General features: G+C 40.6%; 3 protein-coding genes across 8 annotated transcripts; 1 reads left to right on the top strand and 2 right to left on the bottom strand.

Moving 5' to 3' along the window:
* The first annotated feature begins 8,269 nt into the window (after positions 1-8,269).
* Positions 8,270-11,050, top strand: LOC109438901 (lithostathine). Of its 2 annotated transcripts, none has more exons than XM_019719065.2 (6): positions 8,270-8,326; positions 8,623-8,709; positions 9,287-9,405; positions 9,614-9,751; positions 10,382-10,508; positions 10,763-11,050. In XM_019719065.2, exons 2-6 carry the CDS (start codon positions 8,634-8,636, stop codon positions 10,825-10,827), a joined length of 525 nt encoding a protein of 174 aa, XP_019574624.1. In that variant the 5' UTR covers positions 8,270-8,326; positions 8,623-8,633; the 3' UTR covers positions 10,828-11,050. The 2 variants fall into 2 exon arrangements, with proteins under 2 accessions (XP_019574624.1, XP_074188349.1); XM_074332248.1 differs by having other exon boundaries at positions 8,306-8,326; positions 8,609-8,709.
* A 25,017-nt stretch (positions 11,051-36,067) lies between these two features.
* Positions 36,068-57,126, bottom strand: LOC109439923 (lithostathine). 5 transcript variants are annotated; one of them, XM_074332246.1, is made up of 6 exons: positions 39,211-39,265; positions 38,828-38,914; positions 37,707-37,825; positions 37,362-37,499; positions 36,627-36,744; positions 36,068-36,347 (listed from the first exon to the last, which is right to left on the bottom strand). In XM_074332246.1, the coding sequence occupies exons 2-6, from the start codon at positions 38,901-38,903 to the stop codon at positions 36,280-36,282; spliced, it is 519 nt and encodes a 172-aa protein (XP_074188347.1). In that variant the 5' UTR covers positions 38,904-38,914; positions 39,211-39,265; the 3' UTR covers positions 36,068-36,279. The 5 variants fall into 5 exon arrangements, with proteins under 5 accessions (XP_074188347.1, XP_074188348.1, XP_019574625.2 ...); XM_074332243.1 differs by lacking the exons at positions 36,068-36,347; positions 36,627-36,744; positions 37,362-37,499; ... (1 more) ...; positions 38,828-38,914; positions 39,211-39,265 and adding exons at positions 44,552-44,821; positions 45,101-45,227; positions 45,837-45,974; ... (1 more) ...; positions 48,977-49,063; positions 49,359-49,425; XM_074332247.1 differs by lacking the exons at positions 38,828-38,914; positions 39,211-39,265 and adding an exon at positions 57,019-57,116.
* LOC109438900 (lithostathine) lies at positions 54,688-56,758 on the bottom strand. The gene is made up of 5 exons (XM_074333899.1): positions 56,752-56,758; positions 56,324-56,442; positions 55,980-56,117; positions 55,244-55,370; positions 54,688-54,965 (listed from the first exon to the last, which is right to left on the bottom strand). The coding sequence occupies exons 1-5, from the start codon at positions 56,756-56,758 to the stop codon at positions 54,898-54,900; spliced, it is 459 nt and encodes a 152-aa protein (XP_074190000.1). The 3' UTR covers positions 54,688-54,897.
* Positions 57,127-71,783: the final 14,657 nt, after the last annotated feature.

Here is a 71,783-nt window from a genome sequence, read left to right as displayed (position 1 = left end):
AGCAGGGCTGCAGAGGCTAAGCTTGGATGAGCTGCAACTGGGTTTGACTGTTGGCACCTGAGGTTTGAAGAAACTTCAGGTTGCTATGGTCCAAGAAAACAGAAGACTTGCATATTTCTGAAATTCTAGTACATGCATTTTGTCATACTCACATTTCTGAAATCAGAAAGGATCTTCTAATTACTATGCAGTCTTTTATGGAAAAATCATTATTAATTAAATAATACACTATATTATTAATTGCTTTTCATAATAATGGCACAATGGGATTGAGGAAAACATATTTTGAAACTTCACTTATAATTGGAAGAATGGCTAATAGTCCCTTGAACTGAGATCACTTTGTTCCTAGGACTAGGTGCTGTGGCCTCAAAAAAGAATTGTAACTTCAACAGAGAAGGAGTTAGGGCCCTGTGAAGAGAATCAATTTTCAAACGTTATCGAGTGTTCCTTCCTGCAACAGTGTTATATTTGGTAGTGATATTTTTATGATTATTTATATCAGTATAGTTTTGTGTTTTGTGTTTTTTAGAGCAATGTTAAATTAATATATGCCCTTCCCAACACAGTTTCTTGGTAATAAAAAATAAAAAAAAATAAAAATTCTTATTCATTTAACTCCCCTTTCCCAAAGCAACCCATCTTAATGAACAAAAGTCTAAAATAGTATAGTAAAATCCATCTTTAATCAACCTGTCACAAGTCCATATTCAAGTCCAGGTTCAGGAAATTTGGGTCAAAGAAAGACATGTATAAAGAACACTTTACACATAGATATCAGTGTACAGGTCTGAATATACAAGGTCTGAAAATTAAGTTCACAAACAGTACCTTAGCACTGAATATCACTACGGTCACCTTCAAAGTATTCCCCTTGAGAAGCTACAGTCCGATGCCAGTGCCTAGTCCACCATTAAAATAAATTTTGGAACTCTTTTTCTGGAATGGCCATCAGAGATGTCATCAGATTACTCTTGATGTCCTGAATGTCATCAAAATGTCTTCCTTTTAATGTTTCCTTTATCTTTGGGTAAAGACGTCATTGGGGACCAGATCAGGTGGGTAGGAAGGGTGTTCCAATACAGTTATTTGTTTACTGGCTAAAAACTCCCTCACAGACAGTGCTATCTGAGCTGGTGTATTGTCATGATGTAAGAGCCATGAATTGTTGGCAAAAAGTTCAGGACATCTAACTTTTTGACACAGCCTTTTCAGCACTTCCAAATAGTCAACTTGGTTAACTGTTGGTCCAGTTGGTACACATTCGTAATGAATAATCCTGTTTTCAAAAATGGTTAGCAACATCATTTTGACTCTTGATTTTGACTGACACAACTTTTTTAGTTGTGGAGAATTGGCTGACTTCCATTGTGCACTTTGTTGCTTTGTTTCAGGACCGTATTGGTACACCATGTTTCATCAGCAGTAATAACATGGCCCTAAACATCGTCTTGCTTCTCCAAAAGGTCTTGGCAAACTTCAACTCTCCTTTGGTTTTGTTCATCGCTGAGCTCCTTTGAGACCATTTTTGTACACACCTCTGTCATGCCAAGATTTTCAGTTAAGGTTTTCCTAACTCTTTCTCTAATAATGTTTACTTGGTCTGCTATGCTTTTCACAGTCAGCCAATGATTTCGATGAACAATTCAACAAATTTTTGCAATGTTTTCATCAGTTCTGCTCATTACTGCTGCCATGACTTTTCTTCATCAGTGACACATTCCCTCCCCTCAGAAAAACGTTTAATCCATTGTACACTGCCATTTTATTCATGGCATTATCCCCATGAAATTGAACTAACATGTCCTTGATTTCACTTCCACTCTTGCCAAGTTTAACAAGAAATTTAATGTTTGTTCATTGCTCTAATTCAACTCAGACATTTTCGCAATGGCGCACAAAAGTACGCAACAACAATAATGAACACCACTCAGCAAGACACCACCACACATCAACATGAACACAGCTGTGAGTCCCTGATATACCAAGGTTATGAAACCTTACTAAGCTGTTTGTACAGTGCTGCTAATGTAAGCACACAGTGGCAAGTTCTCAAACTTAATTGTTAGACCTCATAAGATGAAGGACAGGAAAAGGCCCTTTTTTGAAACTATGAGGATAGGGACAGATATTTAGGTAGTTTTCCATTTGTGTTGTCTCATTTTACTTTTTACATTGAAAATGTCAAGTATGATAAAAGCAGAGGAAATAATGCAATAATCCACATGTGTCCATCACCCAGCTTTAACAATATTCAACTATGAATGAAATAAGCTAGAGATATACCAGGTCAATCCCCACATAAACTCCTATAGTTCTCTTTATACAAACAACAGAACAAAACCAAATTTCTTAAGCCATTCAGTTTCTTCACTCATAAAGAGATATCAGACGAAGCAGGGCAGAGGGAATATTGGCTAACAACGAGCTGAGATTCAGATGAAAGCCAACTGAGATAAGTTAGTAACCATGCAACAGAAAGTTTGGGAGCCAAGGGGATTTCATAACTTGCTCACCACAAAAAAACGGAAAGGATGAGATCTGAGGTAGCCTCACATTTTAACCAAGGGACCACGTACAAATGGTATTTCAAATTTGGCAAATTGAAGATAGAGCTAATTCTAACTTTAGAATTAAAATTACTAGCTGCCAACTGCTCATTTTGCCAGCTCATTCCAGATACCGCTGCCACCCACCTCCCATGCTCAAGCAAAATAAGATCTAACATAGATTACAAACCACTAACACTTAGCCTTCCAACTCAGACACTGAGTGAAAAATAAAAAGTATCTAAGGAAACAAAGACAGGAGTTGAGTGTAATCCTCCAACACATTTTTTTCTAGAGCAAAATACAATATAGATGAACATTTTATTCAAAGATGAATAAAAAGATGATCTAGCCTTGGATCTCTGTAAATATGTTGTCAAACAACAAAGGGTATGGATAAAAGAAGCTGCTCAAAAGTACATATGAGAATTCAAGAGAAAAGAAAACTTGCAAGTTTCTTTGTATTCTCAGAAGAACAAGAAGCTATCAATGAAAAGAGAGTACTGAAGATTCAAGATAGATGAATACCATAGGGAAATGTTATGATGGTGATATCTCTTTCTTATTCTTGAAGTTCATTTATCTAGTTTTAAGTCATCTTGATAGTAAGTGATCTCTCTCTCTCTCTCTCTCTCTCTCTCTCTCTCTCTCTCTCTCTCTCTCTCTCTCCCCCTCTTTCTCTGTAGGGACCCAGAAGTTTTTAGATTTAGACAGCCCTTTAAAGTTTTATTTTTATCATTTCCTTGACTAATTTTTCCTGTTCTTTTTCTGTTTTTCTCCTTCAATTGTACAAATTACAAGTCTTCTGCTCTTTGTAGTCTGTATTCCACATTTATCATCTTTTTACCATGATATATAAGGAAAACAAAAAACAAAATTTATAATAGATCTGAAACTAAGGAAGTACTAAGGAATAGACCTGACATGAAAAAGTAGTGAAATTATAACTTTGGTACAGGCTTGAGGAATGGTCAATATTCAGTGGAGAAGAACAACAAAAGTAAATAATTTAGGAAAAATAAAATAAACAAAATATCATCTGAGCCCAGGTAGAAAAATCATTATGTTCTAAAAAAGAGGGAAAAATTAAGTTTTTCTCTTCTCCTAAAATATTAGCTTTCAGAAGAAAATAGACAATTTGTATAAAAGGCTGAAGGGGAAAGTCTATTCCCACAGAATTTTACAACCAGCCAAGATATCACCTTTGGGTTAAAATAACAGGAAGTAAAGACTCAGTATTTGTAACACTCATAAACTCTTCTCAATCATGTCCTAAGCAGTTGGCCTAGAGAGACAAAAAGTATCCATACTGGGAAATTGAAATTGAGAGGAATGCTTACTTCTGAACCTTCATGCTCTTATAAAGCTTATGAAAATATTGGAGAAATCAGCATGTGACATAAGACAAGAGAAGGGGGAGATTGTGCAGAAATAGGGAAGAATTAGTAAGTGTCAGAAGAGGGGAATAAGAAAATTAATTGAAGCAAAGGGGAAAATATCCTGGGGAATCAGCATATGCTATATTTGGGTGGAAAGAAGTAAAGGGGGGATAAAATTGAGGGCAACTGACAGATGTTATAAAGGAGAGATGTCATGGGGCCGAAGAGGGAGAAAAATATCAGCACCTGGAATGACCTGGAAATTGAGATTCATATTTAACATGAACCTAAACCTGAACCTTGGACCAGGAAACCAATCATGAACATGGAACTGACATAGGATATGTACATTGGATATCAATTGTGCACATGGAGCATGAACCTATACTGAATATGGACCTTGGAATTGGACCTTAGACCTGTTACCTGTACCTGGAACCATAACTTCAAACTTGAACTTCAGACCAAGACCAGAATCTCAGACCTTGATCTTGAACCTTAACCTAAATGTATCATCTGGACTTGGACAATGGAACTGGACAAAGACCTAAAACTTGGACCTGGATTTGTCCAGAAAGTTGATGCTGATCTTAATCATGTAACATAGTTGTGGACTTGGGCTTTGTTCCTTGACATTGACTTAAACATCTAACCTTAGTTCTGGACCTGGACATGATAATTTCCTTTATTGGTCTCAGGGAGTTTGAGGTTTGGCCAGTCTGCCTTGTTTCACACAGTACATGGGGACTCATTTTATTATCCCTTTCCCATTTCTTCTGATAGACTTTAGGATAATATAAAAGGACTAAAGTAGCATCCTGGATGCTCGGTTAATATATCCCAAAGGGGTGTACTGTAGTGATAAATCTTCAATAAAATATGTTTCAAGGCTGTTTTTGACCTGGGCTCTGCTGAGCCATCTTTCTTGTATTAATTCCAAGATAAACCATACTGAGGCTGATCTGCAAATCTTAATGTTGTTGGACTTGGAAGATAATATGGAGTAAAAAGTACAGGTTGGACATCTTATCTTTTGGCAAAGAAAACTTCTTAAAGTTTAGCCTTGGTTACTCCAAGAGTAAGGATTCGTTTTTCACCACCAAGAAGTGGAGCGTAAATAATCTAAATCCAGCTTTCTAAATGTAGTATTTGAACGAACTTCTGTGTGTCTGATTAATAAGGATTGTTAGAAAGAACAAGTAAAACTAAACTAAATTGTAATGAGTTTAGTAAGGTGTCATGTGAAACAAATCTCTTACATTGTGGTTAGGGATATTATAACCTTAAATTTTACTATAACTTTAACACATTATTCAATTAAAAACAAAATCGAGTTTTAATAACTTCTCATAGGAGGATCTGAGATTACTGTCTTCTACCTGGTAATGGGGAGGATTTGGGAGGATAGTAAACCACGTATAGCTTGAAAAGGATGAGATTATGGAAAAATCACATTTCATTCTGCTTCTAACAGATAAACGAAGAACTCAGAGGTTTTCCATGCTCAAAGGTGTTTAAGCTCTGCTTTGAAAAGTGGAGTCTGATGATTAAAGTTTTAACTCTGAAGACATGATTTATTTATTTTTTTCTGGTTGGACACAGAATATTGATCACCCAATTATTTTTCCTTGTTTTTATTTGTTTATATAGCCAAAACTCAGGTAGCCTAACCCTGAAACATTTCACATATTTTATTACTTATTTATAATTCTGTAATACTTTATTTGAATTCTTAAAAATTATTTTAATATGTACATGTATATATGATTGTATGTAAATATTGCTCTATTATGCTATTTCTAGATTATAGAAATGACGTGAAAATATGTGTTATTACTGCTAGGGAACATGTAAGTTAAACTGTAACTTTCTGTTTGGAAATGTTAAACATACAAAAGAGTCGAAAGAATAGTAGGAGTAACACTCATACTTTCCACTTAGAGTCAGTAATTGTTATCATTTTATAATATTTGCTTTGTTTCTCCATCCTTGGTCCATCTCTTTCTCTACAAACACACACACACACAAACACACACATGCACACCACACACTTTTTTCTTGAATAATTTGAAAGCAAGTTGCAGACATCATGACACTTTACCTCTAATTACTTCACCATAAATATTAGAAGTAAGGAAATTCTTTATTTAATTATAATACTACTATGAAGAGAAAGAAAATTTTAAAGTGTGGCATTATAAAATATCAGTCCATATTCATATTTCCCAATTGCCCCTCAAATGACTTACTTTATTAATAAAGACCCCATTAAAATTTAGCCATTAGATGAGGTCGCTATATCCCTTTGGATTATTTGAATCTAATATTATTTCCTTCTTCCATGACACTGAGTTTTTCAAAAATTCAAAAATATACTCTAAGTTCCTAGCAAGATGGTGGAGCAGATAAACACTGTGCCCGTGTCCTTCCATGTGTGCATTAAAATTACAACTAAATAATATAACAACCAACCTGGAGAACCATCTGAAGTCTAGTCAAGCAGAAGTCCTATAACTAAAAATACACAGAAGAAGCCACCTCCAGACTGGTAGGAGGGACGGAGATGCGGAATGTACTCCAAATCTCTGTGTGACAGTTGAGAATCAGGAGGGCTATCTTGGCCTTGGAGGTTCCCCCCGGAGGAGTGAGGGACCCCAGGCCCCTACACCAAGCTCCCCAGCTCAGAGTACTGGTGCCAGGGAAGAGGAGCCCTCACAAGACCTGGTTGCGAAAAACAGTGAAGATTCCAGCCATTGCACGGAAAACTGCAGGAAACCCAGATGTCTTCTTAAACGGCCGGCGCACAGACACACTCACTTGCTGGCACTTACCTTGGGCTCTGGCAGAGGGATAGTGATTCAGGAGGCCTTAGAGACATACAGAGGAGCACACTGAGGTTCGTGGCTTCTGAGGGGAGGACTGGAGGACTGTAGACATTTTTTCGGTGAGGGATCCTCCTTCTGTGTAGCTCGCAAGTGGGCGCCATTTTGCCTGCATTGAGCCTGCCCCCCATAGGTCAAATCTGAATCTGATTGGCCTGAAGAGCTCTGTTGCTCCACCCAGCTGACTCAGCTGGTCCTCCACCCCACCCAACTGTCTTAGAAGTTTCTTAGAACCCGAGGTGCCACTATATATTTTTGTATGTATTTTGTGAAGTAATTCATTGTTTTTCCTTTTTAACAAAATAGTCTGTTGGCTATATTGCTTATTGGATTATTTGTTGGTTCTACTGACTTTCGGATTCTGAGAACGTGAATCAATTACTTAATTGCACGATCCCATTACAAATGACTACAGTAGACTCCTGCACACAAGCTGGCCTATAGTAGTAGTATGAGAGTCAGAGTCTGTAGAAAACCCCAGCTTGAATTTTTCCCAGACTGACCAAACAGAACGTGAACCACACAGTATGTACCTCATAGTTGCCCAAATTGCTAACTCAGAAGTAAATCTGACTACAGAATTTTCTCAGTATTCCCACATGAGGCTGACCCTCCCAGTAAGAATGTAATAAAAGTGATTTTCACCACAGCCAAATGGCATTCTTGCAAGGACGTTGTTAGCAGTCTGGTGTAGTGAGCACCTTGATATAGTAGAGGTCTAATTTACATGTAATGCAGGATCATGTCTCCAATTTCATCCAGTTCCTGCTCTGACCCCTCTTTAACTCTTACTAATTATTTTAAACTCCTTCACTGCCTTTTATTCTTGTACATTATCATTATCCATCAGGGAGCTCCATCTCTCAAACAACTGGCAAGGCAAGTTTATTGATCTGATTTTCCTTAGATTTTGGCTTATTTATTGACTTGTCAGATGATTCTGAACAAATGATGATTTTTCTTTAAAATTAGCTACCATGTTTAAGAGGCAACTCTGAACCATCCCTGCTACTCTTAGCTCTAGTTCCTTCTATGCCTTCACCTATTGTGATACTTGTGATTCCCATACCCACTCCCACTTGTAATCCACTAGATTTGAAAAAACTTTTACTACACCATAGCAAGAAATACACATGTATGCTTAAAGAAGTGAGTTCTTGAGATATCAGCCAGAAGAACTACTCCAGTAGAGTCCCCCTTAAAAATGTAATACTACTTTGTACCACAGGCCCCTAACAAGGAAGAGACAGGGAAAGGAGCAAACTTCACCCATTTTTGGGGCAAATGCTCATCTCTTAAGAGGAAAGAAACAACAGCTGTGGTAATTCCCAGCCTTTGCTGGGAAGAGACTCCTCCCCATGGCAGGAATCTCCTTGAACTAGTCCCAAACCCTTGCCATGGCATTTGTCCTAGCTCCACATGTTTGTTATTTATATCAGAGCCCCACCTTCAAATCCTCTTATAAGAGGCAAGTCTTTTCTGACCTCACAAACCATTGCAGATCCGTGGAACACAGGTAAGTTGGAGCTCTGAAAGCTGAGACATGAGGGAAGGCATTTACCTCATACATTTTTGGAGAAGGTATATGAATATTTCTGTTCTCTGAGAACACAGTGTCTCTGAGACTCAGCAAAGGTGGTCCAGAGAGGTCTCAGGAGGGGTTCTTTGCAGAACTAGAGAATGGGATTTATGTCACCAAGATCAATTCATTCCTAGGGGAAAAAAGTAAAAGGCAAGAGGAAGAAGAGAGCGGTCTTTGCATGCACTCTCTCTGACCACACTTCTTAAATGATCTCAGATTTCTTTTTTAAGTCACAGACACGATGCTGTCATCCATGACCCTCCCCAGCGTGTGCTGGATGCTGCTCTCCTGCCTGATGCTTCTATCTCAGGTGCAAGGTGAGATTTCACTGTCTTTAACACTGGGTTCCCTGTAAATGCTCAGGGCCAAGAGGAGGAGGAAGCCACCTGTGTGATGCATGTGGCAATGGTGGGTATATCCTCACACAAGGAAACTGCCTGCAATTCCTCCATCATCACTGCTTCCTTTGGGGTAACTAGTGGTGGGAGTCACCACAGTGGGCCATTAACAATGGAATGAGGTAATTTATATTTTGTCAGTGGATTCTAATTTATGTTGGCAGAGTGAAGAGAGAAAGCATGAAGGGTCAACAATGAGATAATGGGAAGGAGAATGTGGAGAATCCAGTGTGGGAGCAGTCAGCTCAGAGTGGGGGAAGTGTCAGACTTTTGAATAAAAGGCAAGGGTAGAAAGAAAAGAGATGGTCCTTCATTTAATGAGGCTGATTCAAGATCAAGTAATCCTGAAAGTGCTGGCAATAGTAGGTGGTAGTGAGGAGATTGGAGTCACTTTCACAAGCCCTTACCTCATAGGTATTTCCCTAAGGTCACCTCCCAACCCCAGCGCCCACTCTGTATTTTACTCCATTCTCTCCTTTGTTTCCTTCCAATCCAGGTGAAGACTTTGAGAAGGAACATACCTCTCCACGCATAAAGTGTCCCTCAGGCTCCTATGCCTTTCTTTCCCGCTGCTATGCAGTGTTTACAACACCAAAATCCTGGACAGAAGCAAATGTGAGTAGTTGCATCTGCAGCTGGGAGTGAGGGGGGAAAGTACATTTGAGACCAGAGGGAGAGAAGGTGGTCTCCATTCTCCAGACAATTTTGAGCATGAGAATGAGCCCCTCATCATTTGCACACACATCTTTTCTCACCTGCGTAAGCCCTGTCCTCCCTCAGTGACATCTCAAGTTCCTCCTCAGTCTCTCCCTTCCCCACACAGGTGGCCTGCCAGAAGCTACACTCAGGAAACCTTGTGTCTATACTCAGTGGGGCTGAGGCATACTTCGTGGCCACTCTTGTCAAGAACAATTTGAACATCCAATCAAACGTCTGGATCGGGCTCCATGACCCCTCACAGGTGTGATAACATCTCCTCTCTGTTACTTCTCTAGCTGCTATTGTTACCCAGGTCTACTTCCTGTTTCCTGTGCCTGCCCAGGAAATACCCTAGAATGTCCCAGAACTCAAAGATCTGGGGGGAAGTTTGGGGAAACGGGAGGGCCTTGGGGTGAGCTGAAGAGATATGTTTTGTGGAGGATCCTTATCTCCAGTTGAAGTTAATCTGCCTCTTGTCAAGTTTTTACAGAATTCACATATGTCTTATAATTCAGTTCTCTGAACTTCACTGAGTCTACACACACTGTGTTGAGGAATTCAAAATGAAGATAAGATGCCCTTTTCCCCTATATAACTGACATTATCTTTAAGGTTGAGAGGGTAATTACAAATGCACCACCAATTTTTTTTTCAGCTAGTAACATTACTTTGAGTAGTACCATTGGTCTTAGTGATTATTGGCTTTAGCGTTTGCCAATAGGAACAAAGAGTTAGGGAGAGTTTCTCAGAAGAGAGTTCTGTGGCAGCATGTGTATGAACAGAACAAATTTCATGATGCTGTGGAAGGGATCAGATATCTAGCTGAGAGGATTATACAAGGACAACTTTAATGGCGATTCAACCTCACCTGGCTCCATCCTCTACTCTATAGGGCACTGTGTCCAATGCAGAGGGTTGGGGATGGAGTAGCAATGACATTTTGGATTATTTTGCCTGGGAGACCGATCCTACCACCATCTCAAACCCTGGCTACTGTGGGAGCCTGTCACGAAGCTCAGGTAAGTAAGAGGGGAATTACCTTTGGCTAGCCCCTTGTCCCCACTTTCAGGGCCTGACCTTCAGGAAATCCTCCTCAGGTAGGAAATGCAATGTTGGTTTGTCTTCTCCCATTCCATGTCACCTCTCCTCTATTTGAGTCTCCTTCTTGGAGTAGGACCCTGGTGGAGAGGAGGGAGGGGCTTTGAATCCTAAGCCAAAATCCGGGATACAATCTCCACCAGCCCCATTCACTTTATCCCTTCTGTCTCTCCAGGATATCTGTCATGGAAAGACTATCACTGTTATAAGAATTTGCCCTATATCTGCAAGTTCAAGTAAGGAGTAAGTCAGGTAGGAGTCAACAGCCTGAGTTTCGTGTACAGTTCATCACAGACATGGGACCAAGTGAGAAGACCCACCCAGGAAGGGAATATTTTCCCTACATACCAAACTTGACCACATCATTCTGACCTTTCCTTCCCCCTCACCCTCATTTCAGGCTCCTTTCTGCATTCCATAACCTGAGCTTTCAAAGAGCAATAATAAAAATTGTAATCTGCAATTACCTGTCTTGTGTGCTTTAGTTTCCTAGACAAACACTGAGAAGGAGGAAATGGATGGGGGAAGAGATTCTGTGGGTCTTGTCTCAGCCCATGTGAAAATGAATAAATATACATCCTACTGGTATATTTGTGATGAGATTTGTCGACTTTGCTCACGTAGGGTTTAGGTTACATATGAAGACATTGCTCTCCCAACATTCTACTGCCCACCCATTCCCCAAGGCCTGGCGGTATGACACAACCAGCCTTAGGCCTCGCCTCTTACAATGTTTAGAACAGAACTTCTTAAACTTCTTAGATGAAGAAACTGGGTTACTTTTTTATTATTATTATTCTTTTGAAGTTAAAAAGTTTCCAATCTATTATGAAATGATATCTGTAAAATAGAATAGAAATGAATAAATGCAAAAATGTATAAAACAGATAATTAAAACACATACTTAACTTTTATATTTGTGAAAACCAATAACAAAAATTTATCTGTCATATTGCCATAAAGTTTTTCAATATATTTTAATATCTGTACTTACAATGCCATGGTTGCCTGGCAAACAGTTTGAATAGGGCACTGGTTCTTTGAATTATGTGTTGCCCTGTCCTTTGAGGTCACTTGTGAGAATCGACCACAGCAGGTCCTCTGTCCTTAGGCTTTGAAACATTCTGGCTTCAGTCAGGTTGGAGTTGAGGTGACTTCAATGCCTGGCAGGATTACTATTGATATTTTTTGAATAAAAAACTAAAGGTTTTTTGAAAACAAAAATTATCTTACCTGAATGAAAGCAAGACCCAGACTTTTTATTTATCTGCATATTTCAAGACCACTATTCTGCTTTCCACCTTATTACACTTCCTCTCCCTGGCCACATATTTCTAATGTGGAAAAAAAAGTGTACCTGGCTAGTTCCCTAATCTGGAAAGAAATTATCATATGAGACCTTTGACAAAATTATCCTAATGGCCAAGAACACTACATTGCCATGTAAGGGCATTGCTTCTCAAATAAATAGCTGAGATGAATGGACAGATTCATTTTTTTATTGATGATTGTTAAATTTCTTTTGATCTTTCATAGACTGCGTTGGCTAATCACTTACTTAGCATCTTTGATGAAAACACTTTTCCATCACTTTAAATGAATCTATGGTTTTGAAACGCCATGGGTCTTGATTTTCTGCCCTGGTTAATGTCATAAAATGGGTTAGAAAAGTTCCCAGTGATTGTGCTTCTATCAGTTCCTCTTTTAGTTCGAATTCTCCCTTTAATGGCAGGTGAGCTGGGGGGCCAGATCCTGTTCTCGTAGTTGTAGAAGCCCACTGTATGAGATAGGGCGTTTGTAGTTGTAAGTAAGAAAGATTCCAACATGATTTGGCTTTCAGAAGTAAAGGTATTTACTGGATCACATCACTAAGAAAATCTAGCAGTAAGGTAGGCTTTGAGCTCACTCCAATCAGGGCTCAAGTGCCATTTCTCTGGGGTTCTCTTGTCTGTGCTCTCTTATCTGTATGCTTTATCCCTTTACCGGCTTCTCTACAGCTCAAGATCATTGGCAACAGCCGCTGGGGCTACTGATTCCTCATCAGTATCAGAATTGCAAACAATCCTGAGCATTTTAAATAATTGCTTTAAAAGAATATTTATTCCTATCTTTCCTAAAATGAAAATTAAAAACAATATAGACAGTCAACAAACCAGGTAAATTTAATAAATTGAGTTAACAACTATTGAGCTGAATATTAACCATTATAAATTACACTGAAATGTTTCATGTTTGTTAAATTATAAAATGTACACATGGGAAGTGGAGGCAAGGAAGGACTTCCTTTTGCATCCCCTCACTTACTGTCTACCTTGAGTGCTTTTGTCAGACTAGATGGGGAAGATTTGTCATAACAGGACCTGAGAGAAGGGAAGAGCCAAAATCAAAGCCTAGCAAGTGAGCAGAGCAAACCCACAGCGCTGAGAAAGAACACAGGTGCTGTGAGCTCAGAGACACTCCTGTGTGGGGAGAGGTTCTTCCACGCTCAGGCTGGCACTGCCCAATATAAGGTATCTCCTCACAGTCAGTACCAACTTTCCTTCAGGCGAAGGTGGAATTTTATTCTCTGGGTGCTCTCAGGTACCCAGTTCTTATGTTCCTGAGAAGTAAAGAGAGTGAGAAAAGATCTTCTAGTAGAGGCTGCAAAACAAAAGCAACTAAGTGGCTCAGAAAGGGGATTCAGAAAATCAGGACTTGGAATGCTGAAGATATTTAGGGAGAGATCCACGGAAGAGAGAAGCAGAAAAGAATCAACAGAGCATTCTTCCTACTGACAGTCCATCTCATCTCCTGATTTTTCCCTTTCTCCCAAACTCATGAAAATGACCAGTACTTACCTATGTAGAATCTAATGGTAGCAGGTGAGGATGACAAAAAAGAAAGAAAAAGATAACTCTTTCAATTGAACCCAACTGTAATTATTCCCTGAAAATCTAACTTCAGGGTAAAAAATTCTACCGATAAGTTTATGTCTCATTATTTTAAATTTAAAAAAAAATTATGATGCAGTACGTTCCACCCCAACCTCACAACCGATTGTGTAAAACACATAAACACCCATATATAAATAACAAACTATCATGTTCAAATGGAAAATTCTTTAAAACTCGACTTCCTGATTGGCAGACAATTAGTGTGATTTTGTTAAAAACTTTTTATTGTCTTTGTATGAAGTACTATGACTCAGTGGTGCCTCTCCCACCACCCTCTTCCCCTTTGTTGATGCTTAGTGTTCTTTTCAAAGAACATGTAATTCTCATCTTTTATCATTTGTATTTGGGATATAACTTGAGACTTAGCCTGTGGAGACAGAGCCAGGAGTGCAGTTTCCAGGCTCTCGGCCTCACATAGACAGGTGCTGGCTCAGGTAGTAAATGGCCATCAACTGTGATTGGATGGCCATCAGCTGTGACTAGGTGGCCGTCAGCTGTAACCAGTGAGCCATTGGCCACTAATATAACTGCTGTGGCTGTCCTAGCAGAAAAAGGGGCTAGCAAGAAGATGGTGGCTGAGATAGCAAGCGGCGGAGTGTGGATTGAGGATTGCAGAGAGGCGGATTGCAGCTAGCAAATGGAGAGTCAGTCAGTTGGCAGAAAAGCGGACAGCAGGTCGCACCTCGTGTGAATCCAGCCTCCAGTGAGACTATAGTGGTATGGCTCCCCTACCTGTGGCTCTGTGGGTGTTCCTTTTTGGCCTCACCACATCCTGTGTTCTTATGTGGGGAGCAGGACCAGAGACCCTGCGTGACTCCCTGCACCACATAGCCCACTTGTAATTCTACTAAAAGATTGTGTTGAGATTTGGGAATGCATGTGTCGCGCAGGGAGGCCTGCGGGGTCTCTGCTCCCACTCCCCACACAAGAACGCAGGATATGGTGAGGCCAAAAAGGAACACCCACGGAGCCATAGGCAGGGGAGTCATACCACTATGGTCTCTGGAGGCTGGGTTCACTGGACGTGCGACCTGCTGTCCGTTTTTCTGCCAACTGACCGACGACTCTCCTCCACTCTCCTTGACTCTCCTCCATAGCCGCAGCAGTTATATCAGTGGCCAATGGCTCAATGGCCACAGACGACGGCCAACCAGCCACAGCTGACGGCCATCTACCACCCAAGCCAGCACCCCTCCATATGAGGCCGAGAGCCTGGAAATTGCTCTTTGAGGCTCTGTCCCCACAGCATGTGTAAATTTTTCTTATACAAGCTTTGGCTGAAAAATATTGTACTGAGGGATATACACATTGTGTGGAGTTCGGTTAATTAAAAACCAAGAGGTGTTCTATCAAGAAAATGGTAACCAAAGAAGCTGTCTGTAGAATATTCCTGTAACATCTTAGGTGCTACTCAGAATTTATCATGGGGAATGATACAAGTTTTCTAGTTGTACAATGCTTTGTGCACATTTATTCTTCAATTCCATCTTTTTAAAGATTGTCAAATGCTTAGTATCTCTCTCCTGCCAATTTCCCACAGACTTTTACCAGACTCTGAAACTCTTAGAAATAATATTTTTCTTAAAATCATTGATTTTCACAAGTGAAAAGAACCCTCTTGTTTTCTGTTTGTTTATTTTGCGTAAGAAAAAAATGTTCAGAGAAGTTAAGAAACAATTCTACATGTGATTCTGGCGTACCTACACTTCTTGCAAGCAGAGGTACTGAGCCTTTAAAAATGGAATGGCATCTCCTTCCAAAGCAAAGGATTATTTGCAGTTTTAGAAAATATAGTATTTCCACCCAGAGTGAAGAAAGAAGGCATACTTACTGTCCAATATAGTAAACATGTCTCCCTCTGGAATAAAGGATAGGTCTGCTTATTGCCCATTATAAAGTTTCAGGTTTCCTAAGCAACTAGCATAATTGTAGGACATCTTCCTCCCCTATAACATAACCCATTGTATGTGAAGGCACCTGTGAGGGCCCACATATGTCCCCCATGGCACATAGGAGTGAACAAAAATGTGCTGAAGCCTTATACAAGTGGAGGCTGTTAGGGACAGTGGGAGAGAATGGCCATATAGGGACAGGCACATGCAAAGTCACAGCGGACATTCTTCAGGTCTCAAGTCCTGTAAGCACTTTCATATGAATAATAGGAAAATAATATCCTTATACAAGTTTGAGTGAGGTCCTTCTCAGGGAAACATGGATGGCAGAAAAGTCCAGGCTTTCTGGAAATCTAATGAACCCCAATAGCCCTTAACCTTGTATAATAGTCCCCCTTCTATGTGAATAAAGCCTGTAAATATGATGAGCTACCTACCCCTAAATTATGTTATGTTATATGGCAGAAGGGATTCTTGATGATACATTTAAGGTCACGAATCAGTTGACTGTGAGTCAATGAAAAGGGAGATTTCTGGGAAATTACTTAAGTGGGCCCAATCTAATCACATAAGCCATTTAAAAGCTATTTTCTCTGATTGGCAGCATAAAGGGAAGTCAAGAAATTCAAAGCACCAAAATGATTCACTGTACCATTCCTGGCTCAGAAGATGGAGGCAGCCTTATGTCAAGGTCTGCAGATGACAGTGGCACCTCAACTGACAGTCATCAAGGAAAAGGGGACTTCAGTCCCACAACTTCAGGGAACTGAACTTTGCCAATAATGTGAATGAGAGTGGGAGTATTTCACACAGCAATAGTAAACCAGTACAATGAGTTTCCATTGAATGACATATGTGGGACTAAGGATGAAATCCCTCTTGTGACTCATAATGTCCTTATATGCAAATCAAGGACCCTGGGCCTATTAGATGGTAATGAACAGACCTTAACCTTTCGTTGGTATATCCTAAGCCTATATCTCAGTAGAGGAAGAGCAGCTTGGGCTTTCAGGCTACTTGTGAGATGGTCAAAGAGCAAATGAAGAAGTGGTTTAGTAAATGCAATGACATTTCACATATATCAAGGTGATGCGCGCAGAGGACTGGTCAGGAAAGTGGTAGTGGGGGAAGGCCAATAAAACAAGGACTCAGCAGGAATCTGCAAGTAGGGGTATTCAGAAATGAAAGAAAGAACAGCTTGATCTTAAAAAGAAGAGAGAGAGAGAGAGAGAGACAGAGACAGAGACAGAGACAGAGAGACAGAGAGAAACAGACAGAGACAGAGAAAGATTACAAGAGAAAAGAGTTTAATTTTAGCCCCCTTTTCTCCTATAATATTCTGTGGACATTTCAGTTACGTGAATTTCAAACTTCCCAAGCAGAGCTGCTCCACCCCTTGTCTCTCAGCCTTACTTGCCCCCGTGTTCCACAGATTTTCTTATTCCAGGCTCATGTACTCTCTGCCCACCTCCTCCTCCTCCTGTCCTCCCCCACTCCAGCCATCACTTATCCTGGAAGGTGTCTGTTCTTCCCCGAGTTGCTCAGGGCCATGGGAACTAGGCAGCTGGTTGTTGCTAGGGAAGGCCAAAACCTGCCTTTGACTTGGACAGTTTGCCGGCCTGTTTGAATGAAGGGGACCACATCTGTGACAATTCCCAGGGTGTACCAGGAAGAGGCTACCCCTGGTGCCACAATTTCCTTGCGTCAGTGCCCTCTGGAGGGCCTCTGAGCTTTTGCCCTTGCCCTCCTGTGTAATTCAAGTTCAAGTGTTTAAAGGGAGGGTACAAGAGGAAAAGATCTGTTTCTGGATTTGAGGAATTTACAACTTTTCTGGAGACTCCATACTCAAAATAAATATATTAAATAGCTGATGGCCTGAAATAATATGTATTTTTGACTGTTCAAGATTCTAAGATTTGGAGGAGGGAGAGATTATGGATGTTTCTCTGTAATAGCTAGCTTTTTTTCCTGGTGCTTTTGTTCTCTTTATTTCCATGGACACATGCTGAGACATGAGAAAGGGAGAGGTGGGGGCACTGACTGACTCTGTGTCCTTCTAAGTCTCTACACAGATTTCAGTTTATCTGACCCCATGGTTTGTTACCCTGGGTGAGGATTGCTTGTACCTATGTTAAGATGGGATGGAATAACACCCCCCTCCCGAACACACACACACACACACACACACACACACACACACGTTTGTGATGCTGCTGTATGTAAAAGACATGAAATTGTGGGTCAAACTGGGTACTTGATATCTTACATATATTCAAATTTTAAGCTCTTTTCTGCCATGGTGAGAATCAATGATGGATGGTGATTTATTGGAATCACTCAGGCCTCAGTGAGCTGCATGTGCTTAATATAAAGATACTAAAGAAAGGGAGATCTGCAAGTTTTGTTAATATAACAAATAATGATCCAGAAGCAAAACTTCTTGAATTGAAATGAATTCAACTCCAATACTTAGTAGCTATTTGATCTTAAGTTTCTGACCCTCTGTAATGTTCAGTTCCTACATCTGTTAAATAACAGCACATATAGCATCAAATTGCTATGTTATGGGGATTAAACAAGTTACTATTTGTAAAGCATTTAGGATAGCATCTCTCACATAGAATATGATAAAATTACGTGTTAAATAGAGTTTTCCTTTGAAGTTGAAAAGGCTAAGTTATAATAGGTTTACTTATACCTGCAGAGCAGAGGCAGACCCTGGAAAGACCTCAGCCCATCTCGTACTTCTTTAGGCCCTATGCTCCCCAGTCTAATTTCTGCAGACAGGCTGTTATCCACATGTCTGCCAAGGATTAAAGCAAGAGGGAGATGATCTCTGTAAAAAGACTAAAATATCTAATACAAAGGTGGAAAGTAGTGAATTAGTACTGGAAAATGGCCAGTAGCACTATATATATCAGTCAAAGCCTTGCAACTTCCTAAGTCTTTTATTTTTAATAATCTTTATTAAATTTATTGGGGTGAAATTGGTTAGTAAAATTATATAGGTTTCATGTGCACAGTTCTATAATACTTCATCTGTATATTGCACTGTGTGTTCACCACCCAGAGACAATTCTCCTTTCATCACCCCTTTATCCCTCTTCTACAACCCCTACTTCCTCTTACCCTCTGATAACCACTACACTGTTGTCTGTGTCTATGAGTTTTTGTTTCGTTGTCTTGTTTTCCTTTGTTGCTTTCAGTTTTATATCCCACATGAGTGAAATCATATAGTTCTCAACTTTTCTGTCCGACTTATTTCATTTAGCATGATAATCTCAAGATCAATCCATGTTGCCACAAATATCAGTATTTCATCTTTTCTTATGACCAAGTAATATTCCATTGTATACATGTACCACAACTTCTTTATCCAATCATCTATCGAAGAACACTTTGATTGTTTTCATATTTTGGCCACTGTGAATAAGGCTGCAATGAACATAGTGGTACATATATCTTTACAGATAAATGTTTTCAGATTTTTAGGTTAACTACCCAGAAGAGGGATTGTGGGTGATATGATTATTCTTTATTTTTTGAGGATGCTCCATACTGTTTTCCATAGTGACTGTCCAATTTACATCTCCACCAGCAGGGTATAAATGTTCCTTTTTCTCTACAGCCTTTCCAAAATTTGTTATTACTTGTCTTGTTGATAATAGCCTTTCTAACAGGTGTAAGGTATTATCTCATTGTGGTTTTGATTTGAATTTCCCTTGTAGCTAGTGAAGTTGAGCATCTTTTCATACATCTGTTGGCCGTTTGTATCTCTTCTTGGGAAAAGTTTCTGTTCAGGTCCTCTAACCATTTTTTACTTGGATTGTTTGTTTGTTTTCTTGTTTAATTGTATGATTTTTTAAATATATTTTGGATATTAGCCCCTTATCAGGGGCGTGGTTTGTGAATATGTTCTCCCATTGGTTGGTTGCCCCTTTGTTTTGTTGATGGTTTCTTTTGCTATGCAGAAGACTTTTAGTTTGGTATAGTCCCCATTCATTTATTTTTGCTTTTACTCTCCTTTCCTTTGAAGTCAAATTCATAAAATCCTCCCTGAGCCCAAGGTCCATAAATATAGTATTTGTGCTTTCTTCTATGCAATTTATTGTTTCAGGTCTCATGTTTAGGTCTTTGATCCATTTTGAATTGATTTTGGTATATGGTGAGAGATAACAGTCTAGTTTCATTCTTTTGCATTGGCTTTCCAATTTTCCAGGCAACATTTATTGAAGAGGCTTTCTTTTCTCCATCATATGTTTTTGGTTCCTGTGTTGAAAATTATTTACCAATATATGTTGGTTTATTTCTCGGTTCTGAATTCTATTTATTTGGTCTATGTGTCTGTTTTTCGGCCAATACTATGCTGTTTTGATTATTCTCACTTTGTAGTATAAATTGAAGTTAGGGAGTTTGATACCTCCAACCTTAGGATTGCTTTGGAGTGCTTTGGCTATTTGGGGTCTTTCATAATTCCATACAAATCTAATGATTTTTGTTGTTGTTCTATTTTTTTTAAAAAAATGCCATTGGGATTTCATTTAATCTGTACATCGTTTTGGGTAATACGGCCATTTTAACTCTGTTGATTCTTCCAATCCATGAACATGGAATATCTTCACATTTCTTTGTGTCTTCTTCAATTTCTTTTAATAATTGAACTCAGCCAACTCTTTGCCTGCCACACTCATGCCTACGAAGAAAGAAAGGACTCCACATTTACGAAAAGCAAAAGGAACTCTACTAATTTACTATTGGAAGAAGGAAATAGATTAAGGAGGAAGACACCTTTGAATCCCCGATAGACTCACCTTACTAACATTTCGGTGAGATACACTGGCTCCTGACTCTTGGCATCAGGCTGAAGGCCAGGCAGGGAAGCACCCTTTGGGAATGGGCTATGGATCCAAGGGTATCCAGATCTCAGTGTAATCTTCCATTGTCTAGTCACCTTACCAAGATTCAGTCACTTTCTTTTTGCATAAACAACCCCACATGGATGTGGTTAAAACCGGGGAATGCTATTGGTGGCAAAGTTTTTCTAAAGATCTCCCTGCAAATTCAGCCACCGGTTTGAGAGCCATTTTCTCAGAGAAACTTTTCAAAGATGCATTACCATCTTTCAGAAAGATATCTGTGATTCTTCCATATTACTCTTTTCTCATCTGTGAAATGGTCTTTGTAGAGGAATGAATAAGATCATTGGTGTAGGAATTCCATATGCCCATACCTCAAGCGTCTTCAATGCAGTTCTTCAATATCTGCAGTTCCAGCAGAGAGAAACCTGAGTGGAGAACTCAGCAGGTGGTGAATTTCATATCTGGAGTCTTTAGATTTTCTTAATATCCTATACCCTGTCCAACACTCTGAAAAGGACTGACACACACACTGAGGGTCTTCTATGATTCTATTCAGCTTGTTATGTATTGCTTTAGTGTCCTGTGGCAACTATAACAAATTTTCATGAACTTGGTGTTTTAAAACAATTTAATGTCTTACAGTTCCAAAGGCCAGAAGTCTGATATTAGTATCAATGGGACAAAAATCAAGGTTTTGGCAGAGCTGTGCTTCCTTCAGATGCTCTAGTGGATCTCCTTCCTGCATATTACATATAATATTAAGATAGTAATAATACTTGCTTCATAGGGTTGGCTTGACAATTGAATAAGCTAATACATTAAAAAGCTGTATAAGATGCCTGTCACTTGGGCAACATTTAATAAATGTTAGTTATTATTATTTGAATAAGAACAGTGTCCATTCTGAAGGAATAGCCAAATGAATCCTTTCTCATCAATTATGGATCTTGTGTGCCTAAAACAATCGGTTCCAAGGATAAGCATGTAATAAGATTACTATTGAGACAGAATTTTAAAATTGCATCAGTTGTTCTGGGTCTATAGAAGACTTCAGGATACTTTTTTTGTGAATAACAATAATAAAAAAAAACTTGAGTTGCTTCCTTTAGTAGTGTCAGTTTAAGGAATGTAGTCATACAGTGTGGGGAAGGAGGATACTGGAAGAGGAGAAGGGAAAAATATTAAGAATACAATATTACAAGGCTTTTTCTTTCTTGTGATTTAACACACCCTGGTCTTGAAAGGCACAATCCAGGGGAGGACCTGGGCCCATGTGTATGTAGGATTAAGGGACCTTCTGGAAGAGAGAGTTTCAAGGTCCCAGATTCTTCTCTCCTGATAATGAATTGAAAATCGTTTCTGAAAGAGCATGTAAGGGAAGGATCTACTGCTGGACGTCACTCAGTGATCAAAGTAAAAGTTTATCTTTGGGTGTTGCTATTTTCCTAAAAGATGGGTTACAATACTACCTTTGGATCCCAGTGCCTTGAAGTGTCTGCATTTACTGGAATTTTGTTTAGGAAGCTTTTCTTAACCCTGACTCATTTTCCAATTCCTTCCAGGCCTGCTGTCTCATGCTTGGACTCCTTTTGCCAGAAATAAGATGTTTTTTTTTATTTTTATTCCAAGAAAGGAAGTTTAAACTGAAGGTTTTGTTAGTAGGGGAAGCAGAGTGAGGAAAAGAGAAAAAAATGTCATGACAGCACTGGAAACTGTAGTTGAAAGAGCAAAGCACCCAATGGCTTTTGTTCAGTACAGGAACCCGTTTTCTACCTGAGAGAATCTGTAGGTTTTCATACATCTTAGAAACTTGGCTTGGATGTGGATGCATTTACATATGGGAGAGAGTAAACAGCCAGTGTTGAATTTGAAACACTTTCAATTATTGCTTCTTCTCTCCCACAGGACAACTCATTTGGAGCCTGATGGCATCAGGAGCTTTCAACTTGAAGCTGGCAAGAGTCGGCTACCAGCTGTTCTCACTTTATACCAAGATCCAGCCACCAGAAAATCTCCTGAAAAGATCTCCCACTTTTCTTTCTTGGTGAGCATTCGTGAGTTTTTCTAAGGGAGAGCTGGCACTGCTAAGATGAAAAAACATATGGAATATATGTTCTGCAGAGCTTAGATTATGTTGGCAGATGGAGGTGGAGGGGTGTTGAGGGTGCCAGAAATCTAAGCGGTGACATACCACATTTAGTAAGCTGCCAGCATGTGCATATTTTGTTTAATTAGCAGTTTCTGTAAGTCACAAGCATATGCTTTGTTACTTCTTGTTGTTTTAATAGTAAGCTATTATGTTCTTTAGTGAAATCTTATGTCTTCTCTGAGTGAGTTTTGCTTATAATAAGCAACTCAGAAGCATATGTCCTGCCCAGCCTTTCCGGCACATGCCCCATCACCCCCTCCCTCTACCCCCCTGTCTCTTGCTGTCCTGCAAATAGGCATTATGGGCAGACACAGAGGAATGGTACATGCTGATTCTGCTGTGAGCTCTGTTATGGGAACGGAGTATGGAAATGAACCAGAAAAGACTGTGGGACCAAAAGAATCCAACACATATCTACAATCAGGGACATGCCCTGTTAAGTTCTGATAAGAAAGATAGTGGAAGCCAGAGGCTCACAGTGGAGTGGGTAAAAAAGCCAGAGAACTCTGGGGCCAAGTCCAGATAGAGAAAGATAACAGACCAAGGATGCCATAGCAAGAACAGAGCCTGATGCTGAATTGAAAAGTTTCTGAGGTCAGTGCTCTTTGACTGTGCTTCTATGTGACTACGAACTTAGGTGACATTGCCCAGTTCACTGAAATTGAAGCTTTCATTTCACTTGACCCTTTGGAACCCAAGTTTTTATAGTGTCCCGCCTGTGTCATCCTGAGACTTCTCAGGGATGCCTGCATGTTCCACAGAACTCTCCTGGCCTTGCCTGCCTCCTCAGCCGGCCATTTGCATATGTATCACATTTTCTGTTTGTTCTGCTATGGACCACCTCCAGCACATTTTTAGACCAGCTTCCTTTAAGATGCTACTGCTATCTACTGTGTGGCTTTATGGCAATCATTGACAGAGACCTTTTCTTAAATGCCCCTAGTAACAGCTGGGACCACACTATGTTTAAAATAGTTTATTAATAGGTGAGAAGACAATGGAAGATTACAGTGAGATCTGGGTATTGTATCCTACAGGCCCAGACCACAGCCCATTTCCAAAGATGCTTTCCTGCCTGGTCTACATCTTGATATCAGGAGTCAGAGGCCAGTTTACCTCACCAAAATGTTAGTATTCTGGAACAGTGCTTCTCAGACTTTAATGTGCATTTAAATCACGTGGGGATCTTACTTAAATGCACATTTTTATTTAATCGGTCAGAGGTGGGACCTAAGATTCTGCATTTCTAACAAGTTCCCAGATGATGCTAAAAACCATATTTAGAATATCAAAGCCTGTATCATGCCTTTCTTGCTCAGAATTTAAGGTCAACTAGTAAGAGAACTAGGAATAAGAAGGAAGTTCTTGTCACTTAAGCCTAAGATCTATTCCTGATCTCTTATTTCCTTTATTAGGTCCAGTCTTAACCTAAGACAGTTGACAATGTCTGCCTACCCCCACCTTCAGGAGACTTACAATAGAATAACACACAAAATTATGACCTATCACAGCATTATTCATTCTTAACTTACTCCATAGTTGAGATATCCATTGCCTGATTCAGGCTGTGCTTGGCCTAATCCAAGCCAGCCTTTGTTCACTTTTAGCCTAAAGATCATCTCTTGACATTCTTGGACGAACTTCTTGAATAAAATCTCTCTCTCTCTCTCTCTCTCTCTCTCTCACACACACACACACACACACACCTTTACATATGGACAAGAATAATAAGCAGGCATAGGACAGCGAAACCAACCATCCATAACAGATACATCTCTCCATAAAAAAAGTCCAGAAATAAATATTTGCTACAACATACAGTTTACATGACTAAAGGAAAAACTCAGTTCCAGTTTACAATGTTTGAATTCAAGTTAAACAATGGCTAACTACTTTAATTTCCATAATTAATACATCCAATTTGGTACTTGCCTAGAAAAATAACCGTTTGCTTTAAAAGGCATGTTCATGTCTGCCTTTTTACTAGAAAATAGTCTGTATTAGTTCTACTTTTTATATTACAAATTACCACAAACACAGTGGCTTAAAAGCAAACATATTATTTCACAGAATGTGCAGGTCAGACCCAGTTCCCTGACCTACCAAAACTATGAAATAATAAGTGTTTGAGTTTCTCATAAGGCAACATTCAAGGTATCATTCAGGGTTGCAGTCTCATCTGAAGGCTTTACAGGAGAAAGTTTCTGTTTCAAACTCATATGGGTGTTGAAAAGATTTGTTTTCTGATGGGCTGTTGGACAGAGGGCCTCAGTTTCTTGATGATTGCTTCCCTCAGTTCCTTCCAAGTAGGCCTCTCTAAGTTTCTCTCCACGTAGGCAGCTCACAACATGGCAACTTTCTTCATCAGAGTGCGTAACTAAGAGGGCAGGACAGAGTACCAGCAAGAGAGAAACAGAGCGAGTAAAACAGAAGTCATGGTCATCTGTGACCTAATTATGGCTTTTATCCCATTATTTTTGTCATATTCTGTTGGTAAGAAGCAAATCACTAGGTCTAGCTCACATGCATGAGGAGGGAGTGCACAAAGGGTGTCAAAGCCAAGTAGCAGAAATCATGGGAGTCCATCACAGTGGATGCTAACCATATTGACCAAAGCTTTGAAAATACGTTTTCTGGTTCTAATGATCAAGTTACACAAATAAGAATTAGAAATCAATGATTCCAATTGATTTCTTCATCTCACCATTACCCAAAAAGCACCCGACATTGCCTACCTTTACCTGTAACTGCTCCGTTGGATGCTACTACCCTTCAGGGCAGAACTCTGAGGGATAAATATAAGGTGAAAGGTTTAGAATAGTCAATATCACACATCCCTTCCAACACTGAAATTCCAGGGTGTTTTTGTTTTTCTAGTGTATTAGACATTATAAGGGCTCTAAAGTTATTTGTTGACTTGATTTTAGTTAGCTGAAAAATTTACAGACAACAAGGTGACACAATGAAAGTCAAAACAGGATTGGCTTAAAAGAATGTAAAATGATTTTATATGTGTCAACTTTTAATGTAATGGGATTTCTCCCTATACTGCCTCCCCCCACTGCCCTTTTCTAATAATTGTCACTTGACATAGTTAAAATAGCAAGTGAAAAATAAATCTGTATTTGTCTATATTGCCTATGACTTCTCTTTTTTAAGACCTCAGCATGTCCTTTTACAGAATCCTTCCTCTTCTTCCATTCAGCCTCCTGAGTGAATAATTGATGGTATTTCAAAGGCAGAAGAAGAGAACTTAGGAGAAGAGCATTTCTGTTCCTTTCCCTTCTCTCAGAGTGGTGTGTATCCCAGGATGGATTATTATTCTCTGTCTATTTATGTAACATTGGTCCTTAACCATCTCTCACAGAGAATCCTTCTTATCTTTCTTCAAATGGAAGAACTGTTCTAACAGATCTTGAGGAGCAGAGTATGGACTTGAGTAAGGAACAGATAGATGAGAAGTTTTTAGATTGAAAAACAAAACAAAACAACTATACAGATGTTTCCTTTGATTGGCCTAAAGGAAAGGAGATTCCCAGAGGCAAGTATAGCAGGCTTTTTGGGTTTCCTAATGAGACTGAGTTGGGGTGAGGTCACATGGATGTTCAGGAATTTTCTATCCATCTAAAAGCTTTACTAGAGCTAGAACTGTAAGTAAAAATGTATTATGTTTCCCTCTTCTGAAGAATTTAAGCTAAAATGATACTGTGTAGCTTCCTCAAGGGGAGGGGCATAAATGATGAGGCAGAAACTTGTTCTTACCAGGGTGGCTACCAGCAGAGGAAAAAGAAGAGATCCAATCCATCCCCAAGCATTCAAGGTTAAAAGACTGAGTGTGTAGTGGAATAAAGATGAATCCTAGGGGGCTGCGGGGTGCATTTAGAGCTAGGGAAATCCTGAGTGAGTTATTCTAGCTTTTTGATATTAGGCAAGTTAAATAAACTCTCTCAGCCTTGTTTTACTCATCTGTGCAACGTTTTAATACCCCCACAGGCTTTCTGAACACTACTACTTTCACATTTTCCACATGTTCTGCTAAAGCGTTCATTTATTCACTCTTTTTTTTTTTTTTTTTTTTTTTAACTAGGTAACTGTCATTATTCTAGGTTAGAGTTTCTCAATGGCAGTGCTGTTGACATTTTGGGATAGATAACTTTGTTGTACAGGACTATCCTGTGCATTGTAATCTGTTTATCAACATCCTGGATTTTGACCCACTAGATGCCAAGAACTGCACCATCTCCCCACCCCCCACTTGTGGCAATGAAAAAAATCTCTTCAAACATTATCAAATGTCCCCAGAGGAACAAGTCGGCTCCTTTTGAAAAACCACCATTCTAGATGCTAGGGATACAAATTGTTAAGATGCCTGCAAAGGTCAAGCAGACAATTAAATATCTGATTTCAAAGCTAAGGAATATGACAAGATGGAGATCCACAATTGGGACTTAAAAAAAAAAGAGCTAGTGAAAAATCAAGAAAATAGATTAAATCACCTTTTCAAATTGTACAAAATAAAAGAATCAGCTATGACTGAAATCCTGAGGAATACTGCCAAAAAAAGATTGCTATGGGTCATTCCAAATCCATTCTTCCATTTTCCCATGGTAATAAGGTTTGAGCTATGCACATGCTTGTCATGCTAGAGACCACATTTCCCAGCATCCCTTGTAGTTACATGGCCTTATGATGAAGTTCAACACCCAGGATAGGAGGAGAGGTGATGTGTACAACTGTTGGGTTATTTTTAACTTGGAGATAAGTTGATTGGCTTGGGATGACACTCTTTTCCCTTCCACTGGCTGGAATAAAGAGAGGGCAGTATGTTGCCACGCAGCAGCCCACCTGTCTGTCTCCTTGTACCTGCACCCAAAGAAAGGACAGTCTGTGAGACGGATCCTTTCAGGGACTTTGCTTCACCTTTGTGCTTGCACCTTATGTCTCCCTGTTTGGCCCCAGAAAGATGGCTGGTCAGCCAATGACGAGTAAGATTCCCCACGGGGTGAGGTGGGGTGGGGTGGGGGTGGGGGACAACTCAAGCCAGGCACAGCCGCATGGGGACCAAAAGGAGAATCCACGGGTTTCAAAGAGGTGGGCACAGCCCGCCACCTTCCCCCGGCTAAGGAGAACCTCTGCCTCTGTGGCTGCATTCCTTCCCACAACCTGCAAGGGAAGAGATTCAATGGTGTGCTCTCCATCTATTCATTTGCATAAAGGTTTGTTCCCTTGGGGAAGTACATACATCCTGAGACTTACTTCAGCTGCCTGTAGGCAAGGGTGATTGACTTGAATCAGTTTCCTATTATAATGTATAGGATTCACAGATCTTGAGATTGACAAGCTTTATCTGCTTTACTTCCTCCACCTAACTAATAAAATTTATGTGTAGGCCCGATTTGGGATCCAGTCCTTGAGGCTGGAGCCCCTTGGCCCTGCTTCACTCTATTCATGGCTATTGTCTTTTCTTAACCCTGCCTCTCCCTCCTCACACCCCACAACCCTCCTCACCCGGGTCCGGACAGCAGTGTCCCTGCTTCAGTCAGGTAGATAAGAACAATTCTATTAGGTAAAAGATAAGTGTTTATGCAGGAGTCAGAAACTCAATGATGTGAAATGATCCAGAAAAGTGTGGCATAATGGAAGTCAAAGAAGTTAGAGATCCTCAGGAAGGAGAAAGTAATTAACAGTGCTACAGAGGTAAGTCTGGTTAAATAGGAGGTAGAAAAATCATTAGACAAATTGATTACCTTAGTAATAGTGATTTTGGGAGAGCTCTGGGAGTATCAGTACAATTGCAAGAGTAAAATAGAAATATAAAATAGTGTGGTTAATATAGGCAACATTTTCAAAAATTTGGATGAGAAGGTAATGAATTAAATGTGAATGAGCTTGGGATAGATAAAGGTTTAGGAAGAGTTAATGAAAAAAAATAGTTTGAAGTCATTGCAGATCCATAAAAATGTGCAAAGAAATGTGCAGGTGGTTCCAAACACCCTTCAAGGGCCTCTCCCAATGTTCAATCTTACATAACTGTAGTATCAAAACAAAGAAACTGACATTAATATAACCACATAATTTATTCAGATTTTATCATTTGTGTATGCACTTAAGTGTATGTGTGTAAGTGTATAGCTGTATAAAATTTATCACGTGTGTGTTTTTTTGGTAACCATCACTACAATGAAGATACTTAACAATATCACAAGACTCTTTTGTTATCCCTTTATAGCCTCACTGACCCCTTCTCTTTTGTCCCTAAACCTTTGCTATCACTAATCTGTCCTATATCTTTATAATTAGGTTAGTTCATGAACATTTTATAAAGGGAAACAAGCAATGTGTATCCTTTTGGATTGTTCACTTGAATAATTTTCTAGAGTATTTCCAAGTTTTGAGTTCCTCAATAGTTTGTTCTTGTTACTCCTGACTCGTATTCTATGGTCTGGATGTACGACAGTTTGTTTAACCATTCACTGATTGAAAGGCAATGGAGTAGTTTCCAGTTTTCTTTTTTGCTATTAAAATAAAACTGCTATGAAATTTCCTTTGTATGTTTCTATATGAAAATATGTTTTCATTTCTCCGGGATCTATGCTTAGAGGTGCTCAGAGGGGGACTTATAGCATTAAATAAAGATACTATCTTAGAGAAGGAGGGAGGTCTCGAATAATTGATCTAATTCATTTCTAGGAAACTGAACAAAATAAAGAGAAGAAAGGAAATAATTAATATAAGAGCAAAAGCTAATAATCAACATTCAGAAAGAAACTTGTCCTAAGAGACCTTTATAGAGTACTCCACCCATCAAAAGATGAATACACATTTTTTTCAAGTACAGAGAGACATGTACCAATGTTAAGCATGTTCTGAACCATGAAAGTTACTTAAATCAGCTCATTTTCTCCATTCTTTTCAGTATGGTTGCATGACTCATTGTAAACAAGTTAGATTCATTCGGTTTCATGCACATGCTATCTTGGGTTCCTTCCAATTTTGTCAAAGCATCATGCCGTACATCTTAAGTATATACAATTTTTGCCAATTATACTGCAATAAAGCTAGGTAAAAAAAATAGCCTTTTTTTTAAAAAAAGACTGTTCAATGGATAGTCTTTTAAGAAATGGTGCTGAAACAATTTGATGTCCATATGCAAAATAAATTAACCTTGACCAAATTATCACATGAAAGCTTTCTCAACATCATTCATTATTAGAGGGAGGTAGCTTAAAATCACAATGAGATGTCACTACACACCTATTAGATAGGCTAAAATTAGAAAGATTGACCATACTGAGAATGAAAAACAATTGGAACTCATACACTGCTGGTGTCCACATAAATGATATAGTCACTTTAGAAAGTTTGTGGCAGTTTTTAAAATGTTAAATATAAACTTAGTGTGCAGTGCAGGTATCCCACTTCTGGATAATTACCCTAAATAAATAAAAGCATGTGTCTCTACATAAACTTGTACACTAACATTCACAGCAGCTTTGTTTATAACAGACAAAAACTGAAAACCACCCAAATGTCCATCAACAGAATAGACAAATTGTTATATCCACACCATAGTATTACATAACAATGAAAATAAATGAAGTATGGATACATGCAGTAATATAAATGAATCTTAAAATAATTATGCTAAGTATAAGAAACCAGAGAGAAAAAAATGAAGTATATATAATGTATTATTCAATTTACATGAAATTCTAGAAAAAGCTAATTAAACTTGTTTATAATGTCAAAAAGCAGATTAGTAGTTGCCCTGTGTTAGGGGGATTGGAAAAGTTAAGGGTGAGCGGTGGAGATGGGGGAAGAAACCCTTAGTGGTGATGGATATGTTAATTATGTCAATTATTTTGATGATTTCATAGGTATATACATATGTCAAAATTTGTATACTTTAAATATGTACAGTTTTTTGCACCTCAAATATGGCTCGATAAAGCTGCAAAATCAAAACAAACAAAGTACAAAGGCTCTTCATTAAATCAAAGATTCATTGGGAGGCTGGAGCACCAGGTCTGGACAACAAGAAAGAACAAGGAAAGTTTGGCAACTAAAAGTAGAGGGAAGATTGTGAAGTTACAGAAATTTGATAAAACTCTGAGATAGGGCAGGGCAGGGACTCCAAGAAAAATCACTAACCGCCGGAAACAAAGGACCAATAAATTAAGATGGGACAAGGAAACCAGCCAGAACTGGCCAAGACCAATATGGCAATTGAGATTCACCTTCAAATAAGCTCCAGCCACATTATATGGTCCATGTAAAACATCCCCTTACTAAATGACACAATCCCTGGCACCACGACACTTCTGGAAAAAACCATATAAGGACAAAAAAGGGGTGTATTCTAAATTCTCAGAAGAACCCATCCCTTCTGAGAACTAATAAGAATATTCTTCCCCCTTATTCCCATATTAAAAAATGGGACTTGACTAATAAATCCACTGCTGTCAGCAGGGTCCAGGCCATCTCTTGCCTAAGGGCAGCCTCTGCTCTGGCTGTGGAGTAGACTTTCGCTTAATTTTCTGGCTCTTGCTTGAATTCTTTCCTGCATGAAGCCAAGGACTCTCTTCCCTGAAACAACTGTATATGAGCCACAACCATTGAACCCACTGCAGGATCTCCAGCTCCACAGCCACTGTGAATGATCTCTTTTCTCTTTGTACCACTACCTGGTTGAGGCATTCATTGTCACGCCTGGATCATATCCAGGGCCCTAACCTCTGTAAAACTGGGAGGTGGAGGATGGATAGCTGCCACCTTTGCTTCTGTAGTGGGAGCTGTGACCCTGCCTCTCACCACGTACTGCGCTGAGGGGGTGTCCCTCAACACATAGGAAGCGTTCTCATTCTGAGCATCCAAGAGGGAAAAAGACAAATGACTCTGTAAGCATGACGTAGTTTCTGAAGGCATAAGGGGCCCTGGCCCTTCAGTCCTAGGGCTCCCTGACATATACCAGTGTAGACCATTCTGCTCCACACACTCCTGACTCTGTAGTTAGTTAGAGACACAGCTGAACTACTGTTATTTACATACTGTGCATTTTCATTTGCAAGATTTGGTTCTCTGTTCCCTGGGATGTGCTATTGTAGCAGATATTTAATCTCAGAGGATGTAGGAATAGATTAAACTCTTTTTTCTCCATTTTTAAATATATATTAAAGTTTATTGGGGTGACAATAGTAAAGTTACATAGGTTTCAGGTGTACAATTCTGTAATACATCATCTATATATCACATTATGTGTTCGCCACCCAGAGTCAGTTCTCCTAATGTCTTTTTCTAACCATCTGTGTTAGAAGCAGCCAGCTCATGCTTCTAATTTCCCCAGTGCTGTACTCTGTCCTGTGCCAACTCTCCCTCTAGTGGTAGTTTTTTTAATCCTCCCACAATTACCTAAAAGCCTACTCTTTAGACTAGTGACATTCAAAAGTTGGATGGCTATTTACATTAAAAAAGCATATATTTTATATCTCAACTCTATTTACACATACATATATAATTAAAATAAAAGTTCCAAAAAACACTATTTACCCATACTTTACAAAACAGTGCTTTGGACTATTACAAAAACCTCGTCGTCTATTAATAGGTATTTCTACCAAATAGACATACAGAAACATGCACACTCTGAGACCAAATGCCTGGTATACGGCACACCCTATTACTTTCTTATATTTTGATACATTTAATACAAAGACTTGGAAAAGCTTTGAAGTAAAGAAAACTGCTCAACTTTGCATAACTTAAGGTTTCCAAAACGAGTATTGCAAGAAATGAGATTTTGGGAATTTCTTTAAACATGAAGAAGCAATCCATAATTAAATCCAAGAGCCAAATATGGACACAAACTGTAGCTGAGATGTATGCAACTGGTGTGCAATGGCCTCCCCGAGGTACACTAAAAACTGCATAGGAAGAATGGACAAATGTGGTTGGGTGGTAAGAGGCGAAAGGTGGAGGAGGGAGAATTCTGTAAAAGCTGAAAGGGTTAATCTTCAAGTTACAGTTGGGGATATTAGGAAATAGGGTCCCTCAGTTTACCTAACTTGTAACCAGAAGTTCTTTGTACCTGCTACTGCTTAGTGGTTAGAAGTCTAGATGGAGAGTAGAGTCAATGATAGAGGCAGGAGCAGAGGCCCAGAAACATGGGATGTGCTGATCCACTGTGCGCCAGTTCAATTGCCCACAGTGACTGGCAGAAATCTAATCACAACAAGTTAAATACGAAGTTTGCAAACCCAATGAAAACTGGATAAATACAATGAGGGTCATGAGCAAATAGCCAGCTGGACAACCGCTGGAAGTCTGGAGGACAGTACAAGGTCAGAAGCAGATATAATCCCTGGGGTAACAGGTCAGTAGCCAAGAAAAGGAATCTACGTCAGAAAACAAGCCAAGGTCAGAATGAGAGCCTGAGACAGTTAAGTCTCGTTCATTGCAGTAGAATTCTGTTGGGGTACATTCCTACCCTTTTCTCTAAGAACTGGGTTTCATCCACAGGTCCTACTTAAGAGGTTAGCATAGCACCCATAATAATACTATGTGCATCAAACTCCTTGCCTGAGTTGATTGAACTACGGTGAACACCCAGTCCTTGCGAGAATAATCATATATTCTCCTGAAAATGAATTTGTTCAGTGAGAATATAATCTTTTGAGTCACTGGAGTGAAAAATTTGGTAGAACTCTAATACTCTAATGAGTAATCCATGTTTGACCACCTCGCATGTACCCTAAGGGCAAGGAAACTGATTGGTTGAAAGTATGAACAAAATCCAATGAGATAAAGAGAGGAAAAGGAGGAGAGAGTAACCTCACTTTCTGACTTTGTTCTTCCTTTTCCTGGGACTTCATGACACTCAGTTCTGTGCCCTAATCTTGGGTGCATTGAGGTAAATCCGCATCCTTCCAGAAACATCCCATTTTGTTTCTTTGAGTTACAATGTATATCAGGATTTAGCTAAGCCAACATAAATGAAGCCTGTGTCCTATCTCAGGCAAGATGCCTTTGAGCTGTCAGCAACCCAACAGGAGTATGGACTCTGAAGGAGGAAATTATTGGGGAGTCAGATATTGATCTAACACAAAGTTATAGCTACATTATTCCCCAAATAGAGGGGGAGTAGTTTCAATTAGAGAAAAATAAGAAATGACAAATATTAGGAGAGAGGGAAATATTTTATCCATTGTGTCAAGAGAAGGAGAGCTCTGGACTGCCTCAAAGGCATTAAATTATAACCTCATTATGAATCCATTTGCATTGCAGTTACTGTTACTCCCAGCATGAATCTGACAACATGACAGTTTTGCAGGAGCCAAACAAGGAAGAAAAAGAGGAAAACTGGGGGTCCCAGCTACTGGCAGGAATCTGATGAGCCATGTCAGTGGGATGTTATGAAAGTCTGCCCCTGGGAGGCATAAATACCCCTGGTCAGACCTTCCTCAGTGAGACTTGCTCTCAGAGTTCACCCACACTTCCCTCTCAGGTGTGTACTTTCATCTCAATAAACTTCCTGTGCTTTCTTGCATCTGTCTTGCTCTTGAAGTCTTTCTCTTGCGAAGACAAGAACCCGGGCACCACTGTTCCAGGTTGAGTCCTCTCTTGGACATCCTCCTGAGCCTCTCGCCACGATTAGACTGGGGTTGTGTATTTTTCAGAGGAAGACCAGAAAGATACACTGTCGTTCGTATCATAGTATAGCAAAGGTAGGTACCATCAAGGAGACTTAGCACTGTTGCTGTTGATTTTGCTCACCTGGTTGATGTAGTGTTGGTCAGGTTTCTCCACAGTAAAGTTATTCTTTTTTGAGTCCCTTTGGGTGCTTTACTCCTTGGAAGGAACTCACTGTCTACAGCCTGCACTTAAAATGTGGGAAGTTATGCTCCCCCTCTGTGAATGTGGAACAACTCCATAAAGTATTTGTAATTCTTTCTGCATGAAGTATTGGTCATTTCTGGTTAATTAACATGTGAATATTAATATATAATATATTCATAGTTAATTTTATCAATGTTGGCTCATGGGTATTTGCATTGTACTTTGACTTCTAATCCAATAATACCTGATTTGTTTTATTGCTGAAATACTTCCAACTTTGGTCTTTGGGAGCTCTGTGAGCAAGATCCCATCCCCATCAATAGGTTTTTGTTTTTATAAACACATCCTTAATTTATAGCATAACAAGATGCTCCAGGATCATTTTATATACTACCACCCCTGTCTTAGGGTTAACCATTTCTTCAAGAAGCTCCTGTTCCTTTTATTGAAGAATTCCATTAAAACTAAAACATGGCACACAGTGTCCCAGAGTTCCTGAATATTATGTCCTCCACCTCCCAGATTTTTTGAGGTATAATTGAGGTAAAACACAAAAAGTGCACATAATTAATGTGCACAATTTAGTATTTTGGACATAAGTGTAGACTCATGGTTCTATCACCGCAACCAAGGTAATAAATATATCCGTCACCTCTGAAAGTTTCCTTGTGTCCTGTTTTTGTTTATGGGTTTTCTTTTTGTGGTAACAACACTTAACATGAGATATATCCTCCTGACCAACTTTCAGTGCATAATACCTTCTGTTAAGTACAGGCACTATGTTGTACCTTAGATTCTGGAAGCATTTCCGGTGTCTCTGGATATGATCATGGGATATATGTCCTTTATTCTTTTAATTTGGTGTAACACATTGATTTGCATATGTTGAATCACCTTTGCATCCCAGAAATACATCCCACTTGGTCATGTTGTATGAACTTTTAATGTTCTGTTGAAATTGGTTTGCTAACATTTGTTGAAGGGTTCTGCATCTATATTTGTCAGAGACATGACATGCAGGTTTTTTTCCCTTGTGGTGTCTTTAACTGGACAGATTTCAAAGTGGTTATTTTTCTGTTCACCACAAGAATCTGTTGAGGTTTTCCAAAGTAACAGCCATAGATGCATGGCGACCTCCCTAAAATCTCAGCCTCCAGGAATTTCACACTCTTTAAAGCCAATACACACTCAGCATTCAGCAGGTTGTGAAAATTACCATTAAGGTCCATAAGAGATTATGACTCTAGCAGCTCCTGCCCCATGTTAGCAGAAATGAGATGGACTCTATGCATTCTGGAGTCTCTGGAGGTTTCAGGATTATATTAGTCCAGGAAAAGTTGTGGGTTTTGAAATGTTTCTTTTTTTTTATTGTTTTAAGGAAGAGCGACAACTCCCAATGCTCCACATTTCAGCATTGTGACCAGAGTGCAAGTAATTAATGTCTTACTGTACTTTAATAAAAAACAGTATGGTACAAGCTAGATTACAAATTAAGAATAGAATTGATTCTTCATGCAAATACTTTCAGAAGTTCTGTTGTAATAACACGAGAGCCTAACAGCAATGCCACAAAGCCTCTCATGACACAACATCAGGAGGAAGGCACAACAGAGAGTGTTTTTCTCTGTACCCAACACAACCCCACAAACAGAGCATACATACTCGTACTCCCCAATACACACCAGTGGGGATGCACGTGTAGTCATTTCCCCAGGGGCCTGAATGAATGTGAACAAAGGCAAGATCTCAATTTTCTCCCATACCCACTTCTTCCTCAGAGTCTTACTCTGAGGCTGAAACACAAAAGCACACATGTATGGAGTAAAATGTTTATTATTATTCTTTGATTTCTCAGGCAATGAAACACAAAAAGCCTGAAATGAGACTGAGGATGAGGGAAAATCAGAAATAAGAGATCAGATTCGAGGGTGTGGGGAGAATATTCCCTTGCTGGGTGGGTCTTCTCAATTGGTCCCATGTTGACCATCAGCTGCATCCCAAATTCTGGTCTCTCACTCTCACCCCATCTAGGCCTCGAACTTGCAGATATAGGGTAACTTCTCATGACATTGATAATCTTTCCATTTCAGATATCCTGCAGAGAGAAAAGAGCTAAAGTGAATGGGGCTGATGGAGCTTGTGACCCAAAGGAGTGGCATCCCTGACTCTGGGTTTGGATTCATAGCCCCTCCCTCTTCTGCACCTGGGCCCACACTCTAGGGGAAGGAGACTCACATAAAGAAGAGATGGGAAGGGATGGAAGGAGATTAACCTACATTGCATTTCCTACCTCAGGAGGATTCCCTGAGGTCAGGCCCAGAAATGGGGGTTGGGGATGGAAAGGTTGGCCATAGTTTACTTCCCTCTTTCTTACCTGAGCTTGGTGACAGGCTCCCGCAGTCGCCAGGGTTTGAGATGGTGGAAGGATGTTCCTCCCAGGCTTCGTAATCCAGCATATCATTATTATTCCACTCCCATCCACCGGAATTCGGCTGAGAGCCCATAGAGAATGGAGCCAGGTGAGGAAAAATGGCCAATAGATTCTCCCTGAACAATCCCCTCAGCTGGATATCTGATCCCTTTCTCAGCATCATGACATTTGTTCTGCTCTTCCAGTTGTTGCCACAGAACTCTCCTCTGGGAAACTGTCCCTACCTCCTTGTTCCTCTTGGCAAATCCCAAAGCCAATAATCACTAAGAACAACCACTCAGTGTAATGTTACTGGCTGAACGAAAATTGGTGGTGCATTTGTAATCGATTATTCTTTGCGCCTTAAAGGCAATGTCAGTTCTGCTTCTTATCTTCATTTTGAATTCCTCAGCACAGGATGTGTAGACTCAATGAAGCCCAGAGCACAGATTACAAGGCACTATGAGTGAATTGTGTAAAAAAGCTTGACAAGAGGCAGATTAACTTCAACTGGAGATAAGCATCCTCCACAAAACTCATATCTTCAGCTCACCCCAAGGTCCTCCCTTTTCCCCACACATCCCTTCAATTCTCTGAGCTCCAAAACACTATAGGTATTTCCTGGGAAGGCACAGGGGACAGGAAGTGGGTCTGAGTATCCATAGCAGCGTCAGAGACATCAGAGAGATGTAATTGTACCTGTCTGGCATCATGGATCCCAATCCAGACGTTTGACTGGATGTTCAAATTGGTCTTGACAAGAGTGGCCAGGAAGGATGCCTCACCCGCACTGAGTACAGACACAAGGTTTCCTTTGGGTCGCTTCTGGCAGCTCATCTGTGTGGGGAAGGAAGAGATTGAGGAGGAGCTTGAGTTGTCATTGGGGAGGACACGGTTTAGGTAGGTGAGAAGAGGTGTTTGTGCAAAAGATGAGGGTGCCCATTGTTACCCTCAAAAAGTTTGCAGAATGGAGACCATGTTCTCTACCTCTGGTCTCAACTGTACTTCCCCCCCTCACTCCCAACTGCAAGTGCAACTACTCACAACAGCCTCTGGCCAGGATTTTGGCGTCCTAAACAAAGCATAGCAGTGGAAGCGATAACCATAGGAGCCTGTGGGACAATTTCTCCTCGGAGACTCAAGATTCTTCTCAGAGTCTTCACCTGGGTTGGAAGGAAACAAAGGAGAAGTATGGAGTGAAATAAAGAGGAGGTGTCATGTAGGCCATCATACAGGAGATCCAGCTCGCTGTGCCATGTGTCCTGTGACGCGGCCTTCGGGGTCTGTGCTCCCACTCCACATATAAGAATGCAGGATATGGCTAGGCCAAAAAGGAACACCCACGGAGCCATAGATGGGGTAGTCATATCACTATATTCTTGCTGGCGGCATCCGCGTCTCTGCAATCCGCTCTTGCTATCTCAGCCACCATCTTCTTGCTAGCCACCATTTTCTGCTAGCGTAGCCACAGCACATATATTAGTTGCCAATGGCTCACTGGTTACAGATGATGGCCAACTGGCCAGAGCTGATGGCCATTCAATCACAGTTGATGGCCATTTCCTACCTGAGCCAGCACCCTTCAACGTGAGGTCGAGAGCCTGGAAACTGCAATCCTGTCTCTGTCCCCACAGTGGGGTTTGGGGTTGGGAAGTAAACTTAGGGAAATATATATGAGGCCAAGACTTATGAAAATCACACCAAACTCTTCACTACATCTTACCATTGCCAGCACTTTCAGGATTACTTGATCTTGAACCAGCCCTATTTAATGAAGGACCATCTCTTTTCTTTCTACCCTTGCCCTTTATTCAAAAGTCCGACACTTCCCCCACTCTGAGCTGACTGCTCCCACACTGGATTCTCCACATTCTCCTTCCCGTTATCACATTACTGACCCTTCATGCTTCCTCTCTTCACCCTGCTAATGTAAATTAGAGCCCACACACAAAACAGAAATTATCTCATTTCGTTGTTAATGGACAATATAGTGCCTCCCACCATTAGTAACCCCAAAGGAAGCAGTGATGATGGAGGAATTGCAGGCAGTTTCCTTGTGTGAGGATATACCCACCATTGCCACATGCATCACACAGGAGGCTTCCTCCTCCTCTAGGCCTTGAGCATTCAGAGGGAACCTAGTGTTAGAGGCAGTGAAATCTCACCTTGCACCTGAGATAGAAGCATCAGGCAGGAGAGCAGCATCCAGGACATGCTGCGGAGGGCCATGGATGACAGCATCGTGTCCTTGACTTGAAGAAGCAATCAGAGATCATTAAAGAAGTGTGGTCAGAGAGAGTGCATGCAGAGAATCCTCTGTTCTCCCTCTTGCTTTTCCTTTGTCCCCTAGGAATGAATTGATCTTGGTGACATCCATCCCATTGTCTAGCTCTGCAAATACCTGGAGAATCTGTACACTCTACTCACCCAGAGACTTCCCAGAACCTCCTTAGCTTAGTCTCAGAGCTCCTATGATCTTAAGACTAGAATCGTCCTATAACATTCTCCCAAATATGTAGTATCTCATCTTCCCTCAGGACCTATTTACCTGTTCTGCAGGTATCTGCGATGGCTGATCAAATCAGAAAAGACCGGGCTTTTATAAGAAGATCAGAGGCGAGGGCACTGTAATGAATAACAGAAACGTGGCATCAGAATTGGGATCATGAGGAAGGGCTTGGCATTAGTTCAAGGACCTCTCACCATGGGGAGTAGACCCTTCCTGGCAATGGCTGGGAATTACCTCAGGTGTTACTTCTTTCCAGTTAGCAGGCCAGCACTTTCCTGAGAAACAAGTGAAGTTCGGACTTTCTCCTCCCATTCCGGGAATCCTTGTATTGGAAACTTCCGGGGATGAAGTTAGCCCAGTGGCACAAATTCTGACGTTACGTAGTTTGTAAAATATTGTGGCATTGGATAGATAAAATGTCAAAACTGTATTTTTGAGCTATCGGCTAAGAACTCACTCCTGTAGGCATATGTATAAATGTTTTAATTTTTCAGTACATGTATTGGTTTCTTTAAACATCTTAATATTAAATAAAAACAAATTAGAAAGTAAAAGTTGGGTGGGCATAAGAATTGGAATTATTGGTGAGAAGCAAGTATTCGTTGAGGAAAATGTAATAGCTGAAACCAAGGGAAGGAGCAATGGTTCAGGGTTGCGGTTGCAGCATTTTTAAAATCAATAGTCAAGCCAGGATTGTAAGGACAACAGATGAACAAACTTACCTTCCCCAGCCACCTCACTATGGGAAGACTGAGAAATAGTTCCTCATTCAGTTCAATTTTGAACTGGCAATTTGATACTTCAAAGTGGCATTCTCAGATTGTGATCTGTATTCGATGGTGGTCTTGAAGACACATTCAGGGAACCATATTGTTGCAATTTTCATAATTATAGCAAAGTGTTATTTGTCTTTTTATGCTGTGTTGACATTTGCACTGATGGGGCAAGAGCAAAGGTTGCCAAATTTTTGGGTCATCAACATTAATCAACGCAATCACATCACCTTTCGTTCTTCATATTAATACACTTTCGAGAAACAAAAAAATATAATCTCACTTCAAAGTGTCCTTGATGAGCTTGATAAAACAATCAAGATAATTAATTGTAGTAAATCTCAAACCTTTTAATATTCTGTATGACTAAATTGGAAGTCTGCATAATAAAATATAACGGTTATCCTGAGAAAAAACATTTGTAATGGTTTTCATCTGCAGTTTTCATGGAACGCAATTTCTACTTGAAAAATTGACTGAAATGTAAGCTTGTTATTTGCATATGGGAATTTTGTTGGCGGTTTTTAGAAAATGATCAAAGCGAGTTAGTAAATAATATTTTTCAAAACCCTGTTTTAATATCTAGAAACACACACACAAACACACACACACACACACAGGCGTGCAAGGATTGACAATTAAGTTCACAAACATGGTGCAAAGATGTTGCGAACCTTTTTTGATATGGGAGGGATTATTCACCATGAATTTGTACCAACTGGACACACAGTTAACCAAGTTTACTATTTGGAAGTGCTGAAAAGGCTGAGTGAAAAAGTTAGACGACCAGAACTTTTTGCCAACAATTCATGGCTCTTGCATCACGACAGTGCACCAATCACACAGCACAGTCTATGAGGGAGTTTTTAGCCAGTAAACAAATAACTGTATTGGAACACCCTCCCTACTCACCTGACCTGGCCCCCAATGACTTCTTTCTTTACCCGAAGATAAAGAAAATATTGAACAGAAGACATTTTGATGACATTCAGGACATCAAGGGTAATACGACGAGGGCTCTCAGGACATTCCAGAAAAAGAGCTCCAAAATTGCTTTGACAGGTGGACTAGGCACAGGCTCAGTGCATAGCTTCCCGAGGGAAGTACTTGGAAGGTGACCATAGTGATATTCAGCAATGCGTTATGGAGCACTTTTTCTAGGATGAGTTCACGAACTTAATTCTCAGAACTCGTTGTTCTCAAACCCAGTGAAAACTGGATAAATACAATGAGGGTCATGAGCAAATAGCCAACTGGACAACTGCTGGAAGTCTGGAGGACAGTACTAAGTCAGAAGCAGATATGGTCCCTGGGCTAACAGGTCAGTAGCCAAGGAAAGGAATCTACATCAGAAAACTAGCCAAGATCAGAATGAGAGCCTGAGACAGTTAAGTCTCGTTTACTGCAGTAGAATTCTGTGGGGATCCATTCCTGCCCACCTTCCCTAAGAACTGGGTTTCATCCGCAGGTCCTACTTAAGAGGTTAGCATAGCACCCATAATAATACTATGTGCATCAAACTTCTTGCCCGAGTTGATTGAACTACGGTGAACACCCAGTCCTAACGAGAATAATCATATATTCTCCTAAAAAGGAATTTGTTCAGTGAGAATATAACCTTTTGGGTCACTGGAGTGAAAAGTTTGGTAGAACTCTAATACTCTAATGAGTTAGCCGTGTTTGAACACCTCGCCTGTACCCTAAGGGCAAGGAAACTGATTGGTTGAAAGAGTATGAACAAAATCCAATGAGATAAAGAGGAAAAGGAGGAGAGAGTAACCTCACTTTCTGACTTTGTTCTTCCTTTTCCTGGGACTTCATGACACTCAGCTCTGTGCCCTGATCTTGGGTGCATTGAGGTAAATCCACGTCCTTCCAGAAACACCCTATTTTGCTTCATTGGGTTAGAATGCATATCAGGATCTAGCTAAGCCAACATAAATGAAGCCTGTGTCCTATCTCAGGCAAGATGCCTTTGAGCTGTCAGCAACCCAACAGGAGTATGGACTCTGAAGGAGGAAATTATTGGGGAGTCAGATATTGATCTAACACAAAGTTATAGCTACATTATTCCCCAAATAGAGGGGGAGTAGTTTCAATTAGAGAAAAATAAGAAATGACAAATATTAGGAGAGAGGGAAATATTTTATCCATTGTGTCAAGAGAAGGAGAGCTCTGGACTGCCTCAAAGGCATTAAATTATAACCTCATTATGAATCCATTTGCATTGCAGTTACTGTTACTCCCAGCATGAATCTGACAACATGACAGTTTTGCAGGAGCCAAACAAGGAAGAAAAAGAGGAAAACTGGGGGTCCCAGCTACTGGCAGGAATCTGATGAGCCATGTCAGTGGGATGTTATGAAAGTCTGCCCCTGGGAGGCATAAATACCCCTGGTCAGACCTTCCTCAGTGAGACTTGCTCTCAGAGTTCACCCACACTTCCCTCTCAGGTGTGTACTTTCATCTCAATAAACTTCCTGTGCTTTCTTGCATCTGTCTTGCTCTTGAAGTCTTTCTCTTGCGAAGACAAGAACCCGGGCACCACTGTTCCAGGTTGAGTCCTCTCTTGGACATCCTCCTGAGCCTCTCGCCACGATTAGACTGGGGTTGTGTATTTTTCAGAGGAAGACCAGAAAGATACACTGTCGTTCGTATCATAGTATAGCAAAGGTAGGTACCATCAAGGAGACTTAGCACTGTTGCTGTTGATTTTGCTCACCTGGTTGATGTAGTGTTGGTCAGGTTTCTCCACAGTAAAGTTATTCTTTTTTGAGTCCCTTTGGGTGCTTTACTCCTTGGAAGGAACTCACTGTCTACAGCCCGCCCTTAAAATGTGGGAAGTTATGCTCCCCCTCTGTGAATGTGGAACAACTCCATAAAGTATTTGTAATTCTTTCTGCATGAAGTATTGGTCATTTCTGGTTAATTAACATGTGAATATTAATATATAATATATGCATAGTTAATTTTATCAATGTTGGCTCATGGGTATTTGCATTGTACTTTGACTTCTAATCCAATAATACCTGATTTGTTTTATTGCTGAAATACTTCCAACTTTGGTCTTTGGGAGCTCTGTGAGCAAGATCCCATCCCCATCAATAGGTTTTTGTTTTTATAAACACGTCCTTAATTTATAGCATAACAAGATGCTCCAGGATCATTTTATATACTACCACCCCTGTCTTAGGGTTAACCATTTCTTCAATTAGCTCTGTTCCTTTTATTAGAGAATGCCATTAAAATTAAGATATGGCACATAGTTTCCCAGAGTTCCTGAATATTATGTTCTTCACCCCCCAGATTTATTGAGGTATAATTGAGGTAAAACACCAAAACTGTACATAATTAATGTGCACAATTTAGTATTTTGGACATATGTATAGACTCATGGTACTATCACCACAACCAAGGTAATAAATATATCCGTCACCTCTGAAAGTTTCCTTGTGTCCTGTTTTTCGTTTATGGGTTTTTCTTTTTGTGGTAACAACACTTAACATGAGATATATCCTCCTGAGAAACTTTGAGTGCACAATGCCTTCTGTTATGTACAGGCACTATGTTGTGCCTTAGATTCTGGAAGCATTTCCGGTTTCTCTTGATATGGTCATGGGATATATGTCCTTTATTCTTTTAATTTGGTGTAACACATTGATTGATTTGCATAGGTTGACTCACCCTTGCATCCCAGAAATACATCCCACTTGGTCATGTTGTATAAAGCTTTTAATGTTCTGTTGAAATTGATCTGCTAACATTTGTTGAAGGGTTCTGCATCTATATTTGTCAGGGACATGACATGAAGTTATTTTTTCCTTGTGGTGTCTTTAACCGGACAGATTTCAAAGTGGTTATTTTTCTGTCCACTGCAAGAATCTGTTGAGGTTTTCGGAAGTAACAGCCATGGATGCATGGAGACCTCCCTAAAATCTCAGCCTCCAGGAATTTCACACTCTTTAAAGCCAATACACACTTAGCATTCGGCAGCATGTGAAAATTACCATTAATGTCCCTAAGAGATTATGACTCTAACAGCTCCTGCTCCATGTTAGCAGAAATGAGATGGACGTTATGCATTCTGGAGTCTCTGCAGGTTTCAGGATTATATTAGTCCAGGAAAAGTTGTGGGTTTTGAAATGTTTTTTTTTTCTTTATTGTTTTAAGGAAGAGTGACAACTCCAAATGCTCCACATTTCAGCATTGTGACCAGAGTCCAAGTAATTAATGTCTTACTGTACTTTAATAAAAAACAGTATGGTACAAGCTAGATTACAAATTAAGAAAATAATTGATTCTTCATGCAAATACTTTCAGAAGTTCTGTTGTAATAACACGAGAGCCTAACAGCAATCCCACAAAGCCTCTCATGACACAACATCAGGAGGAAGGCACAACAGAGAGTGTTTTTCTCTGTACCCAACACAACCCCACAAACAGAGCATACATACTCGTACTCCCCAATACACTAGTGGGGATGCACGTGCAGTCATTTCCCCAGGGGCCTGAATGAAAGTGAACAAAGGCAAGATCTCAATTTTCTCCCATACCCACTTCTTCCTCAGAGTATTGCTATGAGGCTAAAACACGAAAGCACACATGTATGGAGTAAAATATTTATCATTATTCTTTGATTTCTCAGGCAATGAAACACAAAAAGCCTGAAATGAGACTGAGGATGAGGGAAAATCAGAAATAAGAGATCAGGATCGAGGGTGTGGGGAGAATATTCCCTTGCTGGGTGGGTCTTCTCCCATGTTGACCATGAACTGCATCCCAAATTCTGGTCTCTCACTCTCACGCCATCTAGGCCTCCAACTTGCAGATATAGGGTAACTTCTCATGACATTGATAATCTTTCCATTTCAGATATCCTGCAGAGAGAGAAGAGCTAAAGTGAATGGTGCTGATGGAGCTTGTGACCCAAAGGAATGGCATCCCTGACTCTGGGTTTGGATTCATAGACCCTCCCTCTTCTGCACCAGGGCCCACACTCTAGGGGATGGACACTCACATAAAGAAGAGATGGGAGGGGATGGAAGGAGATTAACCTACATTGCATTTCCTACTTCAGGAGGATTCCCTGAGGTCAGGCCCAGAAATGTGGGATGGGGATGGAAAGGTCGGCCATAGTTTACTTCCCTCTTTCTTACCTGAGCTTGGTGACAGGCTCCCACAGTAGCCAGGGTTTGAGATGGTGGAAGGATGTTTCTCCCAGGCTTCGTAATCCAGCACATCATTACTGATCCACGCCCATCCACCGGCATTTGGCCGATAGCCCTATAGAGAATGGAGCCAGGTGAGGAAAAATGGCCATTAGATTCTCCCTGAACAATCCCCTCAGCTGGATATCTGATCCCTTTCTCAGCATCATGACATTTGTTCTGCTCTTCCAGTTGTTGCCACAGAACTCTCCTCTGGGAAACTGTCCCTACCTCCTTGTTCCTCTTGGCAAATCCCAAAGCCAATAATCACTAAGAACAACCACTCAGTGTAATGTTACTGGCTGAACGAAAATTGGTGGTGCATTTGTAATCGATTATTCTTTGCGCCTTAAAGGCAATGTCGGTTCTGCTTCTTATCTTCATTTTGAATTCCTCAGCACAGGATGTGTAGACTCAATGAAGCTCAGAACACAGATTACAAGGCACTATGAATGAATTGTGTAAAAAAGCTTGACAAGAGGCAGATTAACTTCAACTGGAGATAAGCATCCTCCACAAAACTCATATCTTCAGCTCACCCCTAGGCCCTCCCTTTTCCCCACACATCCCTTCAATTCTCTGAGCTCCAAAACACTCTAGGTATTTCCTGGGAAGGCACAGGGGACAGGAAGTGGGTCTGAGTATCCATAGCAGCGTCAGAGACATCAGAGAGATGAAATTGTACCTCTGTGGGGTCATGGATCCCAATCCAGACGTTTGATTGGATGTTCAAATTGGTCTTGACAAGAGTGGCCAGGAAGGATGCCTCACCCGCACTGAGTACAGACACAAGGTTTCCTGTGGGTCGCTTCTGGCAGGCAATCTGTGTGGGGAATGAAGAGACTGAGGAGGACTTGAGATGTCACTGGAGAGGACACGGTTTAGGTAGGTGGGAAGAGGTGTTTGTGCAAAAGATGCAGATGCCCATTGTTACTGTCATGTGGGGAGTCATGTGGGGTCTCTGCTCCCGCTCCCCACATAAGAAAGAAGGATATGGTGAGGCCAAAAAGAACACCCACGGAGCCATAGATAGGGGAGTCATACCACTATATTCTCCCTGGTGGCTGGGTTGGAGACACAGAATGCAGGAGCCACACTATCCACAACTACTTTTCTCTGTCAACCAACCCCACTTGCTAGCTGCAATCCACCGTGCTAACTGCAATGTGCTCTTGCTAGCTGAGCCACCATCTTCTTGCTGGCTCCCATTTTCTGCTAGCGTACCCACAGCAGTTATATTAGTGGCCAATGGCTCACTGGTTACAGCTGATGGCCAACTAGCCACAGCTGATGGCCATCCAATCACATTAATGGCCATTTACTACCTGAACCAGCACCTGTCTATGTGAGGCCGAGAGCCTGGAAATTACTTTCTGGGGCTCTGTCCCCACACTCCACCCCTACAGGCTCTTGCCTCACAATCTACATAACAAGCATCTTCCGCAAGGGGCCCTGTGCGAGGAGCCTGGAGGTAAATGCAATATCCTGGACACAGCCAGGCTCTCTGGGCACAGCCAGGGTTTCTCAGGGCACCACCAGTCCTTCTGGGCACAGCCAGACTTCCTGGGCTTCTTAGGATACCACTAGTCTTCCCAGACACAGCCAGGGTTTCTCAGGGCACCACCAGTAATTCTGGGCACAGCCAGACTTACTGGGCTTCTTAGGGTACCACCAATCTTCCCGGACACAGCCAGGGTTTCTCAGGGCACGACCAGTACTTCTGGGCACAGTCAGACTTCCCAGACTCAGCCAGGGCTCTCAGGGCACTGCCACTCTCTCTGGGCTCAGCCAGACTTCCTGGGCTCAGCCAGGGCTCTCAGGGCACTGCCACACTCTCTGGGCCTCTCAGGGTACTGCCACTCTCTCTCTGGACACAGCCAGACTTCCCGGACTCAGCCAGGGCTCTCAGGGCACTGCCACTCTCTCTGGGCTCAGCCAGACTTCCTGGGCTCAGCCAGGGCTCTCAGGGCACTGCCACACTCTCTGGGCCTCTCAGGGTACTGCCACTCTCTCTCTGGACACAGCCAGACTTCCCGGACTCAGCCAGGGCTCTCAGGGCACTGCCACTCTCTCTGCGTCTCTCAGGGTACTGTGCTGGAACAACAGCGGCTCACAGTCAAGGTGCTTAATATTGTCGATGGCGGCTGGTTAAGACACAAAAGCAAACATCCAACAGTTCCACTACATGGTGGTATGTTTCCAAGCAAACAGTCAAGCTGTCCATTAAATTAGGGATGGAAGGCAATTCCCCATAGTCCATAGTCATTCGCCAGGGCTGTCCTGGGGGTGAGGGATGACCTGGACCTCACTCTCATGTCCCATGGAGGACTCAGCAAGCGTTTCCTCCTGTTACTACAAGTCCCACATCCGGGCTGCCTCAACAAGCACTTCCCAGCCCACAGGGCGGCAATGTCCTTCGCTTTCTCCATCTTATGCTGGTTGGGGAACCATCCACATCTTCCCACCCCTCCACGGGGGTCCAGCTCTCCGGCAGCTACTCCTCCTGGTCTTCCTGAGACTGAGTGTTCATGGGCATAAAACTGCTCCACTGCCCTTCGGAGAGCTTTGGCCGGCACCATACCCTGCTCGCTGTGCCATTTGTCATGCAGGGTGTCATGCAGGTACTCTGCTCCCGCTCCCTGCACAAGAACACAAGTGCCATGCGGGGCGGCCTGCGGGATCTCTGCTCCTGCTCCCCACATAAGAATGCAGGATATGGTGAGGCCAAAAAGGAACACCCATGGAGCCATAGATGGGGAGTCATATCACTATAGTCTCACTGGCAACATCCGCGTCTCTGCAATCCGCTCTTGCTAGCTCAGCAACCATCTTCTTGCTAGCTTCCATTTTCTGCTAGCGTAGCGATGCGGTTATATTAGTGGCCAATGGCTCACTGGTTACAGCTGACTGACAATTAGCCACAGCTGATGGCCATCCCATCACAGTTGATGGCCACTTACTACCTGAGCCAGCACTTGTCTATGTGAGGCTGAGACCCTGGAAACTACTTTCTGGGGCTCTGTCCCCACAGTTACCCTCAAAAAGTCTACAGAGTGGAGACCACGTTATCTCCCGCTGGTCTCAATTGTAATTTCCCCTCTCATTCCCAACTGCAAGTGCAACTACTCACATAAGCGTCTGGCCAGGATTTTGGTGTCATAAACAAAGCATAGCAGTGGAAGTGATAAGCATAGGAGCCTGCGGGACAACTGTTCCTCGGAGACTCAATTTTCCTCTCAGAGTCTTCACCTGGGTTGGAAGGAAACAAAGGAGAAGGATGGAGTGAAATAAGAGTGGGGTTTGGGGTTGGGAAGTAACCTTAGGGAAATATATATGAGGCCAAGACTTATGAAAATCACACCAAACTCTTCACTACCTCTTACCAATGCCAGCACTTTCAGGATTACTTGATCTTGAACCAGCCCCATTTAATGAAGGACCATCTCTTTTCTTTCTACCCTTGCCCTTTATTCAAAAGTCCGACACTTCCCCCACTCTGAGCTGACTGCTCCCACACTGGATTCTCCACATTCTCCTTCCCGTTGTCTCATTACTGACCCTTCATGCTTCCCCTCTTCACCCTGCTAATGTAAATTAGAGCCCACACACAAAACAGAAATTATCTCATTTCGTTGTTAATGGACAATATAGTGCCTCCCACCACTAGTAACCCCAAAGGAAGCAGTGATGATGGAGGAATTGCAGGCAGTTTCCTTGTGTGAGGATATACCCACCATTGCCACATGCATCACACAGGAGGCTTCCTCCTCCTCTTGGCCATGAGCATTCAGAGGGAACCTAGTGTTAGAGGCAGTGAAATCTCACCTTGCACCTGAGATAGAAGCATCAGGCAGGAGAGCAGCACCCAGGACATGCTGCGGAGGGCCATGGATGACAGCATCATGTCCTTGACTTGAAGAAGCAATCAGAGATCATTAAAGAAGTGTGGTCAGAGAGAGTGCATGCAGAGAATCCTCTGTTCCCCTCTTTCTTTTCCTTTGTCCCCTAAGAATGAATTGATCTTGGTGACATCCATCCCATTGTCTAGCTCTGCAAATACCTGGAGAATCTGTACACTCTACTCACCCAGAGACTTCCCAGAACCTCTTTAGCTTAGTCTCAGAGCTCCTATGATCTTAAGACTAGAATCATCCTATAACATTCTCCCAAATATGTAGTATCTCTTCTTCCCTCAGGACCTATTTACCTGTTCTGCAGGTATCTGCGATGGCTGATCAAATCAGAAAAGACCGGGCTTTTATAAGAAGATCAGAGGGAAGGGCACTGTAATGCATAATACAAATGTATCATCAAGACTGGTATCATGAGAAAGGGCTTGGCATTAGTTCAAGGACCTCTCATCATGGGGAGTAGACCCTTCCTGGCAATGGCTGGGAATTACCTCAGGTGTTACTTCTTTCCAGTTAGCAGGCCAGCACTTTCCTGAGAAACAAGTGAAGTTCAGACTTTCTCCTCCCACGCCGGGAATCCTTGTATTGGAAACTTCCAGGGATGAAGTTAGCCCGGTGGCACAAATTCTGACGTTACGTAGTTTATAAAATATTGTGGCATTGGATAGATAAAATGTCAAAACTGTATTTTTGAGCTATCAGCTAAGAACTCACTCCTGTCGGCACATGTATAAATGTTTTAATTTTTCTGTACATGTATTTGTTTCTTTAAACATCTTAATATTAAATAAAAACAAATTAGAAAGTAAAAGTTGGGTGGGCATAAGAATTGGAATTATTGGTGAGAAGCAAGTATTCGTTGAGGAAAATGTAATAGCTGAAACCAAGGGAAGGAGCAATGGTTCAGGGTTGCGGTTGCAGCATTTTTAAAATCAATAGTCAAGCCAGGATTGTAAGGACAACAGATGAACAAACTTACCTTCCCCAGCCACCTCACTATGGGAAGACTGAGAAATAGTTCCTCATTCAGTTCAATTTTGAACTGGCAATTTGATACTTCAAAGTGGCATTCTCAGATTGTGATCTGTATTCGATGGTGGTCTTGAAGACACATTCAGGGAACCATATTGTTGCAATTTTCATAATTATAGCAAAGTGTTATTTGTCTTTTTATGCTGTGTTGACATTTGCACTGATGGGACAAGAGCAAAGGTCTCCAAAAGTTTTGGGTCATCAACATTAGTCAACACAATCACATCACCCTGCGTTCTTCATACTAATATACTTTCGAGAAACAAAAAAATATAATCTCACTTCAAAATGTCCTTGATGAGCTTGATGAAACAGTCAAGATAAGTAATTTTAGTAAATCTCAAACCTTTTAATATTCTGTATGACTAAATTGGAAGTCTGCATAATAAAATATAACGGTTATCCTGAGAAAAAACATTTGTAATGGTTTTCATCTGCAGTTTTCATGGAACGCAATTTCTACTTGAAAAATTGACTGAAATGTAAGCTTGTTATTTGCATATGGGAATTTTGTTGGCGGTTTTTAGAAAATGATCAAAGCGAGTTAGTAAATAATATTTTTCAAAACCCTGTTTTAATATCTAGAAACACACAGACACACACACACACACACAGGCGTGCAAGGATTGACAATTAAGTTCACAAACATGGTGCAAAGATGTTGCGAACCTTTTTTGATATGGGAGGGATTATTCACCATGAATTTGTACCAACTGGACACACAGTTAACCAAGTTTACTATTTGGAAGTGCTGAAAAGGCTGAGTGAAAAAGTTAGACGACCAGAACTTTTTGCCAACAATTCATGACTCTTGCATCACGACACTGCACCAGCTCACAGACACTGTCTGTGAGGGAGTTTTCAGCCAGTAAACAAATAACTGTATTGAAAAACGCTCCCTACTCACCTGATCTGGTCCCCAATGACTTCTTTCTTTACCCGAAGATAAAGAAAATATTGAACAGAAGACATTTTGATGACATTCAGGACATCAAGGGTAATACGACGAGGGCTCTCAGGACATTCCAGAAAAAGAGCTCCAAAATTGCTTTGACAGGTGGACTAGGCACAGGCTCAGTGCATAGCTTCCCAAGGGGAGTACTTGGAAGGTGACCATAGTGATATTCAGCAATGCGTTATGGAGCACTTTTTCTAGGATGAGTTCGCGAACTTAATTCTCAAGCCTCGTTGTTCTCAAGCCCAGTGAAACCTGGATAAATACAATGAGGGTCATGAGCAAATAGCCAACTGGACAACTGCTGGAAGTCTGGAGGACAGTACTAAGTCAGAAGCAGATATGGTCCCTGGGCTAACAGGTCAGTAGCCAAGGAAAGAAATCTATGTCAGAAAACTAGCCAAGATCAGAATGAGAGCCTGAGACAGTTAAGTCTCGTTTACTGCAGTAGAATTCTGTGGGGATCCATTCCTGCCCACCTTCCCTAAGAACTGGGTTTCATCCGCAGGTTCTACTTAAGAGGTTAGCATAGCACCCATAATAATACTATGTGCATCAAACTTCTTGCCCGAGTTGATTGAACTACGGTGAACACTCAGTCCTAACGAGAATAATCATATATTCTCCTGAAAATGAATTTGTTCAGTGAGAATATAACCTTTTGGGTCACTGGAGTGAAAAGTTTTGTAGAACTCTAATACTCTAATGAGTTAGCCGTGTTTGACCACCTCGCCTGTACCCTAAGGGCAAGGAAACTGATTGGTTGAAAGAGTATGAACAAAATCCAATGAGACAAAGAGAGGAAAAGGAGGAGAGAGTAACCTCACTTTCTGACTTTGTTCTTCCTTTTCCTGGGACTTCATGACACTCAGCTCTGTGCCCTGATCTTGGGTGCATTGAGGTAAATCCACGTCCTTCCAGAAACACCCCATTTTGCTTCATTGGGTTAGAATGCATATCAGGATCTAGCTAAGCCAACATAAATGAAGCCTGTGTCCTATCTCAGGCAAGATGCCTTTGAGCTGTCAGCAACCCAACAGGAGTATGGACTCTGAAGGAGGAAATTATTGGGGAGTCAGATATTGATCTAACTCAAAGTTATAGCTACATTATTCCCCAAATAGAGGGGGAGTAGTTTCAATTAGAGAAAAATAAGAAATGACAAATATTAGGAGAGAGGGAAATATTTTATCCACTGTGTCAAGAGAAGGAGAGCTCTGGACTGCCTCAAAGGCATTAAATTATAACCTCATTATGAATCCATTTGCATTGCAGTTACTATGACTCCCAGCATGAATCTGACAACATGACAGTTTTGCAGGAGCCAAACAAGGAAGAAAAAGAGGAAAACTGGGGGTCACAGCTACTGGCAGGAATCCGATGAGCCATGTCAGTGGGATGTTATGAAAGTCTGCCCCTGGGAGGCATAAATACCCCTGGTCAGACCTTCCTCAGTGAGACTTGCTCTCAGAGTTCACCCACACTTCCCTCTCAGGTGTGTACTTTCATCTCAATAAACTTCCTGTGCTTTCTTGCATCTGTCTTGCTCTTGAAGTCTTTTTCTTGTGAAGACAAGAACCCGGGCACCACTGTTCCAGGTTGAGTCCTCTCTTGGACATCCTCCTGAGCCTCTCGCCATGATTAGACTGGATTTGTGTATTTTGCAGAGGAAGACCAGAAAGATACACTGTCGTTCGTATCATAGTATAGCAAAGGTAGGTACCATCAAGGAGACTTAGCACTGTTGCTGTTGATTTTGCTCACCTGGTTGATGTAGTGTTGGTCAGGTTTCTCCACAGTAAAGTTATTCTTTTTTGAGTCCCTTTGGGTGCTTTCCTCCTTGGAAGGAACTCACTGTCTACAGCCTGCACTTAAAATGTGGGAAGTTATGCTCCCCCTCTGTGAATGTGGAACAACTCCATAAAGTATTTGTAATTCTTTCTGCATGAAGTATTGGTCATTTCTGGTTAATTAACATGTGAATATTAATATATAATATATTCATAGTTAATTTTATCAATGTTGACTCATGGGTATTTGCATTGTACTTTGACTTCTAATCCAATAATACCTGATTTGTTTTATTGCTGAAATACTTCCAACTTTGGTCTTTGGGAGCTCAGTGAGCAAGATCCCATCCCCATCAATAGGTTTTTGTTTTTATAAACACGTCCTTAATTTATAGCATAACAAGATGCTCCAGGATCATTTTATATACTACCACCCCTGTCTTAGGGTTAACCATTTCTTCAAGAAGCTCCTGTTCCTTTTATTGAAGAATTCCATTAAAACTAAGATATGGCACACGGTTTCCCAGAGTTCCTGAATATTATGTCCTCCACCTCCCAGATTTTTTGAGGTATAATTGAGGTAAAACACAAAAAGTGCACATAATTAATGTGCACAATTTAGTATTTTGGACATAAGTGTAGACTCATGGTTCTATCACCGCAACCAAGGTAATAAATATAATCGTCACCTCTGAAAGTTTCCTTGTGTCCTGTTTTTTGCTTATGGGTTTTTCTTTTTGTGGTAACAACACTTAACATGAGATATATCCTCCTGAGAAACTTTGAGTACATAATACCTTCTGTTAAGTACAGGCACTATGTTGTACCTTAGATTCTGGAAGCATTTCCGGTGTCTCTTGATATGATCATGGGATTTTGTACTTTATTCTTTTAACTTGGTGTTACACATTGATTTGCATATGTTGAATCACCTTTGCATCCCAGAAATACATCCCACTTGGTCATGTTGTATGAAGCTTTTAATGTTCTGTTGAAATTGGTTTGCTGACATTTGTTGAAGGGTTCTGCATCTATATTTGTCAGAGACATGACATGAAGTTTTTTCCTTGTGGTGTCTTTATCTGGACACATTTCAAAGTGATTATTTTTCTGTTCATCGCAGGAATCTGGTGGAGTTTCCAGAAAAGCCATGATGCATAGAGATCTCCTTAAAATCTCAGCCTCCAGGAATTTCACACTCTTTAAAGCCAATACACACTTAGCATTCAGCAGCTTGTGAAAATTACCATTAATGTCCCTAAGAGATTATGACTCTAACAGCTCCTGCTCCATGTTAGCAGAAATGAGATGGACGCTATGCATTCTGGAGTCTCTGCAGGTTTCAGGATTATATTAGTCCAGGAAAAGTTGTGGGTTTTGAAATGTTTCTTTTTTTCTTTATTGTTTTAAGGAAGAGTGACAACTCCCAATGCTCCACATTTCAGCATTGTGACCAGAGTGCAAGTAATTAATGTCTTACTGTACTTTAATAAAAAACAGTATGGTACAAGCTAGATTACAAATTAAGAATAGAATTGATTCTTCATGCAAATACTTTCAGAAGTTCTGTTGTAATAACACGAGAGCCTAACAGCAATGCCACAAAGCCTCTCATGACACAACATCAGGAGGAAGGCACAACAGAGAGTGTTTTTCTCTGTACCCAACACATCCCCACAAACAGAGCATACATACTCGTACTCCCCAATACACTAGTGGGGATGCACGTGCAGTCATTTCCCCAGGGGCCTGAATGAAAGTGAACAAAGGCAAGATCTCAATTTTCTCCCATACCCACTTCTTCCTCAGAGTATTGCTATGAGGCTAAAACACGAAAGCACACATGTATGGAGTAAAATATTTATCATTATTCTTTGATTTCTCAGGCAATGAAACACAAAAAGCCTGAAATGAGACTGAGGATGAGGGAAAATCAGAAATAAGAGATCAGATTCGAGGGTGTGGGGAGAATATTCCCTTGCTGGGTGGGTCTTCTCAATTGGTCCCACGTTGACCATCAGCTGCATCCCAAATTCTGGTCTCTCACTCTCACCCCATCTAGGCCTCGAACTTGCAGATATAGGGTAACTTCTCATGACATTGATAATCTTTCCATTTCAGATATCCTGCAGAGAGAGAAGAGCTAAAGTGAATGGGGCTGATGGAGCTTGTGACCCAAAGGAATGGCATCCCTGACTCTGGGTTTGGATTCATAGCCCCTCCCTCTTCTGCACCTGGGCCCACACTCTAGGGGATGGACACTCACATAAAGAAGAGATGGGAGGGGATGGAAGAAGATTAACCTACATTGCATTTCCTACCTCAGGAGGATTCCCTGAGGTCAAGCCCAGAAATGTGGGATGGGGATGGAAAGTTGGGCATAGTTTGCTTCCCTCTTTCTTACCTGAGCTTGGTGACAGGCTCCCACAGTAGCCAGGGTTTGAGATGCTGCAAGGATTTTTCTCCCAGGCTTCGTAATCCAGCACATCATCATTACTCCACACCCATCCACCGGCATTTGGCACATAGCTCTATAGAGAATGGAGCCAGGTGAGGAAAAATGGCCATTAGATTCTCCTTGAATAACCCTCTCAGCTGGATATCTGATCCCTTTCTCAGCATCATGACATTTGTTCTGCTCTTCCAGTTGTTGCCACAGAACTCTCCTCTGGGAAACTGTCCCTACCTCCTTGTTCCTCTTGGCAAATCCCAAAGCCAATAATCACTAAGAACAACCACTCAGTGTAATGTTACTGGCTGAACGAAAATTGGTGGTGCATTTGTAATCGATTATTCTTTGCACCTTAAAGGCAATGTCAGTTCTGCTTCTTATCTTCATTTTGAATTCCTCAGCACAGGATGTGTAGACTCAATGAAGCTCAGAACACAGATTACAAGGCACTATGAATGAATTGTGTAAAAAAGCTTGACAAGAGGCAGATTAACTTCAACTGGAGATAAGCATCCTCCACAAAACTCATCTCTTCAGCTCACACCAAGGCCCTCCCTTTTCCCCACACATCCCCTCAATTCTCTGAGCTCCAAAACACTCTAGGTATTTCCTGGGAAGGCACAGGGGACAGGAAGTGGGTCTGAGTATCCATCACAGCATCAGAGACATCAGAGAGATGAAATTGTACCTCTGTGGGGTCATGGATCCCAATCCAGACGTTTGATTGGATGTTCAAATTGTTCTTGACAAGAGTGGCCAGGAAGGATGCCTCACCCGCACTGAGTACAGACACAAGGTTTCCTGTGGGTCGCTTCTGGCAGGCAATCTGTGTGGGGAAGGAAGAGACTGAGGAGGAGCTTGAGATGTCATTGTGGAGGACACGGTTTAGGTAGGTGGGAAGAGGTGTTTGTGCAAAAGATGAGGGTGCCCATTGTTACCCTCAAAATGTCTGCAGAATGGAGACCATGTTCTCTCCCTCTGGTCTCAACCGTACTTCCCCTCTCATTACCAACTGCAAGTGCAACTACTCACATCAGCTTCTGTCCAGGATTTTGGCGTCCTAAACAAAGCATAGCAATGGAAGCGATATGCATAGGAGCCTGCAGGACAACTGCTTCTCGGAGACGCAAGTTTGCTCTCAGGGTCTTGACCTGGGTTTTAAGGAAACAAAGGAGAAGGATGGAGTGAAATAAGAGTGGCGTTTGGGGTTGGGACATAACATTAGAGAAATATGTATGACGCCAGGACTTATGAAAATGACACCAAACTCTTCACTACCTCTTACCATTGCCAGCACTTATAGGATTACTTGATCTTGAATCAGCCCCATTTAATGAAGGACCATCTCTTTTCTTTCTACCTTTGTCCTTTATTCAAAAGTCCGACACTTCCCCCACTCTGAGCTGACTGCTCCCACACTGGATTCTCCACATTCTCCTTCCCGTTATCACATTACTGACCCTTCATGCTTCCTCTCTTCACCCTGCTAATGTAATTTAGAAACCACTCACAAAATGGAAATTACCTCATTTCATTGTTAATGGACAATATAGTGCCTCCCACCATTAGTAACCCCAAAGGAAGCAGTGATGATGGAGGAATTGCAGGCAGTTTCCTTGTGTGAGGATATACCCACCATTGCCACATGCATCACACAGGAGGCTTCCTCCTCCTCTAGGCCTTGAGCATTCAGAGGGAACCTAGTGTTAGAGGCAGTGAAATCTCACCTTGCACCTGAGATAGAAGCATCAGGCAGGAGAGCAGCATCCAGGACACGCTGCGGAGGGCCATGGATGACAGCATCGTGTCCTTGACTTGAAGAAGCAATCAGAGATCATTAAAGAAGTGTGGTCAGAGAGAGTGCATGCAGAGAATCCTCTGTTCTCCCTCTTGCTTTTCCTTTGTCCCCTAGGAATGATTGATCTTGGTGACATCCATCCCATTGTCTAGCTCTGCAAATACCTGGAGAATCTGTACACTCTACTCACCCAGAGACTTCCCAGAACCTCCTTAGCTTAGTCTCAGAGCTCCTATGATCTTAAGACTAGAATTGTCCTATAACATTCACCCAAATATGTAGTATCTCATCTTCCCTCGGTCCTATTTACCTGTTCTGCAGGTATCTGCGATGGCTGATCAAATCAGAAAAGACCGGGCTTTTATAAGATCAGAGGGAAGGGCACTGTAATGAATAACACAAATGTGTCATCAAGACTGGTATCATGATGAAGGGCTTGGCATTGGTTCAAGGAGCTTCTCACCATGGGGAGTAGACCCTTCCTGGCGATGGCGGGGAATTACCTCAGGTGTTACTTCTTTCTTGTTAGCTGGTCAGCACTTTCCTGAGAAACAAGTGAAGTTTGGACTTTCTCCTCCCATTCCCGGTATCTTTGTGTTGGAAACTTCCGGGGATGAAGGTAGCCCTGTAGCACAAATTCTTACATTACATAGTTTATAAAATATTGTGGCATTGGATAGATAAAATGTCAAAAATGTATTTTTGAGTTATTTGCTAAGAACTCACTCCTTTCGGCATACGTATAAATGTTTTATTTTCAGTATATGTGTTTGTTTCTTTAAACCTCGTAAGACTGAATAAAAAACAAATTAGTAAGTTAAAATTTTGTGAGTAGAAGAATTGGAATTGCTGGTGAGAAGCAGGTATGTGTTGAGGAAAAAGTAGGAACTGAAATCAAGTGAAGGAACAATGTTTAAGGGTTGCAGTATTCTTATAAATTAATAGTCAAGCCAGGATTGTGAGGAAAAACAGATTAACAAACTGGCTTTCCCCAGCCATCTCAATGTGGGAAGACTGAGAAATAGTTCAGTTCAGTTCTGAACTGGCAATTTTATACCTGAAGTAGACATTCTCAGATTGTTATCTGTAATTGATTGGGTCTTCAAGACACTTTCAGGGAACCGTGTGGTTGTAATTTTTATAATTATACCAAAGTGTTATTTGTCTTTTTGTACTTTGTTGACATTTTCACTGATGGGACAAGAGCAAAGGTTGGTAAAAGTGCTGGTGTGTCAGCATTAATCAACACAGTGGCATCAACCTGTGTTCTTCATGTTAATACACTTGGGAGAAACCAAAAAATATAATTTTACTTAAAAATGTCCTTGATGAGCTAGATGAAATAGTAAAGATAACAACTTTTAGTAAATCTCAAACTTTTAATATTCTGTATGACTAAATTGGAAGTCTGCATAATAAAGTATAATGGTTGTCCTGAGAAAAAGCATTTGTAATGGTTTTAATCTACAGTTCATGAAACTGAATTCTTGCTTGAAAAATCGACTGAGTGATAAGCTTGTTATTTTGCTATGGGCATTTTGTTGACAGTTTTTTGAAATGCTCAAAGCAACTTAGTAAATGAATATTTTAAAGACCCTGTTTTAATGTCTGTATATATATTTATATGTATATATATATATATATATATATATATATATATATAGCATATGAATAAAACATCTTTGTATGTAAATGCATCAATAAATCAACAAACAACAAGTGCTGGTGATGATGTGGAGAAAAGGAAACCCTAGTGCACTGTTGGTAGGATTGCAGATTGGTGCACCACTATGGAAATCAATATGGAGGTATATAAAAAACTGGAAAAGGAACTACCTTATGACCCAGCAATTCCATTTTTTTATCTATCCAGAGAAATCAAAGACACTAATTTGAAAAAAATATATATGCACCCCTATGTTTATTACAGCACTATTCACTATAGCCAAGACATAGAAACCACAGAAATACCCATTGGTAGATGACTGGATTAAGGAACTATGGTACATTTATACAATGGAATATTACCCTGCCATAAAGAAGAATAAAATTTTACCATTTGCAATGGTATGGATGGACCTAGAGAACATTATGCTAAGTGAAATAAGTCAGATGGAGAAAGACAAATACCATATGATCTCACTTGTATGTGGATTCTAAAGAATAGAATAAATGAGCCAACTAATCTGAAACAATCTCAGAGATATAGAAGAAAAGCTGAGGGTTGCTAGATGGGAGGGGGGTGGGGATGAGGGAGAAGATGAGGGAATTAGAAAGCACAAATTTGTAACCACAAGATTGCCACAAGAATACAAAAGACAGCTTTGGGATTATAATCAATAATGTTGTAAAGTTCTGGTAGGGTATATGGTGGACACTAGTCTCATTAGGGAGACCACTTCATGGACAGGGTAGATGCCTGATCACTACACTGTACACCTGAAGTTGAAGCTGAATAATACTGAATGTCAACTATAAGTACAACTACATATATATATATATATATATATATATATATATATATATATATATATCTTTTCACAGTATGTGGAGTACAACATAGGGAATATAATCAATGGAATTGTAACAGCTATATATGATGTTAGATGGGTAGTAAATTGAGGGAGGGGGATTATCACTTCGTGAGTGATGTAAATGTCTATTTATTACATTGTTTTAGTTTTGTACACCTGAAATTAAAAAAAGCTGAAGAAAAAAGAATGTAAAAGTGTCTTGAGATCATACAGTTTGAGAAATTCTGATTAGTATCAGGCTACCAATTTCCAGAAATATGGGGGATGAAGAGAGATTTCATGTTACAATGTAAGAATACAATCAGCAAAGTCAAGAAGGTGGGAAACTGCAGGACAAATGACTTCAATTCCCCAGCAAATTAATTTAAAACAAAAACAAAACAAAACAATATTATACCTTAGTTTCATACCATTGTGTTAAGATAAGACACGTGATATGATTTCAATCTTCTTAAATTTGTCGAAACCTGTTTTTGGCCTAATATGTGGTCTATCTCAGAAAATGTTCCATGTGTACTTGAAACAAATGTGTATTCTTCTGCTTTAGGGTGAAATGCCCTGAAAATATCAATTAAAGCCATCCATTTAGTGTGTTATTTAAGGCCACTATGTCCTTGTTGATTTTCTGTCTGGAAAATCTGCCCATTGATGTCAATGGGGTGTTAATTCCCCCTACTGTAACTGAATTTCTGTCAATCTCTCCTTTTATGTCTGTCAATACTTGCTTTATATATGTAGGTGCTCCAATGTTGGGTACATAGATGTTTACTAGGGTTATATCCTCTTGTTGGATTGATCCCTTTCTCGTTATGTACTGTTCTTCTTTATCTCTTATTATAGTCTTTGTTTTAAAGTTTATTTTGTCTGATATAGAGATTGCTACCCCAGCTTTTTTTGGTTTGTTTCCATTTCCATGTAATATCTTTTTCCATACCTTTACTTTAAATCTGTGTGTGTCTTTTGTTCTGAAGTGGGTCTCTTTTAGACAGCATATGTATGTGTCTTATTTTCTTATCCATTCAGCTACTCTATGTTGTTTTTTTTATTGGAGCATTTAATCCATTTATATTTAAAGTGATCATTGATAAGTACATAGCATTGTCATTTTATTATTTATATTTATGTTCTTTGTTCTTTGATCTTCCCCCTTCTTTTACTTAAAGAAGTCCTTTTAACATTTCTTATAATACTGTCTTGGTGGTGATGAATTTCTTTAGCTATTTCTTGTTTGGCAAGCTCTTTATCCTTCGATTCTAAATGATAGCTTTTCTGGATACAGTAGTCTTGGTTGTAGGTCCTTGTTCTTCATGACTTTGAATATTTCCTGTCAATCTCTTCTGGCCTGCAAAATTTTTGTTGAGAAATCAGCTGAGAGTCTGAAGGGAGGTCCCTTGTAATTATTCTGTTGCTTCTATTTTTTTTTTTTTTTTTTTACTGCTTTTAAGATTCTCTCTTTGTCCTTAACTTCTGGCATTTTAATTATAATGTGTCTTCGTGTGGGTCTTTTTGGGTTCATCTTGTTTGGAACTCTCTCTACTTCCTAGACTTGTGTTTTGCTTTTTTTGGTTTGTTTGTTTTTTTTCCCTTTGACAGTTAGGGAAGATTTAAGTCATCATTTCATCAAATAGATTAACGATCCTTTACTCTCCTTCTTCTCCTTCTGTTGCTCCTATGATGTGAATGATGCTATATTTAATGTTTTCCAAGAGATCCCTTAAACTATCTTCATTTTTTAAATTCTTTTTTCTTTATGTTGTTCTGATTGGGTGTTTTTTACTACTTTGTCTTCCAAGTCACTGATTCAATCTTCTGCTTTATTTAATCTGCTCTTGATTCCTTCTAGTGTATTCTATATTTCAGTTATTGTAGTCTTTATTTCTGACTGGTTCTTTTTAATATTTTCTATGTCTTTTTTTATACTTACTATCTCTTTGTTGAAGTTTTCACTAATTTCCTTGAGCATCCTTATAACCAGTGTTTTAAACTCTGTCTCTGGTAAGTTGCTTGCCTGCATTTCATTGAGTTGTTTTCTTGAATTATCCCCTGTTCTTTTATTCGGAGCATTTTTCTTGTTTCCTCATTTTGGCTGCCTCTCTATTTTCATTTCTATGTATTAAGTGTATCTCTGTCAGTCGTCACCAGGTCTCCTTATGTAGTAGATGTCCTGTGTGGTCCAGTGGTGCAGTCTCCCTGATCACCTGTGTTGTGTGCTCCAGGAGTGTCTCTTGCATGTGTTGTGTGTGCCCTACTGTTGTAGTTGAGCCTTGATTGCTGTTGGCACATCAGTGAGTAGGATTGACTCTCAGTCTGACTCTCTGTGAAAATTGGCCAGACCCACAGCTTATGAGCTGCTGTATGGGGACTGACCTCACAGAGGGGATTTGCCCCAGCAGACTTGTATGCCTATTGTGACCACCCTTTTGGTGTGCCACTTGTGGTGCTAATCAACTAGAGCTCTGCTGTGGTCTGAAGCTGACCACTGGGTGTGCTGGTTCTGGGGCCTCTTGGGAGGGCCCCCTGTGCAGGCCAAGGTCAGTTGCTGCCTGTGGCTAGCCCAGCCTTACCAAGTAGTAGCTACAAAGTGATCCATGGTTGGTCACTGCCTGTGTTAGACCTGAAGTCATGTGGGTGAGGCACACTGAAAACTGAGGCTAGCTACCACCAATACCAGGCCTGGGGCAGCTTAGCAAAAAGCCCAGTACACCCTGAGGCCTGATGTCAAATGCCAGCAGCCTGTAAGTCTCTACTGCTGAAAGAGACTCAGTCAGTAAATGAGTTGGGTGAGGTAGCGTCCCAGGTACTATTCAGAGTGAGGTGAATGTGCACGAGGTTAATGCAGATTCAGGTTTGGTATCAATATTTAGCCTGGGGAGATTCCTTAAAATGCCCAGAGTACACCAAGTCCAGTCACTGCCTGCCTTGTGCCTGCAGACAACTTAGAGTTGTCCAAGAAGAACTATAGCACTGGTTGGAAATGGTTGAAAATTCCTCAGGTGGCATGCAAGAAAAGGTTGGCTCTTTGCTGCTGAAATACCTTCCTGTAGGATGTGGGCCAGGGATGGTTTCTCAGGTACCAAAAGTGCCTCTTGTGGTGCGGCATCAGTTGGTTGGAGCAGGGTCCCAGGGAGTCACCAGGGTTCAGTGAGTGGATTTCACCAGGCCAATGCAGTTTCAGATAAAGCTGTGTGGATGAGGGCACAACACAGGAAAGATGAAGCCCACCTGTGAGCTACACTGGAGGAGGGCTCAACACAGGAATAATGACAGCTGTCCCTTTAGCCTTGCTCTGAGACCACACAGTTCAGTCTTTCCCTGCATGTCTCTGGTGCCTCCTGAGTTGCCGTCCTGCTGCCAGAGCCCAGGAAGAGTGCCTATGAATGCGTGAGTCTGTTCACAGGCCCTTTAAGAGAATGTCTGGGTTTCCAGTAGCCTTTTATCTCACCCTGACGGACAGAGGACAAAATCCTCACTGATTTTCACAGCCAGATGTTGGGTGGGAACTTCTCTTCACGGTACCAGTGTGCCAGGCTGGGGATCCTGGTGTGGATCTGGGACCCCTCACTGTTCAGGGTGTACAGCCAATGCTGAGATAGACCTCCTGATGCTCAAGCACTATCCGTGAGTGTGGGGTCAGCCCAGTTTGCATCTCTGTCCCTCCTACCAGTCTCTTTGGCCTCTTCTTAGTATCTTTAGTTGTAAGAATTCTGTTTAGCTAGTCTTCAGATGGTTTTTGAGGCTGACTGTTCTATAATTTAGGTGTAATTTTAATATGGTCATGGGAAGCGGCAAGCACAGTGTTTTCCTACACCTCCATCTGGCCCAGAATTCCCTACATTTTCTTTCATATGTGTTTTCTCAGAAGTAGCTGGGATGTCTGCGATAAAAAGTTTCGTCATTCAAATGAACTGTCTCACCACTGCAGAACTTACACCAGGGAGGAGACTTTTGTGTGTTTCATGTGTGATCAATGTTTTATGTGCAACCACCACCTGATGAAGCAAGAGAAATATTACACATTTGAGAGATGTATCAATCAAATATAACATGTGAAACATGTTTAGATCCTGATTTGAACAAACCAAATGGAAAAAAAAATTAAGTCTGAGACAACTGACTATAAGTGAACATTTGAAAATGTTAAGGGATTATAGTATTTTTAGGTGTGATTATGTTATTGTAATAGTATTATTTAAAGTGTTCTCATCATTTGGAAATATATAATAAAGTACTTACAGATGAACTATATTTAAGATTTACCTCAAAATAATCCAATGTGGTCAGAGTAAAGATAGTAAATGTAGATGAAATGAGAGACCATGAGATAAACATTGTTGTTTCTTGTTAATGGATATATAGTGGTTCATGTCTATAATCTTTGGGCTTGTTTCAAGGTTTGTCATAAAATATTGGGAAAAGAGTTTTGGCAAAAAGAGAAAAATTAAGAAGCAACAATTGAGAAAGAAATCTTAAATTCAATCTGACTCAGGAACATAGGTATGAAATTTCTGAACAAAAATACTAAGCAAATCAAATTCATTGATGTATGTAATAAATGAAGAGAAAAAAGAGTTGATCTCAGGAATGTAAGGATAGTTTATTATGAGAAACCATTAATGTATAACAATTCTCACATTAATCAATTAAAGGAGAACAATATATAATCAGTTCATTTGACGCTTCATATGTCTCCAGCTCTAGCCACTATCTGCAAAAGAAACCCCAAGGAAAACTATATAAGTAAACCCAGTTAAGTTACAGAACCATAGGAAATAATAATATATTGTTATTTTAAGCCACCAACTTTGGGATAGTTTATTGTGCAGTAATAGGTAATCACAAAAGTAGGTAATGAGGAAACATTGAAAGATTTTAAAAGGAGAGTGATGTTAAATTCTGTTCTTAACTGAACATTTTGAATATATATGGCCCTAGGAATCAGATTCTTTAGAAAGTAGGAGATCAGCATGCTGTCGCCTTCTCTCACCACATTTTTAGACTAGTTTAATAAAATAAAATAAATAAGAAAACAGGATTAAGAGTAGGAGAAAAACATCAGATAACTTGAAATCATTCATTGATGTCTGATCTTGTGGCTTAGCTGGAGTTAAGAATTCAGAATAAAAGGAAATTTTGATCTTTAACCTGACATTTCATCCTCTGAAGTGGGAAGAAGATAGAGGAAAGGAACTTCACAGAAAATACTACTTAAAGCACAGTGCCTAACATCCAAGGCTTTTCTTTTTTCATACTTCCTTTTCTCTTTATGTTTCATAAATCAACCTTTGTTGCTTAGGGGAGAATGAAGACATGAATCAGATTCTATTGCAGTTGAAGGAAGGGCAAGAGGTAGGTCAGAATCAAAATGAAGATGCCGACCTGAGGGTTAGATAGAAATGGAAGACGAGGTAAGAAAGTTAAAATAACCCGACACCCCAAACTAGGTTTTAGGCAGAAAAAGGAATGACATGTCTGAAAGCTAGGATAGATCCAAGACAAATGGGGAGAGTCAGGAAATGATGAGAAGTGCTGGCTCTAGTTCTCAGGTGGTACTTGAAATTAGGTGACTCAAGCACAGTAGGGAACCTGGATGTGTGGAATAACGGAAACATGAGGTTGGGATTCCCAATAGGATTCCTAGGCTGGAAATTATCTGAGAGAGTATGAATGATTTAAAGTTATGATGCTCTCTTCCCTACTCATGACATTCCCCTGGACTCCTAGATACCCATGCATATTTGTCCCCAGGCCAGCCCAGAAAGTGGGTTTGTGGAAAGGAAAATCAGTGAGGCATAGTGATTAAAGGTAGGGCTCTCAAACAGACAGACCGCCTCATGGGGATGGTGTGGGAATTAAAAAAAAAATAAAAATGAATGGATATCCTTAAGCATGGTGTGAGTATATATAATCACACAATAAATGATAGCTAATAATAGTACCTTTAGTGCCTGGTAGTGCCATAATAGATGCTCAAAATTTTCCTGTGGAATGACATAAATACATAAACATGGCCTTCCTATGTAGGTTGTGGAGAAGTGACGCCTCTGAATCATTTCTGTAGCTTACCTATTAGTTAATCTAACCTTTAACAATGTTCCCTTGAGGACATCAAGCTAGCAATAATATCCAACCTTTTGTATCCTTTATAGAGCCTTAAATGTAATGAAAACATATTTATTTTTGAAAGGTATTCAGATATTACTAATTTAGGAAAGCACTTGAATGCATAAATTCAGTTACCAGAGAATTGCCAAACTAATTTGTGTAGGGGCTCATCTGATTACAGCTACCATTTATGCAGCACTAATTTTGTGCCTGGAACTGTGCTAAGAGTTCTACATAAATTATCACATTTCATATCCAGATCATCATTATTAGACAGCTGTGCTTACCCTCATTTTTCACACAAGAAAATGAAACTTTGGAGAGGTTGAATAACTTGGTCCTAGTTCCTCAAGAGTAGCAGAATGAAGGTTAAAACCCAAATACCAAAGCTATGGCCTTAATCACTTTTATTCACTTCTGGAGGAAAGAGATTTTTTTCCTATAAAAAAGAAATAGAGTATTGGCATTTGCTGCAAAGCCATTCACTTCTGCTCCATGAGAGAGGAAATATTTTTTTTCTAAGATATTTAATTTACCAATGGAATGGACCTGACATTTAGAAGACCTAAGACCAGAAATCAGATTTTTGGTATACATGCATAGAAAGGATTGAAAACACCAGGGGAAGTCTGTGACCAACTGACATGTATGGTTATTTGCTAAGCTACATTAACCTAGTGGACACTAAGAAAAAAGATGTGTTCAGTGGAGTTATCACATTCTCTTTAGTTACTTAAGTACAGTACTATCAATTTCTTGTTTCTAGAAAAGCACTGATAGTGTTCCTGTTCCTATAATAAATCATCCAAATGCTGTGAATTCCAACTTCTCTTTGATTTAGACAATTGTCTAAATTGTCAGTACTGTCCATTATTTCCAGCATTCAGCAGCAATGAGTTAAATTCTGAAAATATCTAATTAATTGCTCTCTGACATGATAGGTTTCTGAAAGGCTTCACCTCAGTTGATGGGTTCATTAAGTTTAGAACATCTTATTTGCTTTCTGCTAATGGAATTTTCAGTAGGTGATTGGTTACCTTTTCTAAGCCTCATGCAGAGTGTAAATGTCATTTTATACAAAGATATTTACTGAATGGAATATTGGTCCAATTAATTTTTGAGGGCAAGTAGGAGTTGCTGTAAGTTATTCTTGTCAACAGTTACACCATTGGCCTTGAAAATATCATTGGGATTTCTTGATTATGTGTATGCATGTGCCCACAGGTGAATTGAAGTGCACATGTATGTGAATGTAGGTTCAGAATAGGGATTTGGTTTGTGAAAATTAAAATGTATTTCAAGATTTTTTTCAGGTGGTACATTTTCCCACAATTGTTCCAGCTATAGGTAATGCTTGATTGCTGTATATTCTAGGAAATCCTCTGGAATGGGATTATAAATATATAATTTATATAAATGTAAAATTTATATAAATATAAAATCCCAGCCCAAGTGTATCAAATTGATGTCCAAATAACTCATGAGTCACTCAAAGTCAGCAGCAGAAGTGGACTTGGTTTCTAATTCCTTCAAAACAATATAAAGTTTTATTGTGGTTAACATTTATATATTTCTATTCAGTGAAAGAAGTAGATGGCTCTACTTGCTCTATTTTACTAAGGGGAAAGACTAGTAGGAACTTGAAACCTTGCATGTTCACTTTCTAGCCCCCTATGGCTTAGCACATATGGTTTGAGGAAAGTCAAAAATTGACCTTGTACCCCACCAGCTGCTCTTAATGCAGGTACTCAATTTGCAAGGAGTGAGCATGAATCCATAAAAGTTTTGGTAGTACTCTGCTGTGCTCTGAAGCCAAACTCCAAGTATGTTGGTTCTGGGGCCTCTTGGGTGGGGGGTGCTCCAGTACAGGCCCAGGTCACTGCCTGTGACTGGCCTGGAGCTACCTGGTAGGAGCTACAAAGTAATCCATGGTTGTTTGCTAACTGTGCTAAACCTGGAAGAATGTGGGAGAAGCCATGCTGCGAACTGAGGATGGAGGACAACTGCCACTAGTACCAGGCCTGGGGTAATGCCACAAAAAGCCAGGACACCCAGAGGCCTCCTGCCACCTGCCGGTTCTCTTAAGGTTCAGCCACTAATAAAGCCTCATGGGTTATGCAAGTTGGGTGAGGCAGGGACTCAGGAAGTCACTAGAGTGGGAAGAGTTGTGGTCACTAGGTTAACACAGACTCTGGTTTGATGCTAGTGCTGAGCCTGGAGCTATCCAGCAAAAGTCTCAGAGCACACCGAGGCCAGTTGCCACCCACCTGGGGCCTGTGGACTCCAATAGTTTTCCAAGAATAAATGCAATGTGGGAAGGACTGGATTCTTGCAGAGAAAGTGCCTCTGGTGGTGCACAAATTGGGTGGGACTGGGTCCCAGCTGAGTCAGCAGAGTGAAACGGCAGAGCTCACCAGGACAATCAGATTTAGGTTTGGCCTGTGGGGGCAGGATCAACATAGGAAAAATGGTGCCTACCTGCTGGCTGCACCCTCACTGGGAAAATGCCAACTATCATCCAGTCTTCCTCCTGCAGCCACACACCTCAGTCTCCCCCTGACCCCTGTATGTCTCCGAGGCCCCTCAAGTCACTATCTCTCTGCTGGAGCCCAAGGTGAGTGCCTGCGAGCCAGTGAGTCTGTGCACGGACCCTTTACAAGGATGTCTAGGTTTCCTGAAGCCTCTACCCACCCATATGGTCAGGATACCCACTGTTTTTCACAGACGGATGTTGTGGGGGATCCTCTTCTTGGCACCAATACTCTAGGCTGGTGAGTCTGGTGCAGGGAGCTGGGGTCCCTCTCTCCTCTGAGGGGAACCAAGGCAGCCAAGATAGCCTTTCTGATTCTCAATTGCCACATGCAGGTGTGGGGCCATTCCGTGTCTCTGTCCCTCCTACCAGTCTCGATGTGGCTTCTTTATGTTTTCAGTTATAGAACTTCTGTTCAGCTAGACTTCAGGTGGTTCTACAGGTTGATTGTTCTATAATTTAATTGTAATTTTAATGTGTTCATGGAAGGACACAGGATATAGAGTTTATCTATTCAGCCATCTTGGATCTCTCCTTACCTTGGTGTTTTTGGCTTCAACTCAAGGCAAAAGCAAAGGTCCTTGACCCAGTGATGGTAACCATTAATACCTCTTTGCTCTTCATAAGCAAAGTCTCCAAGATTATCTAAAATATGTTTTAATCTTCTTACGGGGGGGGGGGGGTTGTTTGTGGTAAAATAAGTAGTCTTGTCCCTCTGGCTTTACACTTTATATGTGTTTTAAATAAAGTGTTACGATTCTTTATTTCATGTCACAAAAGCAGGCATGCAGCAAGCAAAGCAGCATGAGGCTGCAATTTAACAGCAAAATCACTAAACTTTTTCCAACAGCAAAGTGATTGCCATGGATGTAGTGCCATTTTTGGGGTGGGAGGGGTAGCCTGATCCATACCAGGTTTTAACTACAGCAACATTGTGAAGAAAATAAAGAACTAAGTTTTTTCAGGTCAAAATTGGGAATAAATATGAGCTTTTACAGTTCCTGGTTTTGTGACATAAGTCAAGTAACTTCTCTGCATCTGTTTCATCAGTTACAAAATAGAGACAATATCTCAAGATTCTTCTGAGAACCAAGGAGAAACATTGACTTTCTTGGCACAGCACAGAGGTAGTGAGTCTGGCACCGGCCTTTAGAGCCAATTATCCCAAAGTTCACATTCTAGTCCACTCTCCTGCTGTGTGCCTGAATGCTGTTCATCTCATCTTAACCTTACTTTCAACTTTTTTTCCTCCATAAAATGGTGATGATATCATCTACCATACAGACTTCTTTTTAGAATGAGCAAATATTTCCTACTACCTAACAGTGTCTGAATCATGCATGATCGATTCTCTAATTCTCTACACCCACTCTTCCTTCCCACACCCCTTTTGCCCATAAACGTAAGGTACTTGTGCTGTCTCATTGAGGCCTACAGCCATCTGTCACATTCCACCATTTAGTCCAAACTTCTCTGGTGAAATCCATCCCTGATTGTAATTTCTTTATTCTTTGCCTAAGAATTGTAGACCCCCTTTGATATTTCTTTAACTTAAAAATTAAGTAAGTTTTCAAATTAACTGCTTAATGAGATCTTGTAAGATTCGAAAAAAAAAAAAGATCTTTATAGAGACATCACTCTAAACACAAACAATGTGGAGGAGGAAGAGATGGACGTCCTACTTTGTGCTATATCTTATGAGAGGATTTTCAAAGCAGTGCCAAAACTCCTACTGTCTTGGGATCTCTCATGCCTGAGCCCCTTTGTTCCACTGCATTTTTAATAAACAAGCTGTTTCTGCTTTTGGCTAGATGACCATCTCTCTGTCTCCTGAAGAACAGACATAGATCTGAGCAATGGGGCTGGGGCGGATTTTGTGTGGTGGTGATGACGCTGTATTCAGAATCACTCCTCTTCTCTCATGGCTCAGGCTTTGTGACAGAGTCAGACTTGTTTGCTCAACTCTCTTTTCTCATTACATTCGCTCCCAAAAGATTCCTCAGTCTGCTACAACTAAGTAAGATTCTGACTGGCTGGAGCATTTCCAGATAGCTTCTTAAAAAATATCTGAACCTAAGATCTAGGCATAGCTTAGGCTCAATATGATAATTTGGGGGTATGCCTGAAACCAAGAATCCAGGATAAATGTTTTGTATTTACCTTGGTAAAGGAGTGATACAAATAAGAGTTAAAATATGATGGAGCTGTTAGAGTAGGGGAGACCAGTTAGGGGGTGAAAATGCTATAAGAATAAGAGAGAATGTGTACCGAAACTACTCTCACACCAATATTACTGGTGCTTAATATTGGCACCTGATTTCATCATTTTATTGTTATTTTTCAATTGGTTCCTTACTATATGGAGGAAAGGAGAGATAGAGTCAGAAGGAGATTAGTAACATAAATTTACGTGCAAGGAGCCCAAGGGTCAGAGAGCATGTATTGCGTGTCCAAGTGCACATGTCTGGTGAGATATAAAGTCCAGTTAAAGTTTAGACAACAGTAACATGTTCACCTGAGGGATATCTTGGATTATGGGGAGTGGACATGATTTTGATTTTGGATATGTTAGTTTAAATTGTTGATAGGAATTCCAAGAGGTAATGTTAGACTGAAGGTTGGACAAGGTCAGGTTTAGAGTTTCATAGTAGTCGTTCATTTGAGATGATCCTAGCATCCACTGGTGTGGAGACTGAAGGACACAACTAAGTGAGAACTGTTAAACAACCTGAATCTGAGTTTGTGAGAAGGCATGGAAGAAAGCAGCCCAGGTGGAAGCAGGGTTTATAACTCTCTTTACCCCCATTTATGCTGTGTTCTTCATAAATCTACCTGCTTATGCCTCTCCAACTACATCAAGACTTCAAGGGCAAGAATTGTGTCTTTATCTTTTGAATCTTCCCCAGTAACTAGCGCAGTGTGGGGTACAGGGGACTTCAAAGTGAGCGGGAATTAGACATCCAGGTGACTCCTTGGTCCCTGGAAATTCTGTAGACCCAACTGTGACAAGTAAAATAATGGAAATAAATATAAAGGTTGTGTGATTTATTGCTCCTGTCATGCTGCAAAGAAAATCTTCAATTATTAAAAACAAAGAAAGAAACATAAGGAAAAAATGTTAGCTTATAGCAGAAAAATGTAGAAATAAAATGGTGACTTGAAGGTAGACTGGTATACTCTTTTAGCAAGGGAGGTGGGGACACAATTGGGTCCCTCACCTGCTGTGTGTATTCAGCTTCATTCTCATTCACTTGGCATATTTATTGGCCTTTGAAATGACATTCAACATCTAAATATTTCCTGGCAGTTATCTCCATTGAGTTCTATTATCAGGACTTCTTGTTTATCAGCTACTGTATTTACTTTCAGACTTTGAGACTCAATGAACCAGGAAGAGACATCTCAACACCAGTGGGGGTGGTCATGTCAACAGTGGTGGCTGAAGGCAGAAGGAGTAGGGGATGGGAAGAGCCAGCAACTGGAATGAGGTTCTAAAGGGTTTCTTTCCTCTGCGGAATTCTTCTGCCA

The sequence above is a fragment of the Rhinolophus sinicus genome, linkage group LG05 (genome assembly GCF_036562045.2).
Source record: "Rhinolophus sinicus isolate RSC01 linkage group LG05, ASM3656204v1, whole genome shotgun sequence".
NCBI lineage: Eukaryota > Metazoa > Chordata > Mammalia > Chiroptera > Rhinolophidae > Rhinolophus > Rhinolophus sinicus.
The sequence above is the reverse complement of the archived record's forward strand: the minus strand, read 5'-3'. Positions and strand labels throughout refer to the sequence as shown.

Coding starts and splice junctions, on each gene's coding strand:
- LOC109438901 (XM_019719065.2), top strand. CDS start 8,634: ATGCTGTCATCCATGACCCTCCCCAGCGTGTGCTGGATGCTGCTCTCC. Junction 8,710..9,286: donor GCTTCTATCTCAGGTGCAAG/GTGAGATTTCAC, acceptor CTTCCAATCCAG/GTGAAGACTTTGAGAAGGAA. Junction 9,406..9,613: donor AATCCTGGACAGAAGCAAAT/GTGAGTAGTTGC, acceptor TTCCCCACACAG/GTGGCCTGCCAGAAGCTACA.
- LOC109439923 (XM_074332243.1), bottom strand. CDS start 49,055: ATGATGCTGTCATCCATGGCCCTCCGCAGCATGTCCTGGGTGCTGCTC. Junction 48,401..48,976: donor GCTTCTATCTCAGGTGCAAG/GTGAGATTTCAC, acceptor CTTCCAACCCAG/GTGAAGACTCTGAGAGGAAA. Junction 45,228..45,836: donor GGATCCATGACCCCACAGAG/GTACAATTTCAT, acceptor CATTCTCTATAG/GGCTATCGGCCAAATGCCGG.
- LOC109438900 (XM_074333899.1), bottom strand. Junction 56,118..56,323: donor AATCCTGGACAGAAGCTGAT/GTGAGTAGTTGC, acceptor TTCCCCACACAG/ATTGCCTGCCAGAAGCGACC. Junction 55,371..55,979: donor GGATCCATGACCCCACAGAG/GTACAATTTCAT, acceptor CATTCTCTATAG/AGCTATGTGCCAAATGCCGG.